Source organism: Polypterus senegalus, chromosome 4 (assembly GCF_016835505.1).
Source record: "Polypterus senegalus isolate Bchr_013 chromosome 4, ASM1683550v1, whole genome shotgun sequence".
Lineage (NCBI taxonomy): Eukaryota > Metazoa > Chordata > Cladistia > Polypteriformes > Polypteridae > Polypterus > Polypterus senegalus.
Window position 1 is genome coordinate 78,330,491 of NC_053157.1, and position 72,089 is coordinate 78,402,579.

Genomic DNA, 72,089 nt, shown 5'->3' on the forward strand with positions numbered 1-72,089 from the left:
TGTCTTTCTCCACTTTAAGCCCTCTGGAAGAACCCCAAACACAGCTGTTAATGGGTTAGGAGGGATTGTGAGTCCAAGGCTGTCTGAGAGGTAATTAAAAATTTTTGTCCAGAATAATGTTAATTTGGTGCAGGCCCAGAACATGTGACCCAGTGAGGCTGGGACTTGGTTGCAACGTTCGCAGGTTGGATCATGCCCTGGAAACATTTTGAGAGTTTTAGTCGAGACAGATGTGCTCGATATATAATTTTGAGTTGTAGAATTATATGCTTTGTGCATATGGAGCTCGAGTGAATTCTCTGCATTGCTACTTTCCACTCCTTTTCTGATATATTAATTGAGAGATCTTTTTCCCAGTGTCCTCTTGGATCTTTGAAAGGAAGGGATTGTAAAATGATTTTATATATTGTAGAGATGGAGTCTAATCCTTGAAATTGAGCAATATTTTTCCAGTGTGGATGAGGGTGCAAGATGAGGAAAATCTGGAAGGTTCTGTTTAACAAAGTTCCTGATTTGAAGATAGTGAAAGAAATGTGTAGCTGGAATGTTAAATTTGGAATGTAATTGTTCATAGGATGCAAAGACGTTGTCTATATAAAGATCTCTTAGCAAGTTAATTCCAAATTTTTCCAGATATTAAAACTGCATATGTTTGTGAAGGTTGAAAGAGGTGGTTCTCTTGCAGGGTGCCACAGATAGAAGCTTCTCCGTCTTAAAATGCTTTCTACATTGGTTCCAGATTCTAAGTGAGTGGAGCACAATTGGGTTATTAGTGTATTGCCGATAACGTGTGTTTATTGGAGCAGAGCAAGGAATACAAAGAAGTACTGCAGGATTTTACTTCTATTGCGGTCCAAGCCTGTGTATGTTCTTCTATTTGTGTCCAGGTTCTTATCGCCTGTATATTTGCCCCCCAGTAATAAAACTGGAAGTTAGGTAGAGCCATGCCGCCTTCTGCCTTTTGTCTTTGTAGGGTCGCTCTTTTGATGCGTGGATGTTTTGAATTCCAAATAAATGAGGTTATTGTTGAATCTAATTGCTTAAAGAATGATTTATTAATGTATATTGGTATGTTTTGAAATAAAAAGGAGCTTAGGAAGAATATTCATCTTAACAGTGTTAATTCTTCCAGCTAGTGTGAGATGAAGGGTTGACCATCTATGCAAGTCTTGTTTAATTTTTTCCATGCAGACACGAAATTTTGTTGATAAAGAGCTTTATGTTTACTTGTGATGTTTACCCCTAGGTATTTAAACTGTTCTGCAATGATAAAAGGTAGGGTGTCTAATCTAATATTATATGCTTGAGAATTCACTGGAAAGAGTACACTTTTATTCAGATTAATTCTGAGACCAGAGATCTTTTGAAATTCTGTGAGTGCTGCTAAGACTGCAGGCACAGAATTTTCTGGGTCCGATATATACAGTACCATGTCATCTGCATATAATGAGATTTTCTGTTCCAGTCCTTCTCTGCTAATCCCCTTTATCTGATCAGTATTTCGACAATGTATTGCCAGTGGTTCAATGGCAATTGCAAACAGCAGCGGTGACAAGGGCATCCTTGTCTAGTGCCACGCTCTAGTTTAAAGTAGTCTGAGCAAATGTTATTGATGCAAACTGAAGCTTCTGGGTTAGTATACAGTAATTTAATCCATGCACAAATGTTGGGCCAAACCCAAACTTCTCCAAATAGTAAAAGGTATTTCCATTCAATCATGTCGAATGCTTTTTCTGCATCCAATGATAATAATATTTCTGGGGTGTTTGATTTAGTTGGTGAGTATATTACATTAAACAGGCGTGAAGATTTGAAGATAAGTGTCGGCCCCTAATAAATCCAGTTTGGTCTTGTGATATTACGAGGGAGCACTTTCTCCATCCTTCTAGCTATGATTTTAGAGAGTATTTTAACGTCGTTATTCAGAAGTGAAATTGGTCTGTATGATGCACATTGTAATAAGTCCTTATTTTGTTTTGGAAAGACAGTGATTAGTGCTTGGCGAAAGGTTTGTGTAAGAGATTGGTTATCTCTGGCTTCTGTAAATGTTGCTAATAGGAGGGAGCTAGCTGAGCGGAGAATTTCTTGTAAAACTCTGCAGGGTAGCCATCAGGGCCTGCTGCTTTTCCACCTTGGAGTGACTTTATAGCATCTAGTAATTCTGATAATGCCAGAGGTTTATCAAGTTCCTCCACACTAAAAGCGTCTATTTGTGGTATCTGTAATGTATCCAGAAATGCATTAGATTGTATATTGTCTTCTTTAAACTCAGTAGTATATAGGGATTTATAGTAGTCTCTGAAAGTGTGCATTATATTTTTGTGTTCGATGATTTTATCTCCGTTCGTGTTAGTAATTACCGAGATTGCGTTGCGCACTTCTTGCTTGTGAATTTGTTGAGCTAAAAGCTTATTAGCTTTCTCTCCATGTTCATAATAATGATGTCTGGATTTGTAAATTAGTTGTTCAGTTTCTTTAGTTGTCAAGAGGTTTAATTCTGAATGTAGAGCCTGCCTCCTCTATGTAGAGTCTCGCTTGGTAGTCTGGCATGTTCTTCATCTATTTTAGTAATTTCGCTTTTATCTCTGCTACTTTCTTCGCTTCGGATTTATTTCTGTGGGAAAGATATGAGATAATCTGTCCTCTTAAGAAGGCCTTAAGAGTTTCCCAGAGTATTCCTGCAGAGATCTGGGGATGTATTTGTCTCTAGAAAGAATTTGATTTGTTTGGATATAAATTCAGTACAATTCTCGTCAGCTAATAGAAGCGGTTGAGGCCATCTGCGGGTGAGTGTATGGGGCTTAGTAATTTCAGCTCCAAGATCATAGGTGCATGGTCTGAAATAACGATAGCATCGTATTTACAAGATTTAATCTTGGGCAAGAAGTTATTATCTATAAAGAAGTAATCAATCCTTGAGTAGCAATGATGTACTGGTGAGTAGAAAGAATATGTTCTTGAATTTGGGTTTAAAAACCTCCAGGGATCTGATAAGTTGTGATCAGTTATAAACTTTGTAATTATCTTTGCGGTGTTAGTTGCCGTTCCCCCTGTGGAGGAAGTCCTATCTAAAAGTGGATTTAAAACACAATTAAAGTCCCCAGCCATTATAACTTTATGAGTGTTCAGATTGGGAATGGATGCAAATAAATTTTGTATAAATTCCTTATCATCAACATTAGGTGCATAAACATTTATCAAAATCATTTTACAGTTAGATAAGTCTCCCATGACCATTACATATCTCCCTTCAGGATCCAATACTACATCTGATGCTACAAATGGTACTGTTCTATGTATGAGAATTCCCACCCTCTAGTTTTCTTTGTAAAACTAGTATGTAACATTTGGCCAGTCCAGTCTTTTGCAGCCGGAACTGATCCTTGCTTAGTAAGTGGGTTTCCTGTAAAAATACTATTTTAGCATTTAGACCTGTTAGGTGAGAAAGTACTTTCTTTCTCTTTAATTCGTGATTCAGGCCTTTAACATTCCAGCTTACGAAGTTAACTGTCCCATCATGGAGACACTGATTCTGAGTTTTTGATGTCATTTTATAGTCTTAACTGGAAGTGAGATAGTTTAGGTCTTAATTTCCTATTTCCCAAAGTTGTTGCCATGCAGCTTATTATTACGTTGATAGTTATAATTATAAAGATTGAGATGATAGATTAGGTATAGATCAAGCCTGCTCTCTTTCTCCCCCCCTTAACCCCCACCCTCCCTTTTTGCCTCCCCAAGTGAGGCTAAAACCCACTTCACGCAGTCCCAGTCCTCTGACATACCCAGAGACAGAGCACGTCCAAAGCACATCAAGCCCCATGCAGTGGCGCTTTAAGGTTAAAAGATAGAGATATCTGTTACCAATATAGTCTTTAAAAGAGAAAAAAAAAAAAAAAGAATTTTGCACTTAAAATATATATATATAGTCAATTTTAGTGCATTAAGATGATACACCCAGATAATAAACCCGGGTGATGGTGTTAAAGATGTGTCCAAAATAAGCATAACAAGTCTTAATGCAGTAATAGCAATAACAGTAAACCAAGGGTATGATATTGAACAGTCTCGTTTAGGGTACACATGAAATAATTAGAAAAGAAAAAGAGAAAAAAAAAAGGAGGAAAAGTAATTAAGCACAATAAAACAAACAGATAGTGCCCTATAAATACTAAGTAATAATAAGAATATATGAGAATATATGCTGATAAACAACCCGTATTTTAAAATGAATAGATCAGACAGTAGATTATTAATCCTAGCTTTATCATTTATCATTTACTACCATGACTCACTATTATGTATCAGAATAGCGATGACATAGAAATGACCTTGCCGCTCCACTTTCAGTTTTGCCGGATACAGGAGGCTGTATTTGACACTGGCTTGCCATAGCCACTGTTTAATATTATAGAAGGCTGCGTGTTTAATAGCTGTTGCTGGAGAGAAGTAAGGGAAGATACGAATGTGGTTATTTTCATATATAATATCTTCCTTGTTTCTGAGGAGTGCCATCACCTCTAGCTTAAATGATAATCGTTCAAAACGAACTATAAAAGATCTTGGTCGGGGTCTGACGGTGTTTGATCCGCGTACGTGGTAAGCCGCTGCTATCTCAGATTCTGCTTTAAAGTCACCCCCGATTATTTTAGAAAAAAGTTCAGCTGCGAATTTCACAGGGTTTGAACTTTCTCGATTCTCCAGCAGACCTTCAATTCTGACATTATACCTTCTACTCCCATCTTCTAAAGCAGCCAGTCTGTCTCCAAGTTTTTCTCCGAGTTTTTTGCATTCGGAACTGACATTTACTGCTCTTTCCTCGGCACTGGCAGCTAAATGTTCGGCCATTTCAATCCGATTCGTGAATGTCTCCTTAAGATGCTCCAATTGATCAGCAAGCGTGCTCAGTTTAACCGAGTTTTCCTGAATGCGCTCTTCAATTTTACCCAGCACCTGTCGAAGCTCAAGTTGCACCTCTTGACGCAGCCTTTCATTTGCCTGTTGGAATTCCTGTTGGAATTCCTATCACAGCCATTCATTGGCCTGTTTCATCTCCTGTTTCAATTCCTGTTTCAGTCTCTCAAGTGCCTTTGCCGTTGCTTTCTCATTAGCCTTCTCGCTTTTCTTTATATTTTGCGTGAGCTAAGCGAGCAACACCTTCAGTTCAGATAGTTCAATTGTGCCTTCTTGTACCGTAGATGAAGCAGCAGATTTTGCTGAAGCCAGTGTCCCCGCTCCTCCAGGCTCACGTAATTGCATAATTGAAGCTGCGGACTTCCCGGCCCTTTCCAGTTTCAGGTAATTTTCTCCAATCGGCGAGCTATCCACATCTGCACTCACGATCGCACCTTCGCTCCCCTTTTCGCTCTCAGCCGGCGACGATGTAGTGGACCGTGGTCCCGAGGAGTCTGTGTTTCGCCCATCTGATCCAGGTCTGTCTCTGATAGGCCGTATCTTGAACTGGGGCTTGCTGATCGCAGCTTGGATGTAGCTTTAGTTTTCGATTCTTTCGAACACCCCTTCTTGTTGGCCATGTTTATATGTGCTTACATATACTGTAGCAGTCCCTCTCGGGTTGAATAAATACAGGATATCTCAGAATAATAAGCAAATAATATGAAAAATAACACCACTGCTAGCGGAGCTCCACTTCAGACGTCCATCTCTCACATCGCACGAGACCAAGAAATTCATCTCCAAAATTCTTGAAAAAATAATAGCTATCCAACTTTTACTCGCAGTTATCTCATAATAATCTATATGAAAAGTTCCAGTCTGGTTTTCGCCCCTTCCATAGTACAGAAACAGCACAAAATTACTAACGACCTTCTTTTGGTTGCTGACTCTAGTTTAAGTACTATTCCTATCCTCCTTGATCTGAATGCGGCATTTGATACTATTTGTCATACCATTCTCCTTAATAGATTATCTTTGATTGGAATTACCCACACTCCACTTGATTGGTTCAGATTCTACCTCTCAGGCCGCACTCAGTTCATTCAGCTAAAAACTTTCACATCCACAAATTACTCCTGACACTCTTCTCAACCCATCCCACCCCTGCTTGCACTTTTTTTTTTTCAACTCTCTTTCACAATCCCCATTACTCTGTACTGTTGATCCCGAGTATTTAAACTCATCCACCTTAACCAACTCTACTCCCTGCACCCTCACCGTTCCACTGACCTTGCTTTCATTCACACACATGTATACAGTCTTGTTTCTACTGACCTGCATTCCTCTCCTCAGTAGAGCATATCTCCACCACTCCAGGGTGTTTTCAACCTGCTTCCTACTCTTGCTACAGATCACAATATCATTAGCAAACATCATAGTCCAAGGGGACTCCTGTCTAATTTCATCTGTCAACCTGTCCATCACCATTGCAAATAAGATAGGACTCAGAATCTATCCCTGATGTAATCCCACCTCCGCTTTGAATGCATCTGTCACGCCTACCGCAGATCTCACCACTGTCACACTTCCGTCATACATATCCTGTACAACTCTTACATACTTCTCTGCCACTCCCAACTTTCTCATACAATGCCACAACTCTTCTCCATGTCCACAAAGACGCAATGAAACTCCTTCTGGCCTTCTCTATACTTCTCCATCAACATCCTAAGAGCAAACACAGCATCTGCGGTGCTTTTTCTTGGCATTAAACCATACTGCTGCTCACTAATCATCACCTCACTTCTGACCTAGCTTCCACTACTCTTTCCATAACTTCAAGCTGTGGCTCATCAATTTTATCCCTCTGTAGTTACTACAGATCTGCACATACCCTTATTCTTAAACAATAGTACCAGTGCATTTTTTTTCTCCACCCCTCAGGCATCCTCTCACTTTCCAAGATTGCATTAAACAATCTGGCTAAAAACTCCACTGCCATCTCTCCTAAACACCTCCGTGATTCCACATGTATGTCATCTGGACCAACAGCTTTTAAATTCTTCATCCTCTATATAGCTGTCCTTACTTCCTCCTTGCTAATCTGTTGAACTTCCTGATTCACTATCTCCACATCATCTAACCTTCTCTCTCTCTTATTCTTTTTACTTATCAACTTCTCTAAGTACTCTTTCCATCTTCTCAACACACCCTTCTCGCTTGTGAGTATGTTTCCATCTTTATCCTTTATGACCCTAACCTGCTGCACATCTTTCACAGCTCAGTCCCTCTGTCTAGCCAATCGGTACAGGTCCTTTTCTACCTCCTTAGAGTCCAACCTCTCATACAACTCATCATACGCCTTTTCTTTAGCCTTCGCTACTTATCTGTTCACCTTGTGCCTTATCTCCTTGTACTCTTGTCTACTTTCTGCATGTCTCTGACTATCCCCCTTCTTCTTTGCCATCCTCTTCCTCTGTATACTCTCCTGTACTTTCCCTTTCCACCACCAGTTTCCTTTTCCTCCTTCCTCAGTCCAGATGTCACGCCAAGCACCCTTCTTGCTGTCACTCTTACTACTTTTGCTGTAGTTGCCCAGCTGTCTGATAACTCTTCATTGCCACAAGTGCCACTTACCTCCTCCGTAAACTCAACCTTGCAGTCTTCCTTTTTGAACTACCACCATTTGATCCTTGGGTCTGCTCTCACTCTCCTCTTCTTGATCTCCGTCATCCTACAGACCACCATCCTATGCTAACTACACTTTCCTGTCTTTAATCTCCTTCAGATAGACTCTTCTGCATAGGATATAATTTACCTGTGTGCATCTTCCTCCATTCTTGTATGTCACCCTATGTTCTTCCCTCTTCTTAAAATATGTATTCACCACAGCCACGTCCATCTTTTTTGCAAAATCCACTATCATCTGACCTTCTTTATTCCTCTCCTTGACATCATACCTACCCATCATCTCCTTATCTCCTCTGTTCTCTTCGCCAACATGTCCATTGAAATCCGCTCCCGTCACCACTTTCTGTCCCTTTGGTACACTATTCGTCACTTCATCCAACTCACTCCAGAAATCTTATTTCTCATCCATCACACACCCAACTTGCGGGGCATATGCACTAACAACATTCCTCCTAACATCTCCAATTTCCAACATCACATTCATTACTCTATCTGACACTCTTTTCACTTCCAAAACACTCTTGACATACTGTTCCTTCAGAATAACCCCTACCTCATTTCTCCTCCCATCCACACCATGATAGAACAATTTGAATTAACCTCTGATCCACCTAGCGTAACTCCTCTTCATTTTAGTCTCTTGCCCACAGAATATATATAAACCTTCCTCCTCTCCTCTTTCCTCCGGACAAGTCTCCTTCCTCTTCTCTTTCTTTGGCCAACAGTAGTCCAGTTTTCGTCAGCACCCTGTTAACCGTGGACTTGACCAATCTGGTATGAAAATTTTTATTGTTGTCCACGTTAATCTGGCAAAATTTTTCACCAGATGCCCTTCCTGACTTAACCCTCCCTATTTAACTGGGCTTGGGACCAGCACAAAGAAACACACTGGTTTGTGCATCCCCTGTGGCTGGGTTCACAAATTTCATTCGTACAGGTGACTAAATAAAATTGTGGGGTGCACATAAATTAATTAATTCATTCAATTAATAGAGTAGCTACTTTCATTATAAAATATAAAAAAACAACAATATTGTAATTCCCCACCATGCTAAACAAGTTTTAAAAAATGTTTGAATCAATTAATTTATGTGTTCCCCACAATTTTATTTAGTTATATATAACCACCTGTGGCACCCTGTCCAGGATTGGTTCCTGCCTTGTGCCCTGTGTTGGATGGGATTTGCTTCAGCAGACCCCCGTGACCCTGTATTCAGATTCAGCGGGTTAGACAATGGATGGATGGATATAACCACAAAAATTGTAGTTAAAGAAAAATATATTTTTTACTTTTTAATTCATTTATAAGTAAAGTAAATACGATTTTTTATTGAAACATTTTTTGTATTTTTATTTCTTTTTTTATTTTAATTTTATCAATTTTATTGAAATCACACAACATTCCATACAAATAGATCAATTTTACAAGAATAGGATTGAAAACAAATCATCCCCCACCCCTGAGAAAAAGAGCATGGACAGCAGAATAAAACTTAAACTTATTAAAAATAAGTAAATAGATAAATTAATAGGTGAATATAGATGTATGGTTAAGAAAAAGAAAAAAAAGAATAGAGAGAGAATCTACTTCCTCTGTGCTTTAAAAGCATATTCTAAAATGTTATTGATTAGATCCTGCCAGGTTTTGAAAAATATCTCCACAGATCTTCTGAGAATTTTATTTTTTCCAATTTCAAATAATATATAACATCAGTTACCCATGGACTGAAAAGGGGAGAGTAAAGATTCTTCCATTTCAGCAAAATAAGTCTGCATGCCAGTTGTGTAGTAAAGACAATTACAGTTTGTCCTTCTCCACTTTAAGCCCATCTGGAAGTACACCAAACACAGCTGTTAATGGGTTAGGAGGGATTGTGACACCAAGGCTGTCTGAAAGACATTTAAAAATTTTGGTCCAGAATGATGTTAATTTGGTGTAGGCCCAAAACATGTGACCCAGTGAGGCTGGAACTTGATTGCAGCGTTCGCAAGTTGGATCTTGCCCTGGAAACATTTTGGACAATTTTAAGCGAGACAGATGTGCTTGATATATAATTTTGAGTTGAATAAATGTATGCTTTGTACATATGGAGCTCGAGTGAATTCTCTGCATTGCTACCTTTCACTCCTTTTCTGATATGTTGAGTGAGAGATCCTTTTCCCATTGTCCTCTTGGATCTTTGAAAGGGAGGGAATGTAAAATGGTTTTATATATTGCAGAGATGCTGTCTAAGTCCTTGAAACTGATCAATATATTTTCCAGCATAGAGGAAGGTGGGAGGTGAGGAAAATCGGGCAGGTTCTGCTTAACAAAGTTTCTAATTTGAAAATAGTGAAAGAATTGTGTTGCTGGAAAGTAAAATTTAGAATTTAATTGTTCGTAGGATGCAAAGATATTGTCTATGTACAGATCTCTAAGTGATTTAATCCCAAATGTCTTCCAGACATTAAAAACTGCATATGTTTGCAAGGGTTGAAAAAGTTGGTTCTCATGCAGAGGTGTCACCAATAAAAGATTCTCCATCTTAAAATGCTTCCTACATTAGTTCCATAATCTGAGTGAGTGAAGCACTATTGGATCATTGGTATATTGGCTAAATTTGCATTTATTGGAGCGTAAATATAAAAAATATAAAGAGGAACTGTAGGATTTTATTTCTATTGCAGACCAAGCCTGTATATGTTCATCTATTTGTGTCAGTGTCCAGGTTTTTATATGTTGTATGTTTGCTGCCCAGTAGTAAAATTGAAAGTTAGGTAGAACCATGCCACCTTCTGCCTTTGGCCTTTGTAGAGTCGCTCTTTTGATACGTGGATGTTTTGAATTCCAAATAAATGTGGTTATGGTTGAATCTAGTTTCTTAAAGAACAATTTATTGATGTATATTGGAATATTGTGAAATAAAAAAAGCTTAGGCTGGATATTCATCTTAACAATGTTAATTCTTCCAGCTAAAGTGAGATGAAGGGTTGACCGTCTATGCAAGTCTTGTTTGATTTTTTCCATACAGACAGCAAAATTTTGTTGATAAAGAGCTTTATGTTTACCCCTAGATATTTAAACTGATCTGCGATGATAAAAGGGAAGGTGTCCAATCTAATATTGTATGCTTGAGAATTCACTGGAAAGAGCACACTTTTAGTCAAATTAATTCTGAGACCAGAAATCTTTTGAAATTCTGTTAGTGCTGTTAGGACTGCAGGCACAGTATTTTGTGGTTCTGATATATACAGTACCATATCATCTGCATATAGAGAAATTTTCTGTTCAAGTCCTTCTCTGATAATCCCCTTTATCTCATAAGCATTTCGACAGTGAACTGCCAGTGACTCAATGGCGATTGCAAAAAGTAGTGGTGACAAGGGGCATCCTTGTCTGGTACCACGTTCTAGTTTAAAGTAGTCTGAATTAATGTTGTTTATACAAACTGAAGCTTCTGGATTGGTATACAGTAGTTTGATCCATGCACAAATGTTCGGGCCAAACCCAAATTTCTCCAATGTACTGAAAAGGTAGTTCCATTCAATCATATCAAAAGCTTTTTCTGCATCCAAAGATAATAAAATCTCTGGGATGTTTGACTTTGCAGGTGAGTATATTACATTAAACAGGCGTCGAAGATTGGACGCTAAATGTCGGCCTTTAATAAATCCAGTTTGATCTTGTGATATTACTGAAGGCAGTACTTTCTCTATCCTTCTAGCTAGGACTTTGGAGAGTATCTTAACATCATTATTCAGAAGTGACATTGGTATGTACGATGCACATTGTAATATGTCCTTATTTTGTTTAGGAAAGACGGTGATTAATGCTTGACGAAAAATTTGAGGTACAGTTTTATTGTCTCTAGCTTCTGTGAATGTTGCTAATAGGAGGGGAGTTAGCTGAGTGGAGAACTTCTTATAAAATTTGGCAGGGTAGCCATTGGCGCCTGCTGCTTTCCCACGCTGAAGTGACTTTATAGCATCTAATAATTCTGATAGTGCCAACAGTTTATTCAATTCCTCTGCACTAAGAGTATCAATTTGAGGTATCTCTAATGCATCTAGAAATGCATTAGATTGTGTCTTGTCTTCGTTAAACTCAGTAGAATATAAGGATTTATAGTAGCGTCTAAATGTGTTCATTATATTTTTATGGTCAATGATTATGTCTTCGTTTGTGTTCGTAATTGCTGGGATTGCATTGCAAACTTCTTGCTTGTGGATTTCTTGAGCTAAAAGCTTATTAGCTTTCTCTCCATGTTCATAGTAATTTCATTGGTTAGCTTTGATACCTGCTTGGTTTCCAATTCATTCCTGTGGGAAAGATATGAGATAATCTGTCCTCTTAAGAAGGCCTTCAGGGTTTCACAGAGTATTCCTGCAGAGACCTCTGAGGATATATTTGTCTCTAGAAAAAAAACTGATTTGTTTTGATATAAATTCTGTAAACTTCTCATCTGCAAATAAAAGTGGGTTAAGATGCCATCTGCGAGATGTGTTTTTGGGGCATAATGATTTTATCTCTAAGATATGTTTAACAGTCTCCTTCAGAATAGTAAAAAAAAAAGAAAAGGGTTACTAATTTAATTTCTTCCACATATACATACATAAAGGTGTATAATTGTAATTAAAACAAAAACAGATAGTGACCGAGAAGGGAAAAGGATGTATAATTGCGATACCAGTGTCATTGCAAGTAGATCAGACAGCCGGTGATATCTTCTTTACGATGACATGACAAGGTGCGACTCACAGTCATATTTCAGGAAAGTGTTGGGATCAGCTTTCTTAACTCTTTATCTGCTTCCTCCCTACTGGTAAATATGTAATGTTTGCCTTGAATATACACTTTCAGTTTGACAGGATACAAGAGGCTGTATCTGATATCGGCTTTTTGTAAGCTCTGTTTAATATTATAAAAAGAGGCATCTTAGCAGCTGTTGAGGGTGAGAAATCAGGGAAGATATGAACGAGGTTATTATCAAATATAATCTCTTGTTTCTGTCTGAGAAGTGACATTACATTTAATTTAAATTGTAACTTCTCAAAGTGCACAATAAAAGTCCTAGGTTTCGAGTTGTTAGATCCCTGTATGTGGTAAGCTGTGGCTATTTCAGTGTCTGATTTAAAGTTCTCTTCAATTATTTTGGAAAATGGTTCAGCTACAAATTTCACTGGGGTTGGACTTTCGGAATTGTCAGGTAGACCAATTCTAATATTATTCCTTCTGCATCCATCTTCAAGAGCAGCAAGTCTGTCTCCGAGTATTTTAAATACAGAACACGCAGCTGTTGCTTTTCCATCAGTAGTGGATGGAAGATTTTCAGCTGTTTCAATTCGAGTCGTGAATGTTTGCTTAACATCCTCCAGCTGATCGGCAAGTCTGCTCAGTTTAGACACATTTTCCTGAATGTGCTCATTTTTTTCCAGCATACATTTAAAAGGCCACCTCAAAGCGATCATATACACGTTTCTCAGAGTCTTTATTATCCTCTTGCAGCTTCCGCCGCAGCTTTGGTCACTTGTCTTCTCACTTATCCTCTCGCTTGTCTTGAGCATACTATTTATTTTTTTCTTTATATCATTCTTTATCTCTTGCTTGAGCTCAGCGATCATCACCTTCAGTTGGGACACATCATTTCTGCTTTTGTGCACCATAGGTGAAGTGGCGTGCTCTATCACAGTCGATGTTCCAGGCTCACGAGGACTAGGTGAAAGCGTGGGCTTTAAGGCATTTTCCAGTTTCAAGTAATGTTCTCCAATCAGCGAGCTATCGTGACCTGCATCACTTGCACATTCGCTCCTATTTTCACTTTCAACTGGAGACGATGCAGCAGACTGTGGTCCCGAGGATTCTGGGCTTTCGCCCCTCTGTTCCAGATCAGTCTCTGACAGGCTGTACCTTGAACTTGAACATGCCTGTCTAGGCTTGGATGTAGCTTTTAGTTTCTTTTCCGTTTCTTTCTGAGCCCCTTTCTTGCCAACCATGTTTATATATGCTTGCATATAATGTAATAGAACCCTCGGGTTGGATTAATGCAGGATACCTCGGAATAATAAGAAATAACAGAAAAAATAACCAGGTGAAGTGTGTAAATAAGCAAAAACAGTCAAGTGCTCAAAAATAAAAAGTGAAGACAAAACATGAAACAAAAGTCAAGGTTGAAAGGAAAAAGCAAGTGGTCAAAATGAAAAGAAACATGTGAGAAGACTTTGAAGAAATGCGTTTTGATAAGAGTTTTAGCATCTGCAGATCGGATAAGAAAAAAAGCCCATAGCCATTCTTTAATCATATCGAGTTGATTACAACAGTTAATGACCTCTAAGGCCACACCGCTGGAAACTTGGGGAAGTGGACCTAATGAAAGGCACTCAAAATGGCAGAGATTAAGGATTTAAAATGCCATCCAAGACAAAAAAAAACACAGCACCTACACCATTAAAAATTTTGAGCATTTAATTACAGAAACAGAATCCTTGTCCTCAAAATCCCACAACTCAAGTGCAAGATAATACCACATATTCAAATGAACCAGCAGCAAGACTAAATCATATTCCCAAACTATTTTTTTTCTTAATTGTAATGTCAATAAATCAGTTATAACACCAATAAATCAGTTGGTATAAAAAGGCAAGCCCCAAAGGCAGAATTAAAAAACAAGAGACAAAACATTTTTTTTTAAAAACACTAGCATGGTGAAAGTAAAAGAAAAACTAAATTAAACACAATGTTAGCATGATGATATGTCATGAAACTCAAAAAATACAAACCTAGATATCAAATTGACTTTCATGTATGCTTTCGGTTGTTGTCATGCTGAAAGGTGAGGTTCCTGTTCATATTCAGCTTCCTAACAGATGCTTGAATGTTTTGTGCCAAAATAGACTGATGCTTGGAGCTACTCATAATTCCATCCACCTTGACTAAACCCCAAGTTCCAGCTAAAGAAAAACAGCCCCAAAGCATGATGCGGCCTCCACCATGCTTTTCTGTGTATATGGTGTTCTTTTGATGATGGGCTGTGTTATTTTTGCTCCAAGCATACCTTTTGAAATTATGTCAAAAAGATCAACCTTGGTCTCATCAGACCACACTAAATTTTTCCACATGGTTGTGGGAGACTGGGCAAACCTTTTTGCCAAGTTTAGCCAGGCTTGGATGTTTTCTTTGTTAGAAAAGGTTTTCGTCTTGCTACCCTACCCACCAACTCAGACATATGAAGAATATAACTGGTTTTTTTTATCACAGGCAGGGAACAACCAGTACTTTCCAGGAAATTCTGCAGCTCCTTTAATGTTGCTGCAGGCCTCTTGGTGGCCACCCTGCCCAGTTTCTCCTTTTCTTCTCCTAAATCTTAGTGGGACATAATGATCTTGGTACAGTCACTCTTGAGCCAAATTTTCTCCACTTGTTCATGACTGTCTTCACCATGCTCCATGGGATGTTTAATACTTTGGATACTTTGTTGCACCCCTGTCCTGACTGATACCTTTCAATGATAAGATTCCATTAATGGTTTAAAAGCTCTTTGCAGACCATAGCTTTTGAAGTATGTTACAACCAATAGCAGATCTGAATAATTCTACCGAAATAACCAAACTTTGTCTGAGCTTAATCAGAGCTACTTTAATTGATGTCAGGTATATACTAACTACTGTTTGAGATAAGATTTATTGTACTTGGTTAATTCTGCACACAGCCACATTCTTGATTATTAAAAGGTGTCCTCACTAATGAAACCAGATTTTTGTGTGATTTTTTTTTTCTCTATAAATAGTTTCTGATTTGCTTTCACCTTCTTAGTATAGATTGTAATTTTGCAATAAAGGTGGATTAAGTTCTGAAAGGAATTATCTTGCTTTCATTTTTTATCACACAAAATCTGTAATTTTGTCATGGGTATGTATACTTATTCCAGTAAATACCAGTAAATATTATAACACATTAAAAACCAGCAGAGGGGGTCCTCTCTAACATTTCAAGTCTAATTTCAAGTGTTTCTAACGTGGTTGGAGTGGAGTTAGCGTGCTGTTTAAAAATAGCCAGCCAGTTCAGATGCAACATTAGGCGGCCCTGTCCATGTAGGTTTCTCACATAGGTAACATGGAAAATAACCAAAAGAATAAACTTCTTGCAGAACTTAATGCATTAACTAAATACTCAAAATACTCACTAAAAGACAATAAAATATAGAAAGGGTAATGACAAAATGTTTTTGAAACACAGATAACAACGATAATAAATAATCATTATTAAATCAATAAAAGGAAAAGACACTAGATCCCGGTGTGATGGATGGCCGGCTGTTTATCCCGGCCAATACCCCCAAGCCGCCAGGTGGAGCCCTCCTTGCAGTATGGAGGTCCCCAGAAGACCAGCAGGGCATCATGGACATTGTAGTTGTTATACGCAGCCCTGCTGGATGCCATGGGGGCCACTAGGGGATGCTGCAGGGAGGAATAACAAAATTTTCCCTACGCCCCGGAAGCACACATGGACAAGAGGAATGACGTGTTTCTGGGGATTGGGAACACTTCCGGGTCAGGATATATAAAAGGACTACAGGAGCTCCCAAATGGCGAGCTGAACTGGGTGGAAGGGTGGCAACGCATCTGGGAGTGGAGGATTGTATTATTGTGATTAGTGTATTGGTTTATGAGTGTTGTGGAGGAGAGGGCGCTTTGTGCACTGTGGCGATTAAATAAAGTCATATTTTGGACTTTTACCTGGTGTCTGGAGTCGTGGACAGGGGTTCAAGGGAGCGAGAGCGCCCCCTATCTGTCACAGTGGCGTAGTCGGCAGGATACTCTAGCGTCATTTGCAGAGGACCTGTATACAAATTTTCTGTGGACAGAGAACCCAGAAAAGACAACAGCATCAGGACTCACCACAACATCGCAAAATCCAAGTCCAAAATAGGGAAGAGGAAGGGCAAGCAGAGCGACAATGCCAGTGGGAGAGCCTTAGGTGCAATGGCCGACGCTCGGGAGGAGTCAGGGAGAGGCCCTACAAGTCCGGAGAAACCTCCAGGAACCAAGGATCGCTCTGAGGTACGTGCCGGGAACGTTACTGAAAACCCGTTTATTATAACTCACTTTGTTCCATGCATGTACCACGGAGATGATCACATGGAGGCTCCGAGTGAAAAAGGAAACTGCCCCGAAGACGACGGCCCGATCTTGTCGAAGCCAGAGCACCTTGGAGACGACTTCCACATGACGGTAGCCGCCGAGGGACACGGCAACAAACCCGCTGCTTGCTGGGAAGGAGGAGGTCCGCGTCCCACTGTTTGCGCCTTCGAACCCGAAGTAAGGGACTTGGACATTCCGAAGGGGAAGTGGGAGGCGAAGCGAGGCACCGCCACCCACAAAAAGGTAAGGAGGGTTGGGAAATGGCTAGTCGGGATGTTACAAAATTAAATAAAACAGACTACAGCCTGCCGAAAGAGGCAACCTGACTCTCTAAGATATTCAAATACCAGAAGCCTCCGCGAGACACTCCAGAGCACATGCCAGAAGCAGACGTGCTCATTGGCTCCCGGTCGGCAGGTAAGATGAACAGGGAAGTGAGTCTCCTGCCGGCCGAAGTAAACAATAATATTGACTTGCGGGAACTCGAACGTTTAGTCGAGCCCGTAAATAGTTTCTTAAAGGTCCTGAAGACTATTGAAAAGATCATCGAGGAGTTGGGAGCAGCACCCAAAAAGTCATTAGAGAAGGTAAGGGCCTACGTGCGGCGATTTGGTGGGGAGCCTCCCGAGATGACGAATGCAGCGGTACAGTTGAGCCAAGCCGGTACCGTAAAACAAGTAATAGGGATGCAGTGTAATCTGGGCCCGCTTTTAATGAGTAGCGGGTGCCAATACACGGCGTACCCTACAACTGAGAGTGCTACGATGACTGACCGGTCGGAGGACGGATCGATCGAGCCGGGGCAACTGGATAGTGCTGGCTCCCGGAGTGAGGCAGTCCTAAAGACGCCGCCACTGGTCATTTGTAAATCTAAAGGGGTGCAGACAGTAAAGGGTCTCTTTTAATTAAATAAAGAGGCTCAGACTGTGGAAAATCCCCAAAGCAATCAGGAGATCCCAAAAATAAAATGGGGGTCTCCTGACAAGGAAGGAAAAAAGGAAAAAGCACTGTTAAAAGTGGCAGGGGTTTCTTTCTTAGCAAGAAAAAGGGGTGGACCTAACATTTACAAATTGTTTTCAGTCCCGCAGGGGGAGAATACCAGGAGGACAGAGGCAGTGTTACGGGTGCCGAAGGTTGGGCCATATTTGCTGTCAATGTGGACTAATATTCCCCCTAGATTCTCCAGGGAACAAGAGATACAAATCAGTCAAGGCTCGACCAGAACGTCCTTGAAGACTTCCCTCTCGGGGCAGGCCGCTCCGAATTATAATTCGTCACTGGGAGGAGAATACTGTGATAGATGGCTGGTCGTTTATCCCAGCCAATACCCCCAAGCCACCAGGTGGAGCCCTCCTTGCAGTATGGAGGTTCCCAGAAGACCAGCAGGGCATCATGGACATTGTAGTTGTTATACGCAGCCCTGCTGGATGCCATGGGGGCCACTAGGGGATTCTGCAGGGAGGAATAACGGATATTTTCCTACGCCCCGGAAGCACAAGTGGACAAGAGGAATGACCTGCTTCCGGGGTGAAGAAAAGAAATTTTACCTGACCCGGAAGTGATACAGGATCATATGGACTGGGGATTGGGAACACTTCCGGGTCAGGATATATAAAAGGACTGCAGGAGCTCCCAGACGGCGAGCTGAGCTGGGTGGAAGGGTGGCAACGTGTCTGTGAGTGGAGGATTGTATTATTGTGATTAGTGTATTGGTTTATGAGTATTGTGGAGGAGAGGGTGCTTTGTGCACTGTGGCGATTAAATAAAGTCGTATTTTGGACTTTTACCTGGTGTCTGGAGTCGTGGACAAGGGTTCAAGGGAGCGAGAGCGCCCCCTATCTGTCACACCGGGAAAAACTCTGGAAAACTCCAAAACACACAAAGTCCTGATTCACTTTATTGAATTAATTATTGGCTAATGCCCTGGAAGGATTTCTTACTGAATCCACCACCATTTTATTAGCTTCCTGGTGAGTACACCATATGATGCAACATCCTGCCATCATGTGATAACAAAGGAGCACCAACGCCATCAACATAAGGCTACAATCAGGAATACATGTCAAAATGTTGGTGTCCACAATAAACCAAAAGGGTGCATGAAAATAAACAAAAGTTTAAAAAATAGTGAATGTTCAAAATGAACAGATATAAAATGATAATAATAATAAATTCTAAACGTTTAAAATCCAAATAATAATAGATATAATAGGGAGGTACAAACTACTTGAGAGAAGGTTATGGTCTTCAAAGCCTAACTTTAATGATAAGATACACACAGAGTATTTTCTTTTTTTAAACACATATGTGATTGTTATGTTGTATGTCACGTTGATGAAGTGGATGCTGATATTAAAAAAAAAGAATTTTTCCTTAGGATAATTACATTGCCTTTTCTTAACAGTGGAGGAGGTGGAGGAGAAAATCGTTTTCAGTATAATGACTAGTGTGCATGGGTTTTGGTTTATGGTGTTTTTTTTAAAAAATGGAAGGGGATGCCAACTTGTAGGAAACGGGACCAATGTGTTTATGACTCATATAGAGTTCAATAAACTTTGGAGTCAGTTTACAGGATGCAACCCTTAGGGATTTGTCTAACATAGCGTACCACATCTTTTGTCTGACTTTGAACTCTGCAACCACAGCCTTGCAATATTTGAAGTCTGTTAATTTCTTAACCAATTTCTCACTGCTGGGGAATCCATTCCCAGATGGGTTTATCCATTCCCGGGAAATCGGGAACCCCGCATTTCATTCCCGGGAAACCCGGGCGCCTAGGATGACACAGTGCACGGGCATCTCACATGTGAACAGTTTTAGAACGACACTTATTTTTAACTAGCAGACCTCGTGCACTTCGCTGCAGTCGCTGTATTTGGAATAATTATATATCTACATGCGACTTATAGAGCTTCTTTATATACAACATTTTTGGTTTGTCCTCCTGGAGCCAAAATATATACATTTTCTCTGTGACTAATTCGTGAACATGCTACATAAAAAACAGAAACGGGAAAAACGGCAACACCGCCGGGAACAACAGTAAAAAACAACAGTAAATGAGATAAAGTAAAAGTCTACTAAACACTAAAGTACAAAAACGAAGTAGAAAGTAACAGTAAACCGCAACACCGCCGGGAACACCGGCACACCGTGAGTACTAAACACAAAGAAACAGTAAGTAGAAACACTAAAGGAAAAAATATTATTCAGTAAGTACTGCGTCTAGTAAACAGTACATCAGTAAAGGAGAGAAGACTAAACACTAAGGAGAAAGAACGGCAAGACCGCGTCAGCTGCAGAGCTCAGCTCGGAGCGAAATGAAGTGAATGAAATGACGTAAATGGGAGGGGAGATGATCACGTGACTCCCTCCCTCCACAAACACACAAACACAGTCTCTTGGATCCCAACTCTCCTTTATATGTATAGATAAAACTACTGCAATATGTTGACACAAATAACAGACTAACCTTAAAAGCAGTTCATGCTGTCATACAAGTATATGTATCTTTAGTTGCGGTAATAACTGTGTAGAAAGCACAACGTGTCCATCGTGTGGTCGTCCAAGCAAGAGCGAAACTTCGTGCAGAGTATGCCAGCTGCTGAGAAAGCACACTGTGCCTCCACTGAAGTAGGCGGCACAGTCATCAGATACTGGTAGACTTGTTCTAAACAACAGCCACGCTTGCCGTTGCATTGAAACACCGCCATTTCAGCTTTTACTGAGGCACAGATAATGCGGATGCAACAGACTGACGCATTGCAAATTCAAGTTGCTGTTCAAAGCTGTTGTCTGATGAAGTGCAAGCTGCAGCAATGGTGCCACCTTCTTCCAGTTTTATGGATATTGCAGCCGAACTACTGCTGTCGGTTTGTTCAAGTTGTGTTACCAGACGACAAACGAATTTTCGGATGACATCATTAGATGGTACCGAGAACATGTCTGTAGTAGCCATCTTTCGTGCAGAAGCTGTATGCAGATACTGGAGAACAGCTGCATGTAATCCTCGTCTGTTGTTTATTCTAGACTCAAAAACATCTGCCAGAGTCTTTGCAAGTTCTAAGCTCTGCTTCTGTAGCTGGACAATGCAGAACTTCAGAGCTGCTTTTGCACTGATCAGATTTGTTTCACGCCTGCACAGTGCATTAACTACAAGCTTCAACGGTTCCAAACAGAACACCATTTCACTGATAACTGTGAAGTCTGCATCAGTTAAGTGTAAGTGTTGCCCCAGATCAATCAGTGCCTTCTGTATTGGACCCCGTAATTGCAGAAATCTGCTCAACATATCAACCAGACTGTTCCACCTTGTCCTGCAGTCTAGCAGGAGACCGATTTTTTTGCCGAATTCACTCTTCACATACAGCTGAAGTATGCTGTCATACTTCGTTGGTGATCGTCTAAAAATCTTGACGATTTTACGAACCTTGTTAACAACATTGTCATATAATTCATCTGACAATTCCACAAGAACATTGTTCAACATCATGAATCTCAAGTATATCATCCTCATCGTCATCGCTGTTGTCAGTGTTGCAATGAGACGGCTCGGGCTCAGCTGTAGCAGTAGTAGCAGGCGCAGCACGACCTCTGTGGCGATACAGCACACCTAGCACTGCCAGCTGGATACAGTGCGCATAACATAATTGATCTCAATTTCCAGTAGTCTTCTGACCTTTGTCATGACACTGGCACCGTCTGTACAGATGCCTACTACGTCACTGGTAAGACTGAGCTCAAATTCTGCCAGTTTACTCTACAGTAAGTCAATGCACTTCTCTGCCGGCATCGAGCCATGGACTCTGATTAATCCAAGGTTCCAATACTTCAGACCTTGTTCATGGACATTTACATTCATATATCGTATATATATATAGTGGAAGTCCATTCATCAAACATTATACAGGGTTTTCAAAATAGTTTTACACAGTTTACACTCATCCGACTGGCCTAGCTTTTCGCGCAAAAAATGCTGCCAAACTCCGTTGTTTTTAACACTAGAATTACCAGAGCCTACGAAAAAACTTGTAATTCCGTCCCACCTTAAACTGCTTCTTAAATCCCTTCACACCTCTCCGCCAGCGCCCTTTGTCTTCTAAATGTGCTGATAAAGAGAAGCTTGGAGCAGCCGGCTATTCCATCCCCCACCAATTTAGAACGTGCACGAACTTCTCTCAGCTCATGCCTTGATTGAGTATCTGGGAGTGAAGTGGAGTTTTAGAGTGAAATAATAGATCGTTGTTTGGAACACACGCATTTCATGTCTGTTCCGTTTCTACAGTAATCTGTGTCAACACATTGTTAAAACAGAAACTTTTTTATATTCTAGTAGTAGATGACAAAATGTAGGCATAAACTATATAATGTATGAAGCCTGAAGTCCAAATAGCAAAGAAACATTTTCACAAGAATAACACAATTGCACTTTTATTCAAACATATAACTGCAGAAACAAAAAGCCGCCTTAACATGCGACATTGACAACAGTTTATCGTAACTGACTCCGTGGTTCAATAGATTCATCCCCGCTTGGGAATCAAGGGGTCACGGGTTCGATCCTGCGCCCCTCCGTTTTGAGAAGTAAACTGCTCTTAGTCTTACTGTTTTAGAATAAAAACATACATTTGATTTCAGTCTGTAACAGCCGGTGCAATTTATGATCTTTGTAAAGGTTAGCTTTTTTTTTTTTTATTCACTTTTCACTCTCTCAGTCGCGTTCAGAATCAATCCATACAACCCCATCTGACACGGCTGTTTTCACTAAAGACGCTATAGCTCTGCAGTGTACCACGATGCATACTAACGCCCCGGGTTCTGACACACAAACGCTGGCGAAGCTGCCTTCTTCGTATCTCACCGTCACTTGCTTTTCTTTTATTCAGTTTTATTGAGTGTTCCTGCCAGTCCCCGCATGTTGCTGTATGCTTTTTCTTTGCACCCCAGACATGCAGAAGAAAGAATGGTAAAGACCAGTAACTTCGGCGCTATATGCAATCATCAGACACTCCCCATCTGCCCGTGTCGTTCAAACACAGGAACATATATTGGTGTAAAAGTATAACAAAAGTGCACTTTTATTCAAGTGCACTTTTTCCATCGCCTTTTCCTGTAAGAAGCAATGTACACACTTCTCTCTATGCTGTGGTTTCTATTACACACCTGAAAGAAAGAGACAATACATATGAACATATCCAGCATACAGCAACATGCGGGACTGGCAGGAACACTCAATAAAACTGAATAAAAAGAAAATCAAGTGACGGTGAGATACGAAGAAGACAGCTTCGCCAGCGTCTGTGTGTCAGAACCGGATGGGGGGCGTTAGTATGCATCGTGGTACAATGCAGAGCTATAGCGCGTCTGTATTCTGTTTCTTTTGTACTCCAGGGCACGCAGAGGAGAGAATGGTAAAGAGCAGTAAGTTCGGCGCTATATGCAATCATCAGACACTCCCATCTGCCCGTTGTTTTGTTATACTTTTCAATACTTTTTATACTGCTCAAACGGGCATGCTCAAAAAATACACGTGTAATGCCACGAAAAGTGCACGCAGACACTTCATTTCGCAAACAAAACAAGTGCACTTTTATTCAAAACTACCTGTATAACCGAAGAAAAAGAAAGCAAGTTACAGTAGGCGATTGATACGACATCTTGCATGGTGCAATGCTAAGAAGTGCAGATTTTCATTCCGTGCTATATAAAATCATCACATTCAAATATTAACAGTTCCCACACACCCAAGGACCGTCCTTCCTACATTTACAACACGTGTACTTGTTGCCGTGTACACACCTCTCTGTGCTATGGTTTCTATTACACTGAATGAGCACCTGACACTGTACTTTCTTCCCTGGGGGAAGGTCCCGCATCAGTGAATTTCTAGTTCCTGCATAAATTCACACCGATCTGACGCTGTTCATTTTCAAATAATATTGCATTAGTGCGATTATATTTTCATATGTATTGTCTCTTTCTTTCAGGTGTGTAATAGAAACCACAGCATAGAGAGAAGTGTGTACACTGCTTCTTACAGGAAAAGGCGATGGAAAAAGTGCACTTGAATAAAAGTGCACTTTTGTTATACTTTTACACCAATATATGTTCCTGTGTTTGAACGACACGGGCAGATGGGGAGTGTCTGATGATTGCATATAGCGCGAAGTTACTGGTCTTTACCATTCTTTCCTCTGCATGTCCTGGAGTACAAAAGAAAAAGCATACAGCAACATGCGGGGACTGGCAGGGAACACTCAATAAAACTGAATAAAAAGAAAAGCAAGTGACGGTGAGATACGAAGAAGGCAGCTTCGCCAGCGTTTGTGTGTCAGAACCGGGGGCGTTAGTATGCATCGTGGTACACTGCAGAGCTATAGCGCGTCTTTAGTGAAAACAGCCGTGTCAGATGGGGTTGTATGGATTGATTCTGAACGCGACTGAGAGAGTGAAAAGTGAATAAAAAAAAAAAAAAGCTAACCTTTACAAAGATCATAAATTGCACCGGCTGTTACAGACTGAAATCAAATGTATGTTTTTATTCTAAAACAGTAAGACTAAGAGCAGTTTACTTCTCAAAACGGAGGGGCGCAGGATCGAACCCAAGACCCCTTGATTCCCAAGCGGGGGATAAATCTATTGAACCACGGAGTCAGTTATAGTAAACTGGTGTCAATGTCGCATGTTAAGGCGGCTTTTTGTTTCTGCAGTTATATGATTGAATAAAAGTGCAATTGTGTTATTCTTGTGAAAATGTTTCTTTGCTATTTGGACTTCAGGCTTCATACATTATATAGTTTATGCCTACATTTTGTCATCTACTACTAGAATATAAAAAGTTTCTGTTTTAACAATGTGTTGACACAGATTACTGTAGAAACGGAACAGACATGAAATGCGTGTGTTCCAAACAACGATCTATTATTTCCACTCTAAAACTCCACTTCACTCCCAGATACTCAATCAAGGCATGAGCTGAGAGAAGTTTGTGCACGTTCTAAATTGGTGGGGGGATGGAATAGCCGGCTGCTCCTAGCTTTTCTTTATCAGCACATTTAGAGAACGAAGGACGCTGGCGGAGAGGTGTGAAGGGATTTAAGAAGCAGTTTAAGGTGGGACGGAATTACGAGTTTTTTCGTAGGCTCTGGTAATTCTAGTGTTAAACTCGACAAACTTGGCCATTTCTATGAGGCTTTCAACACAAACAACTGATGTTCCGACTGCCGACTGGACCCGAGATCAAGCTCCAGTTGGAAAGTTGACTCCAGCCTGTACAGTCAACAGCACGTGCCACAGACGTCGATGAAGTCTGCCCCGTAACGGCATTCGTGAGCTGCAGAGTGCGGAGCGGACTCCTCCCAGTCCACCATGCTCAGTCAGCCAGGAGACTGCCTGCTGCTGGTCTGTTGTTGAATGAATTAATGAGCAATACAGTACACCGTGGGCCAAAAAAACGTGCAACTTAATTATTTTCAACTATAACTCTGTTATTTCTTGATTGATTTTTACACTTTTACACGCTATATATGCGAGCTTGGCCGTTCCCGTTTTCCCGGGAATCACAGCAGTTTCATTCCCGGGAACGCGGTAATGAAAAATGTCCGGGAATTGGATTCCCTACTCACTGCTAACATGTTCTCGTATTCTAGCGTCTAGTTTTCCTTTAACATCTTAAAATAATCCAAAACAGATGAATTCACAGACTTCAGATCTTCCAATAAGGTTTACAATCATACAAACATCCAAATGGTGACATTCTAATTGTGATATTGTATAAAACATTCCTTATAAATTATGTTTAGGGCAGAATGATTTTTTTTAATAAAGTGTGAGCTCTTAAAAAACCTGTCCACCACAACTAGGACTGTGATGTGAATGATGCAAACCGATGGCAAAGTCTGTAATGAAATGTAGCTCTTCCCTTGAGTGACAAGGTACTAGTAATAAATCCAATCAGAAACTAGTTTTAGATCTGTTATATACCTTAAAAAGGTATGCAACACCAATCTTGTTTCCTTTATCATATCTTTCCCAGAAAAACAACTTTCTGAAAGGTCAGTAATTTGTACAGGTCAAGTCCAAATGAAATGGAGACATTAAGTAAGGAGACCAAGTAAGGACATCTCCAAGAACTGGATGGGGAATTTATAATTTATCTCAGAATATGTTCACAGTAATATTCTGATACAAATTAGTCAAACGGGACATTTCCATTGAAAATAAAATTCGGTCTGAATCCTTAATTACCTTGGAAGCTAAAAGTATTTTTGTTAGCAGAATACATTCTAGTTTACTGAAATTTTCATTGAAGGCAACTTCCCTAGAAAGAGCATCAGTTTCCAGCACAGCAGAAAGTAACAGCTGAACTATAATGAAAAATAATGCACCTCTGGCCAATTTGGAAGCATCTACAAGTGTTAATGGGGCGCTCAGTTACCTCCAGTCAATGATGCCATTCTTTCAGTGCCTGCTTGATAGCCAGATGTTCTTGATTTTTCACATCATAATTTTGTATAGTTGTTAATTTAAAAAAAAAAAACATGCACGGATCAAGCTTTGCTAATGTCAGAAAAATGCTGCCACACAATTGCACCTAATCCAATATGGAATATGTCTGCAATGAAACAACAGGTTCATACAAAATGGGGCAGTAATGAATAATTTAAGATATTTTTGGGATATTTTGTTTCTTGAGAATATTAAAATTAATGTGAATTATTAAGACTCCTTGGAACTTTTTAAAAATATAGATCATGGCAATCTTAAATGAAACCATCTTTAATTTGGATTGAGTAATCTCATATTTAAAAAAGATTACTAAGGATTTTTGAAATTTACATTACTCTGATGTAATAAAATAATTTTCTGTAACCATTTTAAAACTTACCAGACTTGTACACTATGTAGCTCTACTTTTGCTAAAAATTTAGTATGTTATTGATATACAGGTAAAATTCTATTACAATGAATAGCTTTACAACAAAATTTTCATTACAACGAAGTATTTTTATGGTCCCAACAGTTTCCCCATATGACACGAGTCTATAGATATCTTGTTACTATGAAGTACATTCATTACAACAAAGTGACCTTGAAATGCTTGAATGAATCATCCACAGAGCAGTTAGTTCTGTGATCGCAACTCAGTTGTGCACAACAATCCCCAAACAGAAACATTGTTAGAAAATTTTTTTTCGAACTTTCCTCGTATGTTTTTTTTTTTTTTTGCTGTTTTTGTTTTCGGTGGTTTTCAGTGATACCTTCTGCTTATTGCTTATCAACATTTGAAAAACATCCATTGGAATTTAACTTATTGTCACCCTCCTAGCAGACACGAAAAAAGAATAACAGTTCATATTAGAAAAAAAAATTACATTTTTGCAACTCTCAATTGTGGCAAAAAGAAAAAAAACATTGCCAGTGAATTCAGAATTTTGCCATCGATACTGTCAACTTTCTTGTAAGACCGAGCAAAAAAAGAAGAAAAATCTCAGGTTGCAAATGTATGAGAACTGCTACATTTGAAGATGCAGAAAAAGCCGTTTTTATGCCGTTCAGTGATGCTTTTTCAAGAAACATTCCTATTCATGCGGCACTCATTCAAGAAAATGTGAGGTTTCTAAACTCTCTTAGGACCTCCCCCAAGTGGACAACATGCTGAAGAGTGCCCCAAAGTGTGATCACCTTGTCTGTAGAAGACTGTTTATCTGTTGTCGGGGCAACAACAGGCTCACAGCTCTGCTGCGGCTCGGCACTGAAGTAAACAGAAAAGAAGAAAAGGATGATTCGGCTTCTTATTGATAACTGTGCTGCCCACAACATGCTTCCACATTTAGATAATGTTCGCGTTGAATTCCTCCCACCCAATTGCACAGCAGTACTTCAGCCATTGGGTTTGGACATCAGTCGCACCCTGAAAGTGTATTATAGCAAGGAAATGCTTAGAAAAATTCTCATCAGCATAACTTGTAGACAGAAGATTAAAATTAATGTGAAAGAAGCTATTGAAATGATTGCAAACGCCTGGAGGCAAGTTAAAGAAAACACTATAGTGACAAATATAGAATCTCATTTTAGGTCCCTGGCAGTTCACTGTAAAAGAATTTTACCTGTAATAAAATAATAATGATAATAATGATGGTATTAAGAGATAGATTAATTCAAGTAGGACACCACTGAAAGCCTAGGTGTGAAATGCACATCCTGCAACTGCTTATTGTCTTTTTAGGTAGGGTTGTAATCAGAGTTATTATGTTCTAAGCTTTTAATCAAATGTATGCAAGTATGTCTAACTGCATACTGGGCATAAAAATCTAAATAAAACTTAGATTGGCTGTGCAGACACATATTAACATTAACACAGTATATAGTGAGATTTGTGGAGATGCTATATATTGTTGGAAACTTACACATATAGTGCATTACAATTGGGTATTTTTTCTCCAAGAAGATCAGTAAAACTTCCTTTTGACTTAAAAATCAGTGCTTCAGTTTTGTTCAAGTGCATACTCTATTTCATCTGAAACAACAACTGATAAATTTTAAATTTCACCTGGGACCTTTAGTGAGGTGAAAATTTTCTTAGCATGCCTATAACAATCTGAGCAAAACTGGACTTTTCACCTGCCTTCTGTCATTGCTCCCAAAGTCTCTCAAGCCTATTCTGAATAGTATCCTCAAATGAATTTGTCCTTTTCTTCTTTTTAATTTCCACTGGTAGGCATGAGAAAGAACACAAAATTAAACTCTCAGTTGGGGAAAGGTGAAAAGTTTGATTGTTACTGAAAGACCCAATGAGAGAGACATGTGCAGTTAATAACATCTATGGGGAGTTATCACAAACCGATAAAGTGCTCAGATGAAGTGGAGTCTGGAGAATCATTTGCAATGCTTTCTCCCCTGTAGCCTTCTTGTTTCTATATAGATGGACTCCAAAATACAGTTAAAAAATTTAAATTCTAAAATGAATTTAAAAATATTAATAAAAAGGTACCTCTTCACTCTGTAAATGGGTACAGGTAATAAAATAGCTTTAATGTCTCTGGTCCAGACTCTGAACAGTTTAATAGTGTTTACATATCAATACTTACACTATGTGCTTGTTTAGCTTGGGTTAGATGTAAGGTATATGTATGTATATTTATGTTCAACACAATTTGAAAATCACCAGAGATCAATAAAAATTTGTGGAACTGTGAACCCATTATTTGCATCCCTACTTCACTCTTTTATATTGTTGATTGTCAAAATTTGCCAAATATTTTTTTTGCATCAGTTATGCTGTGTTTCCTGGTTGCACTGTTCACCAGATATTTTCCTGGAAATTTTCCAGTGCTGCAGACATAGACAAACATTTTTTCCCCCAATGCCCCAAACTTTCATCACTACTCCTACCTCCGCAATTCTCCTGTCACTCTCCTTCCTCCTCCCACCACCATCTGCTCTCACTCCTCTGCTATCCATTTTCCATTGCTTGCTCTCAGCTGTCCATCATCAGGCGAAACTCCTTCTCCCCCTACAACAACCCCCACCCCACCCCTGAAACCACAGCAGTTTTGCTAAGGAAGTGACGACTCCAGTTTCACCTTCGTTACAAGTCATTTGTCAAATTATTTTTTTCTCAGTAAAAATTTACAGCACAACTGAAAAGCGGGAAAGAAGGTAAAGGGGTGAATGTTGAATGTCTTTTATTATTTTGTAAGTACACATATTAAAATGTCTACATATGTGCATTTACAGGGCAATTTCTCAGGCTTAAAAGCTCACTGTTTATGAAAAAATATCAACTTTTTTTTCATTCTGAAGGGCACAAACCACTTCGAATTTCAGCCGTTGAACACACAAAAATTTCAGCAGACCAAGTAAATAAGCACAAAAATACTATCAGTTGCTTTTTATACTTACCATACATATAAAAATGTGTTTACCATAGCCCATATTATGGGATGGTGTTTTTCATTTCAGATCCAAATGCAGATGGAGACAAGAACTACCGTGGAAAAATATGAATGCCTTAGGAGTGATCAGGAAGAAGGTATGGCAGCGCCACGATTTAAACTTATGTGTCTTTGTGGGCTTGCGTAGCTTTTTTGTCAATATCTTTACACCTACTTTTAAGGCTTATTGACTGAAAAGAAATTTGATGAAAAAGTAAAAGCTTTGATATAGGACATGCCTTCTACAAGATAATGAAATAAATATAGAGTTATATATTACTCTTTTATTTAAACCTTTTAAGTTCTTATACATAACCCCATTTGGCAGTTTTAGTTTTTTTGTCTTTCTTCAGTAATATTTTGGTATATCTGTTCCCTAACATTTCAGTGCAAAAGGATAAACAGTATTTAAAGTTTTCTGTAATTTTATGAAATTACACACAATATTGAAAGATTAACATGAAAGCTACATGTTTTGGTAGCTGCTGTTTTAATTTTCAATGAAAAGAAAAGTCCACCAAGAGAAATCATCAGTGAAGAAGTCTCAATGCATGCTCAATAATCCAGTTAAGGAAATTCTAGAAAGTTGATTCTGTTCATCTGGGGAATGGCTGTAATCCCCGCATTGTAAGATGGTGAAAGATGTACCCAGTTCTCTGTGAATGGTACTGATGGCGATTGATCAATGGACAATTTGCATATCATTGATCACACGGCCCATTGTTAGTCAATGGTGCTAGTTCGGTCATTAGGCCAAGGTACTTTTTATAAGGTTGGAGAAACCTGCAGTCAGCTGAAACTGAGGAAGTCAATTTGATAAATGAAAAAACATAAAAGAAAAAAAGCTATGTCCAGATGTACAGAATCAACTTTCTAGAATTTCCTTACTTGGATTATTGAGACATAAATGTCTATGCATCGAGACATTTTGACTCACTTTGGCAAGAACTGCCTAAAGCTAGTACGTATGAGCAAACAGCACGTAAGATGGCAGATTACAGGAACCACTTGAGATTCAGCATCAGATGTAGACAGGGCAGAATTACAGCTAAAAGTCTACAAATGAAATCATCAGTGAAGGGTCTCCGAGCTAAAAAAATCCTACAGAAAGCACAGATTCAGCTGCTAAATGAACGGGTGAGACAAACTAACTTTACAATTGATTTTTTGAAATCTAAAGAGGAGCCAATCCGACAAAGGCTTTCATTGCTTTTAGATGAGAAAACGCTTCAACAGGTGATTGAATTCACTGAGAAGGCTTGTCTAGGACAGCACGAAAAGTCTAAGACCAGGCAGCAGAGTTTGATCTACTTGTGGTGTGCCAGAAACATCAGCATATGATAGGGAGTATCCTCTACAGCCAACAGAGAGAAGGATGCTAGACACAAACCGAGGATTTGGACAAGTGGGTGAAGAATCTGTCTGACAGACAACTCACCCAAGCAGAAAAAAAAACGCCCTTAGCTAAAGGGTTAAACTTTGCTGTCACACCAAAACAAATTCCGCTAGTGGAACTGATCACAGCCACAGAATCAGCAATCAGAAATAACAACATTGCAGAGATGGAAGCGGAGCAACTGCGGATAAAAGTTTCGGCTTGTCTCAGCAATGCTAAGCCCCCTGCACCCAATATCAGTATTGAGGAGAGGAAGGCTCTCATGGCACTCACTAAGGATGACAACATCATCATCCTTCCAGCAGACAAGGGGAGGTGCACAGTGGTGCTAAACCAGACACACTATCATGAGAAAATTTTGTCTCTGCTTAGTGACAATAACACTTATGAACTCCTAAAACGAGATCCAGGTAGTGATTAAAGGAAAAAGGTGATAGATTGTCTCAAGCAGTTAGTGCATGACAACGCTATAGACTGGACCTCATACCACAGATTATACCCGGGGAAACTACATCACGTCTTTATGGTTTACCGAAGATACATGAACAGGATACACCGTTAAAGACCCATTGTCTGCATGATCAATTTGGTTACATATAACATCTCAAAGTTCCTGGCTGCTGTCCTCAACCCATTGGTAGGCAGCTCAAAACAACACTTTGGATTTTATGGAGAAGGTGAGAGATGTCATTATGGAGGCAGATGACACTATGGTCTCGTATGATGTTACATCTCTATTCACTTGCGTTCCAGTTACGGAAGCAGTGGAGGTGGTCCGTAAGAAATTACAGGATGACCCCACACTCAGAAAAAGGAACACTCTGTGCACCGACCAAGTGTGTCTGCTCTTGGAACTGTGTCTTCAATCCACATATTTCATATACAAAGACCAGTACTACAGGCAGAAACATGGGTGTGCCATGGGTTCCTCAGTTTCACCTATTGTGGCCAATCTGTATATGGAAGAAGTGGAAAAGAGGGCGCTATTATCTTATCCTGGAACACCACCGAGCCATTGGTTCATATGTGGACGAAAATCAAATCTCAGGAGGTACCACAATTCACTGACCACATCAACTCAGTGGACAAACACATCCAGTTCACCAGGGATGGCATGAAATGGGACAGGCTAGCTTTCTTAGATTGTGAAATTTCCATCAGTAATGGGGGACATTTGAAAGTTGATGTGTACCATAAACCAACGCATACAGATTAATATTTAAGGTTTGACTGTCACCATCTGCTAGAGCACAAAATAGGTTTCATCAGGAATCTACAACACAAAGCAAACACCACACCCACAGACACAGCAGCCAGGGAAGCAGAAGAACATCATATCAAAAAGGCCCTTATTAAATATGGTTATCCCAGCTGGACTTTTGTCAAAGCAGGAAAGACACCTAAATGCTCTAAGCCAGCGGTTGTCAAACTTCTTTAGAATTTCTTGCGTGGCGGTCCCATTGTTCGATGGCTCGCGGACCCTTTTATTAAAAATTTAAAAATCTATATTTCAAGAAAATTGGGGGAGCCAAATACTTTGCACAAGGGTGCCACATACCCATAGTGTGGCACTGCATAGGTACAGGCTGCTGTGAATAAAATATTTTTTGACAAACATTTATTTATTCAAAAAAATATTATGTACACCTTAGTTATTAAATTTAAGTTAAAATTTTAATGGGATGGATGCATCTGTTTTGCCTTAACCAGTTATTCTATGCCAGTGCAACTCTGATATCATTTGTTGCATCTAATCTGTTTCGAGATTTTGTTTTGATAGTAAGTAGTGTGGAAAAAGCAGCCTCACACTCATAGGTGGTTGCGAATGGAATCAGCACTCTTAGAGCCATCTTTGCAACATCGGGATAGGACTGTGCCATTTCAATCCAAAAATCACTACAACACATTTAACAGAAAACATGTTTTGCACCCCCATCATTTATCAAATCAAGAAACTGTTCTTGAATTAAATTGTCCTCCGAAGGCAGGTAACTAATGGAGAGTACAAACGGGTTATTTATAAATCGTTGGTATTTTTCAAATTTTTGTTGGTCAGGAAAATAGTGAGAAATTTCTTCGCTAAGAATTGATACATGCTGTTTCATCACCTCAAGGATATCGTCATCGATGTTATCTCATTTTCATCAATATATGTGTTCAGCTAGGGAAATGGAGCAAAGTCAGCGAAATAAGGGTGAGGTAGGAACTCCGTCAAGTCTTTAATTTTTTTGGATTGTGCTGTGCTATCTAGCATTATCGTGATGGAGGAGGACATAATTTAACATTCAACATTCTTTATTCGTCATCATTTTTTAATTAATGATAAAATATTTCAAATATGTAACACCATATTTATCCATTGAGAGGGTATCTCATAGAGTAACTTCTTTGGAAAAAAAGACTGCTTGTACAAGCATTTTAACCTTGTCTATCTTTCTCTTCTTATATTGTGGTACAGTATTCATTTTTTGTTCCGTATCACGATAAAATTCAGAAATGTCGCGTTCAAGTCATGTCAATAAATAAGTATGGGTGTTTACTCTCAGCAGGCGATTGTTTTCCTAGAGTTCGGGTAGTATAAAGTTCCTAAGCTTATGTATTTTTCCTATTTCTTTTTAGGAACAAAACACTATTTCACAAGAAGAATTTGGATCTTATCTAATTCTATGCACTGTTAGATGTCGTTCTGCTTCAATGAGACCTTAAAATTATATTCAAATCAAAATCAATGAAACGACCAGATCATCAAGACTCTTTTCTTCATTTTTGATTTTTTTAAACTGCCTCTTAGCAATCGCTTTATTTTGAATTGTCTCATTATGAACACTTTTACTTCATTTGCGTTGAGCGGACAATTTCACCACTTAAAAATACAAAAAATGTAAAATATGTTGTTTGTTGATTATCTGTATCCAACTTTAGCGCTCTCATTTGCTCATAAAATATGCAAAAACTGTTCGCGAGTGTTTTGATTCTATGAAAGAATCGATAATTTTTGATTATGATAAAAATAATAAGGGCTGGTTTGTGCCAAGCAATAACGGTGGGAAAACAATGCGGTGGCAGCGAATAACGGAACAGCGGATTAGTGGTCGGGTCTAAGTGGTGGGGGTAATGACAGAGCTCAGTCAGTTACTTCCCCTCGGATGGTAAAGGTTAGTAATTTTAAAAATATAAACAGTATAAATATGCAATCATTTCTCACGATCCCACTGAAAATACTTCGCAGTCCCCTAGGGGAACGCGGACACCAGTTTGAGAACCGCTGCTCTAAGCAATCCAGGAGAGAGAAAGGACAACCGCTGCCTAAGCAAAAACCTTTGGCTATCGCTTATGTGTCAGGAGTATCGGAACAGCTGAGACGCATTTTTTCAAAACACCAGGGACCTCATGCATAACGCTGAGCGTGGAATTCGCTCTATAACATGACACAAGCACAAAAGCTTATGCACAGAAAAATCCAGATGCAGGAATCTGTACGTATTCCAACTTCTACGTTCTTCTGCTACATAAATCCAGGTTTGCTTGAAAAGTAACGCACGTGCACGCGCCTGCTGTCCTGCTCCAATTCCTCCCAGAATTATGCCTCTTTGAATATGCAAGTTAATATCAATAGCCCTTAAGCTCAGCGTTCTGTGAAAAGAGAATGGGAAAAGCACGGGGGAAATATAAGAATTTCAGCGAATACCAAGTGGAGGCAAAGGAAAAATATACTAATTTTTGATTTAAACAGTGGTATAATCAATAAAAGGAAGTCGATCAAGTGACATAGCGTGTTGGAGAAACCTGAAAGCTCAATTTCACAAAGTCGCACAGTGCCTGAAATAAAAAAGAAGTCATGTATCAAAGTCGTCGTGAAAAGGCGAGTTGTAGCCCACCGTCTGAGTGTCATATGAAAGTTTATTAGGGTACAGAGAAAAAAAAAATAGGCACACAGTGGGAAAAAAGCACGAAATGTCAACTTTAATCTCGAAATTTCCACTTTAATCACGTGGTTTATTTTGTCATTAAAGTACAGTAGAACTTCATAAACTTCATCTTAAAATCGTTTAATTTACTAGTTTCTCAAATCGTATTGTAACTAAAGTAGCATGTTAAATGCTTTGTTTTGTATTTGATCTTCTATGTGCTCTATGTGTGTGAATCACTACGTGCTTCTGTTCTTTCTCTTTCTCCGACAGGACACAGAATCCATTACATTCGTGATATTACAACACTCTGAATAAATAAAATACTGAGATGTATACGTGATTTTATTTTCATGATGATTGGAATGAAAGCATGTTATTAAACATGGGAACATGGTGACGCAGTGATTGTTTATGTCTCACACAAGATGCTGCTGTGCCATGTGCGACCTTCGATGAAAGAATTTATTGAAGCAGTACTGTCTCAAACGTACTAACCTCCAATTCTTGTCCTTACTTTTCTTTCTCCAAATACCCAATCGCCACACAATGAGCTCTGTAACAGACGTTAAGCCATCTGTAAGCTTAGAGTGACGATTCTTCAAAACTTTTAAGGAACATTGAAATATCTTCATAGTATGTGTTTAATTATTCTATCCGTCTATTCTTCCAGTGTCGCGCCAGCCTCAGCAAATATACAGCGCGAGGCAGGAACAATACGTGAACTTGCTAGCGCTGCGGCACCGTGTCCTCACATGTTTAATTATTAACAACACAGATTATTTAAACAAAGTTAAAGTTGTATCTGTATAATATAATCAACATATTTTGCTGCATTTCATCTTAAAAATGATGTTGTCATCATATGTAAATATGCGCTTTATAAAGTGGCACAGGTTGTGTAATATTATAACTCTAGTGCAAGTTTACAGTGGGGTAATTGTACTTATAACTACAAACAGTTCTACAAGGAGCAATTGATTGAGTGTGTTTATAGTTCTTGGGATGAAACTGTTTCTGAACCGCAAGGTCCGTACAGGAAAGGCTTTAAAAAGTTTTGCCTTGGCTGAGGCAGCATATGCTTGATGCTGTATACCGATAATTCTCTTTCCGATCAGCTGCCGCTGTGATTCCCCACTCAGATACAGTGATAAAAATACTGCGAGTGGTGCAGTGAGAGTAATATGGAAAAAGATGGCCCACTGTGGCAACCCTTAACGGGAGCAACTGAAAGAAGAAGAAGAAGGTGCAGTGAGAGTAACAACGCTAAAGCAGTTATGGTATTTGGAATACTATGACTATTCCCTGGACCATTATATTGTTACAGGTTAATTAAAATCAGATGCATTACACTTATATGCAGTTAGTTTCAGTGTATTTATAAAGCCATGTCAGGAATGTGGATCTAAGAAAGAAAGGGTAACCAAACAAGAACAATAGCACTGCTTTGATGCTGGGTGCCACCAGTCTGTAAAACTGAGCGGAGAGCTTGCATACGACAGGGTATGAGGTACCGTGGAAATGTGCGTGGCTTTACGCAGTTTAGGTTTTATACATCGCGATTTGAACGTGGAAACGTTCTTATGCAACATTTCTGTACATACGCACTGTTTATACATGAGGCCCCTGGTCTTGGTGGCTTTCAAACCCCAAAACACGATATGGCAAAAATTGGTTCACCCCAAGGATCGGGGGCCCCAGCACAAAGTAATATAGTTTACACAGTTAAGTGCCAAGAGGATTGCCGTGAATCATACATCAGGGAAACCAAACAACCATTGGCAAAGCGGATGACACAACACAGAAGAGTTACCTCATCAAGCCAGGACTCCACAGTCTATTTACATCTACAGGACAGTGGTCATTCTTTCAGTGATTAAGATGTGCACATCCTGGACAGGGAGGAACACTGGTTTGAGCGAGGAGTCAAAGAGGCCGTTTATGTGAAAAAGGAACGACCATCTCTGAACAGAGGAGGGGGCCTAAGGGTACATCTTTCACCATCTTACAATACGGCAATTGCAGCCATTCCCCAACTCTCTGTGAATGGTACTCATGGCCATTGATCAATGGACAATTTGCATATCATTGATCACTCTGCCCATTGTTAGTCAATGGTCATTAGGCCAAGGTACTGTTTATAAGGCTGGAGAAACCTGCAGTCAACTGAGACTGAGAAAGTCACTTGGGTAAGTGATGAAACGTATCAGAAAAAAAACTATGTCCAGATGAACAGAATCAACTTTCTAGAACATCAGTGAAGAAGAAACAGTTTGCGCTGTATTTTTCTTCTTTTGGCTGGTTATAAAGGTTTGCTATAAATTACTTTAAGAACTGAAAAGAAATTAATAGTTCCCATATGTATAATACATGTTTACCAATCTGGCTTACTTGCAATATTTGAAGTACAATTAGTTACATTTCTTTTGTTTTATTCCAATTGGAGCACAGGCAGGTGAAGTCACTTGCTTGTGGTCACACAGTATCAAAACCAGGATTTAAACCCAAAACCTCTGGGTTTGAAGTCTAAAGCCTTAACTACTATGCCACACTACCTGTCTTAATCATGCATTTTCTGTTTTATGCAAATTAATTCACAGTTAGTACCTTTTCGTAAATTCAATGTTAGATGCAAAAACACAATTTTTGTTTAAGGTGAAGGTGATGGCAGTAGAGTGGAGACCTAGAACGAAGATAAAATAGGAAAATACTATAGATAATACTGGAATATTTTTTAATGAAACCATCGATTGGTTATGGTGACACAATAGAGAAAGACAAAGAAATGCTGTGGAAATGATGACAAAAGAAATGAAGCCCACTAAACACTGTGTAATGTGAATGGACCAAGATGGCCCAAATCAGATTTTGAGAAGGAGCATTTATCAATAAATTAAATTCCAGATATATATGTTGGTCATAGAGATTTAGGTATGTGTTTTAATAGTCTGAACTGTATTATGTACTGAACTTATTGCCATATACTTGAAAAAGTAATATAAACATGAGCACAGTTAGTGTTACCTAAACACCAAAATTGACAGAAGTAAATTAACACTTTAAGCATCTATTTTTGGTCCATGGTTTCTAAATATACATTTTAAGTGCAGCTTTGACATTATAAGTTATATATAACACTAGTAATTTTGCTGTGCAAATAAATATTGCTTGATGATGAGTGGTGTATGTTGCTGTGAATTAAATAACCAGACTTATTTTGCAAAAATCAAGTGGTTTTTTATTTTTTATGATCAAGATCTTGACAAGTGAAACATACCATGAAATAGCAACATTCAGATGGAAGTTGAATATGGCATTTTTAATCATTTTTGTTTTCTCCTTAGATGATGTGATATGTGTTGGACGGCTTTCTTTGGCATCTAAGAGGTAAAAAGAACACATCCAAACTCATGTTGGTAGATAATGCAGCAATGGTACAGACATACATTTACAGAAGTATTATAGTAAAACATTTGTAGAATTTGATTTTAAATAGAGAAGTATGAAATTATCATATTAATAAAAAATTAAAACAATTTTAACAGAATAGTCCAATTTTGCTGGAAACGTCAGGTTTGTTAAATGTAAAATTGTATACGTGTATTTTCTTAGACTTATTTGTCACTGTGACATATCCTTAATACTGTACAGGCTGTTTGACGAAAATTCCCCACAGTTCTAAGGTTAGTATTTAAAAAAAGGTATAGAATATTTTTAAGAAAATAAAAAATTTGCAAACAAGAAGAGACCTCTCAGTCCATCATGCTTGTTTGTTTAGTGAGTATTTCTAAATACTTTAACTATCGATTTCTGCTTCTACCAAATGAGTTGGTTTATTCCAGTTTACCAAGAATCCTTTAAATTTTTATCTTATTATAGGGAAGAACAGTGTTTGATTTTAAAATTTACTATAGTTATTTTGCTGCTGAAATATATATATATATATATATATATATATATATATATATATATATATATATATATATATATATATATATATATATATATATATATACTGTTTTGGACTTCTTTAAAGTTTAATTATAACAGAGCAGCACCTGAACCTCATCTAAGCCGAGAAATCAGAGAACATCATGCACATTTTAAGTGATGATTGCGTTTTGCTTTCCTTTAGAGAAAACCCATGATAGATAACTTAAAATAATTTAACATTTTTACATTTAATTTCATATAAACCTATATTATTTATTAATTTGTTTCTTTTTTGAAGTTTTATTTGATATTTTTGAATTTTGCTTTATAGCACAACTTTCAGGAAGCTTTTCCTTAAATGTAAGATTGAAATATATTGTTTTTTTATGCCCTTGTTTTACTGCATTAGAAAAAACATTGTTAAATGAAAGTACTGTACATTGTTGTTGTTTGTAACTTTTTGTCAGCTGATGGTGTCATCCAGTGTTGTGGAAAAGTAGTCATTCATGGAGACCACATAAGAATGCAGAAAAATTCTTTATTTGCACATAGATATGCACAAATGTCTCAGTCCATTGAGTGAGCACTTAATTAAACAATTCATTCTCTTTTATACTTTACTTATACTTAACATAACCTTATCTAATACATCACGTCATCTGACTCATAATATGCAGAATTCTGTCATCTTAACCAAACAACTACAGCCACCAGTAACTTCGTATACATGTAGATCCTTCTATTATTTTAGACATTGCTTCGTTAATAGTGATGTCTTATGGATTTTTAAATGATGCTATTACTGCCTCATAATAGGGATGTTTAGGCTTTCTCATTAGTTTTTTCTTACTTTTTTAGGGGGTGTTCAATACTCATTTGCTTCATTTTTACTTTAGTAATTACATTGGTGGCTAATCTCTAAGATGAGGCAGACCTAACGTGCTGAAGCATTAAGCCATGTTTAATTAACCCTTTAGTTTAGTTCCATTCAGTCCTTTTTTCTTATGTTTTAATTATTCATTGTTACGACTTCATTTAAGTATATACTGAATAATTTGTAAAGATTATACACTAACTAAAAATTCCATACTAGTAAAAAATGTTTACTATCGATTTTTGAAAATGTAGAAAATGGTTCATTAAATTCTGATGTTCACAGACCTCTTCATCATGCAGTTCTTCCAGGTATATTGTAACACAGGCGTAGTAAAAAAGCAATACTTTTGTATCTTGCAAAAAACGATGATTGTTTTGTAAGATTTTTGCTGCATCATTTAATTTTATTAACTTATTCTTTTAGTTGTTTGTATATTAATTATTTTTTACCTCAACTGTATTATTTTTGTTTTATTTCATTTCCCTCACAAGTGTACATGCCACAAGTTCCATCTGTTGATGACGGACAAATCAAATTCAATGCTGATTTGACTATGGGTTTATGGTCATTTGGAACTCTGTGTAACGCTATAGCCTCACCTGGAAGCCAGTGCAGCGCAGTGCAACCAGACAGACAGCAGCCAGACACTCATTAAGCATTAAAGCAAGCAGCAATAAATAACTAACCAGATTTTTAAATATATATATATATTGTAATAATCTCAAGAGGAGACAGCACAAAGGTTTGGGGTTTTCCGGCCCCGTATATTGTAGACGATCCACAATAAATCAAAAAGAAAAATCAGGTCAAAATATAAACTAAACAGTTCATATGCGCGACGGCGAAACATGGCGTCGGCGGCCATTTTATGAGGGAGGAGCTGGAAGTGGAGGAATGCTGGGAAGGAACCGTGAGGGATGCTGGGATCGATGACGCCAGGACAAGATAGGGGAGGAAGGGCGGAAGTAACGTACTGCGGGCAAAGCCGGCTTATGGCGGCGGAGCGTCTTTTTTTCTGCAAGAAAGCACAGGGAGAAAGTTAGTACCCCACCATTCCCTGCCAGCGAATGTCTTCCCAGGTGTGTTAAAATCCGTCCACGTTCTCCTACTCGTGCGTGCGTGACATGATCCCCCCCTTAGCCTAAGACCGTCAGGTCGGGCGGACCTAACCGAGAGGTCATGGATACGAGAGAGGGCATCAGCATTGGCCTGAAGGGTGCCCCGACGATAAGTGACGGTGAACTTATACGGCTGTAAATCCAGAAACCACCTGGTGACCCGCGGATTCGACTCTTTATGTAGGGACATCCACTGAAGTGCAGCGTGATCAGTCATCAGAGTGAATTCACGACCCAGCAAGTAATAACGGAGATGGGTCACCGCCCACTTTATGGCCAAGGCCTCCCTCTCCACTGCCGCGTACCGGGTCTCCCGGTCCATCAGTTTCCGGCTGAGGTACATCACGGGGTGTTCGACACCGTCGACGCTTTGGCTCAACACGGCACCTAGGCCTGTGTCCGAAGTGTCGGTCTGGAGAATAAAAGGGAGCCCAAAATCGGGCGTCCTTAATACAGGTGTTGATGTAAGGGCCTTCTTTAGGTCACTGAATGCGTGTTCCGCCTTGTCATTCCACACCACGTATAAGGCTATTCTTTGTTAAATTGGTCAAGGGTGCGGCCCTTTCGGAGCAACGGGGCACGAACCGGCGGTAGTACCCCGCTAACCCCAAGAAAGCTTGCACCTGCCTCTTGGTATTCGGATGGGGCCATTCCAAGATGTCTTTAATTTTTGAACACTGGGGTCTCACCTGTCCTCGTCCCACAAGGTTGCCTAAATACTTGGCCTCCTTCAAGCCAAAAAAACACTTTCGAGGATTTATGTGGAGGCCGGCTTTAGCTAGTGTCGTGAGGACAGTAGAGACCTGCAATAGATGTTCTTCCCAGGTGCCGGAATAGATGACGACGTCATCCAGGTAGGCGGCACTATAGGACTGGTGGGGTTTCAGTACTCTATCCACCAGACGTTGAAAGGTTGCAGGGGCCCCGTGCAGCCCAAATGGGAGGACCTTGTATTGCCAGTTTCCACTAGGGGTGCTAAAGGCCGTTTTTTCTTTTGTGGATGCCATTAAGGGAATTTGCCAATACCCCTTCGTCATATCAAGCGTAGTCAAGTATCGAGCCGTACCCAGCCGCTCAAGGAGGTCATCAATGCGGGGCATCGGGTAGGCATCGAATTTGGAGACCTGGTTCAGACGTGTAAAGTCGTTACAAAATCTCCAGGAGCCGTCTGGCTTGGACACAAGGACGATAGGGCTGGACCAAGGGCTATGGCTCTCCTCAATAATGCCCATATCTAACATTCGTTGCACCTCTAATTCCACTTCAGCACGTTTTGCCTCCGGGAGTCTATAGGGCCTCTCCTGGACGATTACGCCGGGGTCTGTGACTATGTCGTGAGCAATCAGCGAGGTCCAGCCAGGCGACTCGCTCACTACTTCGGGGATGGCTCAGAACACATACATTAACTCCTGTCGTTGTTTGGGGTTTAGCTCATCACCGAGGTTAAGGGCAGTCGTGCATGAGAAAAGGGAGAGAGACCTAGGGGCGTCGGGAAGCTCCTCCCGATCTTTCCAGGGTTTCAACAGGTTTACATGATAGATCCTCTCAGTTGGTCGATGATTGGGTTGTTTCACCAAATAGTCGACCAGTCCTTTTCGCTCCTTAACCTCGTATGGCCCTTGCCAGTGAGCGAGTGGGAGTGGAGTGGGAGGTAGGATAGAGAACCATAACTCGGTCCCCCGGGCGGAACTCCCGAAGGACGGAGTTGCGGTTGTAACACCGGGCCTGCGCTGCCTGCGCACGAGTCACGTGGTCCTTTAGGAGGGGTCTGATTTTGGTGAGCCTGTCACGCAGTTGCGCCACATACTCCAATATGTTAGAGGAGGGTAGGGCCTCGGCTTCCCAGCCCTCTTTTAGTATATCCAAAATGCCTCGGGGTTGTCGCCCATACAACAACTCAAAGGGGAGAAGCCCGTAGAGGCCTGAGGTATCTCCCGGTAGGCAAAAAGCTGATCCCAGTTCCTACCGTCCGTGCTGACTACTTTGCGGAGCATCTGCTTAAGCGTCTGGTTAAACCTCTCTACCAAACCGTCTGTCTGAGGTTGATAGACAGACGCTTTCAGGTGCTTTATTCTGAGTAATCTGGCCACTTCCCTGAACGTATCCGTGGTAAAAGGTGTACCCTGGGGCCTCATGTATAATGCCGTGCGTAGAACTCGCACTATAACATGGCGTAAGCACAAAAGCCGAAATGTGCTTACGCACAGAAAAATCCAGATGCAGGAATCTGTGCGTACTCCAACTTCCACGTTCTTCCGCTACATAAATCCCGATCAGCGTGAAAACTAACGCTCGTGCATGCGCATTTTGTAACGCCCCAAATCCTCCCAGAATTACGCCTATTTGAATATGCAAATCAATATAAATCGCCCTTAAGCGCAGCCTTCTGTGAAAAGACAATGGGAAAAGCACGGGGAAAATATAAGAATTTCAGCGAATACCAAGTGGAGGCAAAGGAAAAACATACTATTTGTTCAAATAAACCGTGGTATAATCAACAAAATGAAGTTGATCGAGTGACATAGCGTGTTGGAGAAACTTGAAAGCTCACATTCACAAAATCGCACAGTGCCGGAAATAAAAAAGAAGTCACATATCAAAGTTGCCGTGAAAAGAAGAGTTGTAAGCCCACTGTCTGAGTGTCATATGAAAGCTTATTAGAGTACAGAGAAAAAAGGCACACGGTGGGGAAAAAGCACGAAATGTCAACTTTATTCTCGAATTTTCCACTTTAATTACGTAGTATATTTTGTCATTTAGTAGAACATCATAAACTTCATCTTAAAATCGTTTAATTAACCAGTTTCTCAAAATTACATCGTAATTAAAGTAGCACGTTAAATGCTTTGTTTTGTATTTGATCTTCTACTGTATGTGATCTATGTGTGTGAATCACTACTTGCTTCTTAAACTGGCTCTCTTCCTCCAACTGGACACAGAGTCCATTACATTTGTGATATTACAGCTCTCTGAATAACTAAAATACTGAGATGTATACGTGATGTCATTTTCATGATGATAGGAGCTAAAGCACATTATTAAACATGTGTTTCATGAGCCTCATGCTCATGACAAGCATTTATCTTTTGTCGAAATTTGTCGCTGCGTTTTTAGCTGTGTTGTTATTTTCTCTTTCTGTTTTATATTCAATATATATTGGCGTGGCGCCCCAAGAGTCCTTGCTTTTCTTTCCCCAAGTAACCGATCGCCACACAATCAGCTCTGTAATAGAAGTTAAGCCATCTGTAAGCTTAGCGCCGATTCTTCAAAACGTTTAAAGAACATTGAAATATCTTCGTAGTACATGTTTAATTATTCTATCCTTCACGACACTCCCAGTGAAGAATATAGATTATTTAAATGAAGTTAAAGTTTTATGTGTATAATTTAACAAACATATTTTGCTGCATTTCACCTTAAAAATGATATCGTCATCATATGTAAATACGCTTTATAAAGTGGCCCAGGTTGTGAGATATTATAACTGTAGTGCAAGTTTACAGTGGGGTGATTGTACTTATAAGTACAAACCGTTCTACAAGGAGCAATTGATTGAGTGCATTTAAAGTTCTTGGGATTAAACTGTTTCTGAACCGCGAGGTCTGTACAGGAAAGGCTTTAAAACATTTTGCAGTGGCTGAGACAGTGTGTCCTTAAAGCTGTATACCGATAATTCTCTTTCCGATCAGCTGCTGCTGTGATTCACACTCAGATACAGTGATATAAATACTCCGAGTCGTGCAGTGTGAGTAATATTGAAAAAGATGATCCGCTGTGGCAACTCCTAACGGGAGGAGCTGAAAGAAGAAGAAGAAGAAGAAGAAGAAGAAGTGAGAGTTACAACGCTAAAGCAGTTATGGTATTTGGAATACTATGGCTGTTCCCTGGACCATTATATTGTTACGAGTTAATTACAATCAGATGCATTACACTAATAAACAATATGCGGTTAGTTTCTGTGTATTTATAAAGCCGCGTCATGAAAATAATGAGTAATCACACAAGAACAGTACCATTGCTTTGACGCTGGGTGCCGCCAGTTTGCAAAACCGAGCGGAGAACTTGTGTACGACAAGGCATGAGGTACCGTGGAAAAGTGCGTGGCTTTACGCCAAGTGTAGGTTTTATACATCGCGATTTGAACGTGGAAAAGTTCTTACGCAACATTTCTGTGTGTACGCACCGTTTATACATGAGGCCCCTGGTACGTGAGGACTTCTTTGGGTATACCCACTCTGGAGAACAAATTAACTAATTCCCGTGTGATGCTTTTTGTGTTAGCGGAGCGCAGGGGAACCGCCTCTGGGTATCGGGTGGCGTAATCCACCATAACCAATATATATATTTATAGCCACGGCTTGGGGGCTCCAAGGGTCCTACTAAGTCGACCCCTATTCTGTCGAAGGGGATGTCGATCAGGGGTATAGGGACGAGAGGAGCACGGTCCCTCCTGGGAATCTGGCGGGTGTGACACTCCGGACAGGATTGACAGAAGCGCCGGACCTCCTCGTTAATCCCAGGCCAGTAAAAACGGAGCTTGATCCTCTCCAAGGTCTTTTCGGCCCTGAGATGGGCGCCAAGGAGGTGAGCATGAGCTAATTCGCATACCTCCCGCTGGAAGCAGATCATTTTCCAGCACAAAGAAGGGTTTGCGTGGTGTGGAATCGTCGGCTTGTGAGCTATTAGGCAGAACTACCGCATTCCGGGCAAACCACAGGGAATCATCATTCCCTCTTAAATGAGGCCGGCATGGACCGAAATTGGTGATCCAAGCTACCCAGAGGGTCCTGTGGCCTGAACCCCGGAAGAGTTCCCTGGCTAGTCCCTTCCCCGGCGGAATCTTCCGGGTCAGAGTCCGTCATTGTGGAAACGTCCCCCGAGGCACCAGCGCCACGAGGGCCTGTCCCAGAGCCCGGCGTGGAGACTGCGGGAGGGGCGCCTTGCCCCCTCATGACCAGATCCAACAAGGCCCCGGGAGCAGTGTGTGTCTTACCGCAATTTTTCTCTGACCAGTCATGTTCTAAAATCACCGGATGGGGGGTTCGGGCAACACAGCGACCAACAATTTAGTTAACTCCCCCTTCCAGGTGATATAACATTGTGCAGAACGATATGACTTGGTCCCTCCATGCACACAAGTGTCTTGTAGGTGTTGTTTCAGCCACTGTCGCAGTAACACATAATGGCGAGCCACAATGGTAATTTTGCTGCCGGAATTAAACAAAGCCACCACCGCGTGCCCATTCAATAACACCACTCCCGTGTTCGGACTCGCCAAGGGATGCGACGGGGTACAGTACCTCTCCGTAGATGCCCAAGTGCAGTCCATCGGCTCGGTCGCGGTGTTCAGGGGACAGGCTGGCAGCAGATGGCCGGTCTCGCCGCACTTGTAACAGCGCGGAGAGGCCGGCTTTTCTCTAGGCCTAGGCGGCGCTTCCACAGCGCGTCGAGGGGGCTCGGGGTTGGCCGCCCGTCCCTGTCGGTTCCCACGAGCAGACTTTTCTGCCTCCCCGACTTGGAGAACCGCAAGCTGACGCACCAGGACTTCCAGGAGACCCGGCATATCCTTATAAGGATGTCGCCGGACCTGCTGGGCGAGGGAACTGGGCATGGCGTTCACCAGGCCCTCACAGGCCACCTGCTCCACGACTCTCCGGGCCTGGGGCCCCTCTGGCCGTAGCCAGCGCCCCATCTTGCCTCAGAACTCGAAAGCCTGGGCACAGGCAGTTGTTCGGGGTTGAACTGCCAGTTCCGCCATTCTGCCGCCTGCTGGCCCGGCGTAATGCCGTAGCGGGCCAGGATCTCCGGTTTGAGGAGGTCGTAGTTTGCGGCCTCCTCCTCGGGAAGGTCATAATAGGCCGCTGGCGGGCCCCTTCAGGTAAGGCGCCAGAATGGGCGCCCACTCGGACCGCTGCCACTCGTTCCGGGTGGCCGTCCGTTCAAAAATGCCCAAATACGACTCAACGTCGTCTGCATCGGTCATAGGTACCAAAGGGGGAGGCGTTGGTCTGGGCGGGTCTGGCCTTACTTGTTGGGCCTCTGCCAGCCTGGCCTTCGTAGCCTCCAACTTCTGGGTGGTAGCGGCTTGCGCTTGCTGCAGGGCTTGGAGTTGGGCATTCATCCCCTGCAGCACGGTATTCAGGTCCTGTCCCTCTGTCATCTCTGGGGATCTTCTTCTATCCTGCCGGCTACGCCAATGTAATAATCTCAAGAGGAGACAGCACAAAGGTTAGGGGTTTTCCGGCCCCGTATATTGTAGACGATCCACAATAAATCAAAAGAAAAAGCAGGTCAAAATATAAACTAAACAGTTCATATGCGCGATGCCGAAACATGGCGTCGGCGGCCATTTTATGAGGGAGGAGCGGAAGTGGAGGAATGTTGGGAAGGAACCGTGAGGGATGCTGGGATCGATGACGTCAGGACAAGATGGTGGAGGAAGGGCGGAAGTAACATTACTGCGGGCAAAGCCGGCTTATGGCGGCGGAGCGTCTTTTTTTCTGCAAGAAAGCACAGGGAGAAAGTTAGTACCCGCCATTCCCTGCCGGCGAATGTCTTCCCAGGTGTGTTAAAATCCGTCCGTGGTCTCCTACTCGCGCGTGCGTGACTATATATATATATATATATATATATATGTATATATATATATTTAACAAAGTTTTGGACTTAATGGTAGGTTGTTTCTGTATTTATCAGATGTTCTGCCGTTAGTTTCGGCTATGGGCCTCGTGTATACTATTCAGTGTTTACCGGCTGGTGTTTTAAAGTTGGAGGCGAGGCTAAGTACAGTCTGGATGTCTGAGAATCGAGAAAGACAGCCTCAGGGGGAGTACATTTTGTTTAGCAGTGGATGTACACTGTAGCATTTTTCTTTTTTGTTTTCTTAGTAACCTTGAGGTTAGGTGAAATTATGTTTTGTTATGTTAGTTAGTGATCAATTATGTTTATTTTGTTTGTTGACAATTTGATTTCTGTTTGAGGTGTGCAATTCTCCCTACAGGACCGAAATGGTGTCTCCCTGTGTGTATGCATTCTGTATGGGAGTTGTCTTTATAAGTACAGTTGTGGCTACAGGAGGTGAAGTTTTTTTTCTTATCGATCATGGAGATTCAGGTGACAGGGTTAGCATGTGCGAGATGCAACAGACATTGAGGGGTCTTGTGGCCGAGCAGTTGGTTGCTGTTAAGGAGCAGCTTGAGGCTCGTGTGAACCGATTTTTTTTTGAGGAGTTGCATTTATGGAATAGACTGAAGCATTGTCAGGTTTTTGTTGTTTTTGTTTTCTTTAAGGCTGCTAATACCCTTTTAGGGAACTGAATAAATATCAAGGTAAGAGCCTTTGTTTCATTTTGTTTTTCTTACTATATCTTTATTTCTCTTTTTTTCATTTTCTCAGTAAGAATTGTTTTAACTCTAGACTGTATTTTTTGTCATTTAGTGTATCATACACTTTTCCCCTGTAAATATTTACACCAAGAACTTAAATATTTTTTAAGCTCTTCTGGAATAAAAATCTACCTTTTTTGTACATCTGCCTCTCTTGTGCCTCTTTTATTATACCCTCTGTCCAGGCCAGTCCCAAACTACTAGTAGGCCGTCTGTTTTAGTAGATGTCTGTGGACTTTGGTAGACACTGTGCACTTTGGTTCATACCAGGGAACATCAGCACCAGTAAAAAAGATTTCCTGTTGGTGACAGTAATGACTTTTTGCATTGGATTCCTTTATATTTGTAAGTTCAGTTTCCCTTTTAAGCTTTTTGTACTGAAACTTGATAGTTTTAATATGTTCAGTTTATTGTTGACTTATGAAAACTCTGAACATTAAACTACTGAATGAAAAATAAAACTTTTTCTGAAGGCTTATTTTAAAGACAAAGAAACATGATTGGCTTTTATAAGGATATTTACATTACAATGTGTTGTAAATGATTTATTCTGAATGAGAACTGTGGATGAACATTTTATATATAGGTATGTTTAATGTTAGTATGCTGTAACAAACATTTAATTTGAATATCTGTAGAAGTCTTTATCCAAATATTGTCAGATTTGTGGGTGCTACCAAAAAATATCAATGTATTTTCATAGCAAACAAGTATATTCGTGGAGCAAGTTCTCACATTGTACTTCACAGTTTTACCTTTTAAATTCAGTTTTCAAAAATTAGCAAAGTTTCTATTTGAAAATGTGAGTAAAAAAGATAGTGTTAGTAATTTTTTTTTTTCTGGACCATTCTAAAGTTTTTATGTTACCACTATGCATCGTTTGAAAAAAAATCCTTTTTACTGTTCATACAAGTTAATATTAATGTACTAGTACTCAATTAAAAAGAAAAATAAAACATTGATTCTTAAAGAATAATTATGTTTATTATTTCTGTCAAATTCTTCCTTGAGACCATTCAAGATATCTTTGTAAACAGTTACATTTTGCATCCGCAATAAAAATCTTGGCATTTAATATTCAAGAAACATTCTACTTTCTCAGACAATTTAAATTGTTTTATTGTCTTGTTCGTGTAGTTATCACTTTATGTGCTTTTAAAGTAGCTCCATGAGAACCTCAAATTTAAAGAACTGTTGTTTAATGCTTAAGCTGGAAAGTTTTACTTGCAGTTTTTGTGAAACACTAACAGTGTTAAATGAATTCTAATAGTGTTAAGACAACCTTTTAAATTGCATATATGGAAAGTATGCACCCTGTAACAAAGGCGCTATATAGGCGCCTGACCCGACACAGAAAGACACGGAGGCACGTATAAAAACACAAAGACATTTATTTTTCTTCAGCTGTGGGACACGTCTTCCCTGTGCCACACAGCCCAAACACAGTCTCAAAGCACAATAAACACAACCAACAATCCTTCTTCTCTTCTTCCAGCACTCCTCCTCAAGCTTAGTCCTCCTCCTCCTCCCGACCCTGGCTCCTCGAGTGGTGGTGGCTGGCCCTTTTTATAACCCACCCGGAAGTGTTCCAGGTGCTTGACCACCTGGTCCTAATTGCACTTCCGGGTGGTGCTGAAGATTTATCCAGCCAGGCTGCCAAGTCAATGCAGCTCCCCCTAGCGTCCATCCGAGCCCCCAACCAGGCTGTGGAGGACTCCATCTTCCATGGAGCCCTGCGGGTGGTTGGGGAATCACCGTCAGCCATGGAGGCTGCCACCAAGCGTCCCGGGGGAGGTACTGGACTGCCCATGGTGGCTCCCCTGGAACATAAGCAGCAGGGGCGACCCGGCTGTCCTTCACAACCCTTATATGCAGTTACTAGCAAAATACCCACACTTTGCAGCGGAGAAGTAATGTGTTAAAGAAGTCATTAAAAAAGAAAAGGAAACATTTTAAAAATAACATAACATGATTGTCAATGTAATTGTTTTGTGACTGTTATATGTGTTGCTGTCAAGGATTTGATTATCATTATTTTGTTCAATCAGGTTCGTATTTGGAGGATGTGTTGTGTTGAAGTTACATTCCGTGTTTGTCAACCATTGTAAAGAAAACAGGTTTCATTCATCGAAGTGTTCACTACCCAAATCGCTACTTGTGAATCTAAGATGTTTAACAGGCATTCCCGGTATTAAGTTGTGGATTTGCCTGCGAATATTTGGCGGCAGCATGTCTATGAACTTAATTTAAACTTAAGCTTTACACCTTGCTTTCCTATTGATATGTCTACAAAGGCTTGTTCAGCTTCAGAGGGTTGTTCCTTTCTTACTGCATCAATAAACAGCTTATCTTCCTCTTTATCTGAAACATCACACACTGCATGCATGGGTTTACCTTTCCCAGTCCTGCAAACTTTAGCGAAGTGGTTCAATTTACCACATTTTTTACACTGTCTTCCTTTAGCTGGACATTGACTTTTTCCACTGTGTGCTTTGTTTCCGCAGTAGCTGCACTTATGAATATGCTTGTATGCATCACTCGCTTCATATTCTTTTGCTGCCTTCTCAATTGTGCAATACGTTTTTTGTTCAGCGCTCTTTGGAGCTCTTGCTTGTTGTCTGCGTACTGTGTTCACAGTCAGTTCACGTGAGGTGCTCGGAGTTCATGCATCAAAGGTTCTCAGCTGTGCTTGTGCTATCTCGTGCAATCTTGCGATGTCCACAGCTTTATTTAATGTTAGCTCAGACCTGGCACTTAAGTTTCTCTCGCACTTTCGCTGAGTTTGTAACAAACACTATTCTATCCCTGACCATCTCATCTTTATTTGCATAAGCACAGTCCTTCACCAGTAATCTTAACTCTGTTACAAAGTGATCAAAAGTCTTGTTTATACCCTGCGTCTTCTCATTAAGCTTGTATCTCGCGAATATCGTTTTCGTCTTAGGCATGACAAGTGCCTCAAAACAGTCATAATAAGTTTTCAGTACCTTGGCTTCCTCCTGGGTGAGAGTCCATGTGTTAAAAATGTCTCTTCCTTTTTCCCCAGTCCACAGGAGCAGGTAGCTGCATTTCTCACTCTCATCTTTGCCTTTTAGCGGGCCAGAAAACATCAGCTCCATGTGCTGTCGAAACTTTTTCCATTCTCCCGGCAGGTTAAGAGAATCTCAGTCAATTTGTGGCGAGGGAACTCCAACAAAATCCATGACTGTCCTCTATTCTTACACCTGTCTTGTTTTCACAAATTGTGAAAAATGAAATGATGGCGAGACTTTCTTTTAAAGTATGCAGGGGAACTTTATTTATTACAGCTCTTACAAGCACAGCATCCATGCTCTAAATTAACTTCCATAATAGTAACCTTGAGGTCCTCTTTTCTGGTGCCTTCCTGATGACATAGGTGCCTAAACCATGCCTGATAATAATACATTTCAATATTACACATATAAATATTACAGTGATCACCTCGATGGACATCTCATCACCCAAATCACTACTTGTGAATCTAAGATGTTTAACAGGCATTTCCAGTATTAACTTTTTGATTTGCCTGTGAATATTTAGCGGCAGCGTCTCTATTGGATTGCTGTTCATGGACGGCCTTATATGGACAGGCACTCAATTACGTGGGAGGCGTGAGTATGGGGGACGCAATATAGGCAGGCAGCCAACTTCGTGGGAGGTATGGTGATGGGGGACGCAACTCTGCCTACCACGGCGACCGAGCTGCAGGCTGTGGCTGTATATATGTATGTAATTTGGATTCAGTTATGACCGTTGCGCATAGAATTTCTAAATAAAACCTGCTCAACTTTTGTAAGTAAGTTGTAAGGAATGAGCCTGCCAAATTTCAGCCTTCTACCTACACGGGAAGTTGGAGAATTAGTGATGAGTGAGTCAGTCAGGGCTTTGCCTTTTATTAGTGTTAATTTAACAGTGGTGATTTTATTGTGTATAATAATATAGATTTCAGAGAAATTAATATAAATATACCTGGAAATTAGAAGTTTCAACTTTTTAGGATAATTTTTCGACTTTGATGCATTGAATAATACTTGGATATTTCAGGTTGATTTTACAAATTATTTCTCATGTTGTAGCTAGAAGCTGAAGAAAAACTTGATGTGGCAATGGCTATGGAATACATCCATTTCAAGAATGTAATACACCAGAGCCTGAAGCCTGCAAACAACCTTGTATGTTTATAGTTTTTAAATTTGAAAATCCCGCCCCCCAAAAAGAGTTACAGGGTTAGTATGGTTTCAGTATGATACCTCTTTTGTCAAATAAATGGGGCCCATTTATGTCACATTTAGACATTCTTTATGTGATTTTGGGCCATTCTTCTACATCAGTTAGTAATTTTAACATTTTGAAGACTAAGCCTATATTTACTTTGTGCAAAAAACATTGTAAACTTTTATTCTGTTTAGGTAAAAAACATCCCTGGCTGATCATTTCTTTTTCATTAAGTAAACTCATTTTTATTTGTGTATTTTTGTCTTCTAGATTGACGGGAGCAGCCAAAAGGCCTATGTTTAGCCAATGTTTATGACTCAGTTTCGTTAAGGCATCGGAGCCAAACATCTGGCCTTTTAAGTAGAACTCTCGGTAGTACTGCTATTTACACACTCCTGAATGTCTGCTAATTTATCATCTTTGCTCAGTACATTCAGACATATGGTCCATCAGTATGACATTTTTAGAACTGTGCACAAACACTGTACCATGGTCTGTAAAGAGCTGTGCCAGTTAATGTCAAAAGAATCGGCTCTGAATGCTTAGAAAACAACTCAATCCATTATGTACACAAGTAATATGCACATGTTTGAAATATACACCATCTTCAAGAATTTCAGTTCTTCTGTTAAAATAATTAGATACCATTAATTGCAAAAAAACACTGCGGATACCATTAGTAATTACAGTATAATATGAAAGATGCTTTGCTTTATTAGTCCCCAAGATGAATTTAAAATGTTTAGTTTTTTGCTGTCTTTAATGTGTTATGTTAACTTTTATATACAGGAAAAGGAACATAAAATTATTTTGATTATATAATTCAACATTAGCCAAATTGTTTCATTATTGTTGCATAATATTTGATTGTGTTATCACTCATATTTCAACATTTTTGTTAATTTATTTTTGAAGTACTAGAGTAACTAAGTGCAAAAAGAATTGAATTATTTTTCCTAATTAATGAAAGTGATGCTTCTTAAATAAAATATAAAAAAAAAAAACAAACTACAGTATGTCATACCTTCATAATAGTAAACGTGTACACCATTTATAGTTCTATAAGCAGTTACAAGGCTTGAAAACATGCTTGTGCTTGCAGGAAGGCTAAAGTCTGTTACAGTCTTCCAGGAACCAAACTGCTTTCCCAGAGAGTGCAAATATGCAAGCAATAATGTATTTTAAGCTGTGTTACTGGTTGTTCATCTACTAAGGATGTACACATAAAGACTGGAAAAGCAATTGCAATACATTGTTGGATTTAAGTTGCCTTTTTCAAATGGGAAGAACCAATCTCTGTTCGTAATTTGTATCACATTGAAATTATGCCATTTTTAATTACCCTGTGCAGATTAATTGGTCTTTGAGAGAACCACTAGCAGAAATATTATTGTTAAGGAATATGTTTTGTGTAAGGAATAAATATGTGTTGGTGCCATATTGAACAATAGAACGTTTTTAACAATTCTGAGGGGTACTGTGATTTTCTAATGACACAAAACTGCAAGAGTTCCAAGGAGCTGCTTCTTTCAAATATTGTCACATTTTTGTTAAAAAACTAGACAGCCTTTTCATGTACACAGCATAAAACATGTAGTCAAAACTGAAAAACAGATATTTTACATGGAGAAAAAACCAAAGTGAATGTACCTTTGACATTCAGATACATTCTCTAAAGAATTTCACAGGTTTAAAAAGAAATTAAATTTGGAAAAGTTTAAACAGACAGGTATCAACAGCAGAGCAAGGAAAATGTAGATCATTGCTAAATGAAAACTCTTCACAACTTTCTACATTTCCATCTCACTACCACATTTTTAAATACTTTAAATACTTCTAGAAACCTCGGTCGTAACAATGCATTTGCTGTTTATCCTGACTGCCTACTCCAGCTGGCTTCTCATGGCCCTTTCTTGGCCACCAATATTGTTCTCAGCTTATGTCTTACTTTCATTCTTTGCTTCCCTTATTTCCTAACCGGCCTTCAAACAACAGGTGTTCGCCCTTCTCTGACCTCAGGCAGTTTCTGTTCATCATTCTTCCTTTTCTCTGTCTTTCTGAATTACTAAAGGTAATATTACAGATACTAAAGGTTCTATAAACATCCTCTGGGTTGTTTCAAATTGTTATAACACGTCTCTATGTATAAAAACTCTAAAAAAGTATGATTAAACCAATGTATTGCTACAACAATAAAATATATTCAAGTATGAAAATAATTGATTATTTTTTCATATATTTCATATTCTTGTACAACGTTACCTGGCTCAATCAAATTTATTCTGGCTGTAAGGGTTTTTATGTGATTGGTAGTCATTAGAAAGGAAGCCACAGCATCATAACAGAAGAACCATCCACTGATCTGGAAGAGTAAACACAGTGGAGCACAGCTGCCTGAAAGCAGATTTGGCGAAAGTCAGGTGTGCTTCCTTTTTCACAAGCCATAGTTTCTGCATACTGATGAAGATTGTTACCAACTCACAGCATATTTGGAGTTGCTATTAATGACAAAAGAAAAATGAGTGGAATGAGCAAAGAGCACTTTCCATAAGGCCATAGATACAAAAAACAACAGTATACCAACATATAAAAATAATATAATAACTAAAAAACAGAGGAAAAATTTGTTTGCAGCGATAAAGTGCAAAATATAGAATATTGGCAGATATGGGAAAATAAGCCAAGATTCCTAAAAAAAAAAAAATAATTAATTTAAATAGTACCTAATAGTAATTCAGGATTGCTACAATTGCTTGAACTCAGAATGCTTATACAGTACCTCTGGGAATCAAAGAGTTCTTACAACCATTGATGTTAATCATTTAGAACCTTAATTTGCAGCTGTATGGCAACAAGTGAAATGTGGGAAACAGATGATGATGTGTGAAAGAATTAAGCCAACCTTCTAACTCTTTTTGTGGTGCTGCTTCGATTCCCAGATGTGCAAGCTGCCAATTCCATAGGCACTAATGCACCCCCATACCATCAGAGATGCAAGCTTTTGAACTGAGTACTGATAACAAGCTGGGTATTCCCTCTGCTCTTTAGTCTGGAGAAAGCAGACTCCATTTTTTTAAATTTCAATTCATCTGACCACAAAACAGTTTTCCAATTTGCCTCAAACCATTTCAAATGAGCTTTGGCCCAGAGAAGACGGTTGAGTTTCTGGATCATATTCATATATGATGATTTATCCTGCATTTGTGGATGGTGCAATGAGTAATGTTCACAGACAATGATTTATGGAAGTGTTCCTGAGCCCATGCAATGATTTCCATGACAGAATCATGCCAGTTTTTAATGGAGTGCTGCCTGAGGATATGAAGATCACGGGCATTGAATATTGATTTATGGCCTTGTCCCTTGCGCACGGAGATTTCTACAGATTCTCTGAATCTTTTGATGATATTATGTACTGCAGATGATGTGATATTCAAAGTCTTCACAATTTTACATTGAGGAATATTTTCTGAATTTTTTTTTTTACAGATTGGTGAACCTCTGCCTATCTTTAGTTCTGAGAGACTCTGCCTCTCTAAGATGCTCTTTTTATACCCAATCATGTTACTGACCTGTTACCAGTTAGCCTAATTTGTTGTAGAATGTTCCTCCAACTGTTTCTGTATTTCACAGCAAGAGATGGTGCAAATTGCTTTGTGCTTTTTATTTACTATGCAAATAAATCAGAAGTGTAAAGCAGGCTCAATAAATAAATAAATGATCCATGAATAATCCTTAAAATCAGTGTCCTTCAGTGGGAGTAATAGCCATTCATAAATTGTATCCATAAATAGGTTAAAATTGAGAATGAAAACACAGTCAGGATCTGTCCATTAAAACAACTATAAGCCTCAGTACATTCTTCCATGCTCTCATCTGTGCTGCTCACCCACAGGGTCTGCTTGGTTAGTGGAGATGCACTCCAAAAAGCAAAGACAACCCCTTACTGGCTTGTGTTCCCACCACCATCCTCGGGCATCTGTGAGGTCTCTGTGAGCCCTGCTTCCATCTCCCACTACTATCGCTCCGTATCCATGGGACTTCTCGGAGTGGCTGGCTACTCCTGCTGTACTTCGTTGCTCTATGGGAATCACCCTGATTACCTCTCAGCTGCACTGATCCTATCACAATTTAGACTTTCCTCCACACCGATCTTCCTCTACTTGATTTTATCTCCAGGTTATTAATTTCTCAATCTTCTCTCTTTTTATTTTCTGAATCCTCCCATCTATCATTCCTAGGCTCCTCATATACTCTGTGGGTGCAAGTGTGCTATGCCTAATAATCCATTGAACATCAATAAGAAAACAGCCAGGTTGATCATGCCTTCATGTGCAAATATGACCGTCCATTTTCTTATTAACCATTTCAGGGACACACCACTTCACAGTTGCATGATGCTACATGAACAGGACCTGAGCAGAACTTTTTTATTGGCTAAAATCTCCACAGCCATGGAGCCCTAACACTTTTTACCACAAGCTCAGAAAGAATGTGGTTATCTGAATTGACTTCAGAAAGGTGCTATTTTTTGTGCATGAATGCATATCTGTATACCATGAAAATCTGAATTTGCTTTAAAACTACACATATAGTACAGCCCGACAAGTTTATCATATGCCTGAACAATAATAACTCTCTACTCACATGGCATATTGTGCAACTCCCACTTTTTAGTCTTTTCAACTTATTTACACTATCTCCTCGATGATGATAATGACTTTATGGGGAAACTAGAGTTTATTGTAGTACGGTTTTAGCCCCTTTATAATGAATATATTTAATATATTTTAAAACATAACAGTAAACATCTGCCCATGATTCTGCTGACTGTGCTTATTCAAATAATTTTGTGTCACCTGGAAATTTGAATGATTTTTTTGGTTACCTGCTTCTAGCTGAGCGTTTCCCAACCTCTGAGCCTAATTACTCCCCTTTCCGCCCACTACCACTGTGACGATCACATTCGATTCAGCAGTGTCACAGGTGGATCGTGGCTGACCCCTGGACAAATTCCATCCACTAGTCTGATGATCGCACTTGATCGCTGATCCTGGACAACCTCTCCAACCCTCAATCTGCCGATCTTCCTCGATTCACCAAGGACGAAAACCATTGATAATCATGCTTGATTCATAATGCTGTGGTAAACATTGTGCAGGGGAAAGCTTTGAGAGATCTTGCACATGATTCATTGAGAGGAACCACCCCACTCCCCCCTCTCAGATGATAATGCTAAATACACGGATGGGCTCCCAACCATATCACCTCCTCAATTGGCTTTGAACACACTGACATGTCACAAACTAAGTCATGACACTACAAAGATCTGGAAACACTGTTCTAGGATATTTATAAATTACATTTAAAAACTAGTAGTCCTAACATGGATCTTGCTGTGCCCCACTCTTGAACACTGCCTAGTCTGAAAAGATTATCTATATCTTAATACATTGTTGAATTGTTTTGAAAAAGAAAGGTTGTAGTTTGAAAATATTTTTTAGCTTCTACTCTCATGCCAGTGTTAACGCATGATCATTTTTTTCCACTACAGGATATATTCTTTTGTATCTCATAATTGAAAAGACAGTTAAGGTGAAACAGCAGAATATTAGTATTATTTTAACGCTTCTGCTGCGCTAACATGCTAAAAAAAATCACTCCTGAGAAATTTGAAGAATCCTTTTTCATGAATTTTCTTTAGAGAGGCCATGCCCATATCCAAAATGGCAGTCACAACTTCTGCTAACCCATTTTTGTAAATTTAGTTTAGATTAGTATTTTAAAATCAATATTACAATTATATCTGCTGAATCCATCCATCCACCCATTATCCAACCTGCTATATCCTAACTACAGGGTCACGGGGGTCTGCTGCCAATCCCAGCCAACACAGGGCGCAAGGCAGGAAACAAACCCCAGGCAGGGTGCCAGCCCACCGCAGTAGCTGCTGAATCTTTATCATCTATTTTTCCTAAATATCTTAGTAATATCCACTTATACTTTATATGTATAGAAAACAGTGCTCATTATGTACAGTATGTAGGGAGTTCAGGACAGAGCTTTAAATTAGCTGCTCACTAAAAGAATCGCTACAATGAAAATAGATCTTGTACATTGTACATACTTAACATTAACATCAATTAAGTGTAAATATTATTTAAATTGAATATTCAAAACCAAATGACATACATTTTCCCAACTAAACACAGTTTAACATGTCTAAGAATTATGCTGGGTTGATTCTAAATTACTCACACAACCCATAGTACTTTCTTGACTTCCTGTTCTATTCCAGTTTTTCACTCCACTGATATTTTTTATCTTTTCCATCCAACCTCGACTTTCAGTTATTGTTGTGTGTTTGCTTTATTATAATTCCCAGGCACCATGCGTGGAAAACTATATGGTCTGCAGTGCATCCTACTGTGTGTAATGGCAACTTACAAGTAAACCATCTATACAGTCTTTTAAAATGTTATCATAAAAACAGTTAAGACATCCCTACTGCTCACAAGCTCTGAACACTTTTGTTAATTTTTTACAAACATATATTTCTATTAAACTTTCATTTTACTATTTGCTGTAGGATATTAATTATGAAGAAAAATTCAGATATCCTTAACATTCCACAGATATGTCACCAGTCTGGAGGTTCTTATGTGAACAGATGTGATTCAGAGATATAAGTCTTTTCAATTCCCATTGGGATTGGTTTGGCAAAATAGACAAGAAAAGACATTTCTGAAAAGTGCACTTTTTAAAAATAGATTAAAACATTGCAGTATTTGAGGCATGCTCTTAATGAATTTGACAGGTGTTGGGATTATTATGGAAATTGTACTAATTACTTAATTATTAATAGTGGCAGTTGGTTGAACCACAAATTGTACAGTCATAAGTGCTTTAGAAATAATTAATTATATTTAGTATTATTTTATTTCATTTTTATTCTCCAACGTCAAACTTATTATACTGAAATTAATCATTTTATATTTGGTACAGAGTACTGTAAATATGCAGATGTCATTTTATATATATATATATATATATATATATATATATAGAGAGATAGATAGATAGATAGATAGATACTGTATATATATAGTATGTGAATGCTGCTTGCTTTACTGCTTAAGTAGTACAAATAATGGCAGTTCTTTATCATTTTATTGCTAAAAGTTTCTTTTAACTTTGCTATTTTTTTACGTTTTCAAATATAATATATTTACAGATGGCTCATAGGTTTGATCCCAGTATTTGATTTTCTAGCTTTGAAGCATTTACAATCAAATTTGTTAACCCCCACTGAAACTGGCGCAAACCCTTCCAGAAAAAAACAGTCACTTCTTTTATCTTTTACTACCTCAAAAGCTCACCCACACATCTCATAATAGGCAGTGTAGGACTAAATACTAAAACAGCAGAGAAAAACTGCACATAGGCTGACTAAGACAATGCATGTAGCACATCAATATCATGAAACAACAGCCTCTGGTACAACAGTAAGATTAATTTATTCTCTGAAGTTCATGACTTGTGTGGAAGAAATCAACACATTATTTAAAGAAAAAACTTGTCCTCTTCTAGGACAAGTTTGAAAAAACCTCTTTTAATCAGTTTAGTTTACTTATACATCACAGCAGTCTGGTCAAAAAAGGAAGATCAGAATTCTATTTTATAAGCAACTTAATTTACACAACAGTGCTGATTAATGCATACATACCCCACGAGATTTACTCGGATTGGTTTATTGGCTTACACACCCAGTTAACTAAGTACATAAAAGTCTGTTTTAGTACATTCATGTTTTTCTCATATCTCTTAGATTCAGCCATCACCCTTGAAATTTGTCTTTATGTGACAATTGTCCAGCCTTGTTGTTTACAGGACATATGAAGGTAACCTAATCATCCCCTGGTACTACCTTCTTCTGACACATCCTTGTCTTTCTTGTTCACTTGGCCCTTACTTGATTTCCTGACTTGCTTGAAGATGTTTCTAACATTTATTAACGCATCATGCCATGGCTTAAGATGAATGATATGTTACCTTAAAATTATTCTTTCACCAACTGTACATAGGTGGACTAGTTTGGGGAAAAGGTCTAAATGCTGAATAAGTCAATAGCTTCCAACAAAACAGCACTCACATGTTAACCATGTACACATACACTAGGAGGTATTCAAAGGGCTTGTGTTTTTCTGGTAATTCCACCCTGAATTGAGAGAGGGCACTGTTATTGACATGCACAGACCAGAAGACCCAAATCTCGAGGATCCAAGATGTCACTGACACTGTCTTTTAATCATGCTTTATAAGGTTAAAGAAGCTATGTAAACTTCTACTCTTCCAGCAAGGAGCTAGTCATTGCATGGACTTCCGCCTAAGAAAAAAAAAAAAAAAATTTATTTTGATTAACCAATTATTTGTTTCTACAATATATGGGAATCACTGGCTGGTACCCCAAATCTGTCTCTGACTTTTTGTTTATTACTTTACAGCATTTTTGACAGACAGTTCAGGAACAAATGTGGAGTAAGCTCACCTTTTATTAATCAAGTGTTACATTACATTTTCATACAAACAATGTAGCTCAAAGTGCTTTACATGATGAAGAAAGAGAAAAAAGACAAAAGAAATAATTAAAATTAAGGAACACTAATTAACATAGAATAAAAGTAAGGTCCAATGGCCAGGGAGGACAGAAAAAAAAAAAAACCCTCCAGACGACTGGAGAAAAAAAATAAAATCTGCAGGGGTTTCAAGGCCACGAGACCACCCAGCCCACTCTAGGCATTCTACCTAACATAAATGACATCAATCAGTCCTCATGGTATTCAAGGTTCTCATAGAAGAATTTGATGATGACGGTCATGTGGACTCCTGGCCTTTAATCCATCAATGTAAGGACATCACGGTACTTTGATTAGATGGTGGTAGTCCAATAAACAATTCAATAATTCAATTTATATATCCTTTCTCTTTGTTTCTCCCTGGAAACAAAATATTTAGAGAGATTCAGCTGTAATCTTGTTTTCTAGTTTGTCACTGGATGTTTACATTTCATTATGGCCTAGTTCACAGCTTATATAGTGTCTCATAGTCTAAAGACAAGTTAAAATGCTTTTATTTGTGTGGATATTTCCAAGCTAGCTCTACAGTATGTGTAATTAAACAAATATACCAATAAAACACATACAAAAGGGAATCATTATTTGATCCCCTGCTGAATTTAAAGGTTTGCAAAGAAATGAACAGTCTCTTATTTTTATGGTAGTTTCATTTTAACGGAGAGAGACAGAATATCAAACAAAAATCCAGGAAAACCACATTACATACAGTAAAATTCTAAATTGATTTGCATGTCATTGAGAGAAATATTTATTCGATACCCAAGCAAAATATGACTTAGTACTTGATGGAGAAACCCTTGTTGGTTACCAGGTTTTCACACATCTCAAGAGGGATTTTGCCCCACTCCACTGTATGCCTGTGTAACCAATTAAAGCATAAATCACATGTATGTACTAATTATTATGTATAGTCACTGCACATAACAGAAGATTTTTCAACTCCTTCCAGAATTGCTAAGATTTATTTTGTAATTTACTTCTTTAATTGATGCAGATTTAATTTTTGAAATGGACTATTTTTTTATTTTATATCAAAATGTTTTGTACACATTGATACGAAAAAGTGGTGCAAAGCGTAAAGCATTTTAGTTATTTACTTTCATTGTTAAGAACATATTGATGAGAGGGTTAGAGAGTGCTTCAGGCAAATATACCTTTCTCTTAATTAAAGTTGAAAGTTTTCAAGTTTTCAGTTGAGGTTTTCAAGTCTTCCATAAAAAAGGTATTATTACTCAGCATCCACCAGCAAGCAAGTCTTTTTCTTTTTTCGGCTGCTCCCATTTGGAAGTCGACACAGCGGATCATCTGTCTCCACCTAACCCTGTGTTTAACAACGTTTTCTGCCATACTGACTGTATTTGTTTTTCTTTACCAGCAAAGCAAGTAACAGTGCAGGTACGAACCCCCCACTCGGAAACCCGGTACTGTCCCAGCTTCTCAGAATTCAGGTCCTGTCTCCATTTCTTCTGGGCTTCCATAATCCTGCCGACTACGCCACTGTCACAAAAGCAGACCACAGACATCAAAAAAGGTTTGGGGCAGCCACCCATATATTGTGTCTTGGCTGCAAATAGGTTGAATTGGTTGTGATGTTCACAAAACAGAACTGATTGTAAAATGAAAAGGTGGCAGCTTTAAAGCCTGAGACAGAAAGTGATGTCATCAGGGCCAGAAGTGACGTCATCACTGGTGCCGGAACCGGAAGTGACATCTATGAGACTGGAAGTGACATCATTGCGGTGGCCTGGCGCCCCGCCCGGGGTTTATTTCCTGCCTTGCACCCTGTGTTGGCTGGGATTGGCTCCAGCAGACCCCCGTGACCCTGTAGTTAGGATATAGCGGGTATGATAATGGATGGATGGATGGATGAAAGTGACATCATCCATGGTGCCAGCACCAGAAAGTGGCATCATACATGGCACCCTGGTACCGGAAGTGACATCACTGCCGCCAGGACCTAACAAGATTTCCCATGGATGGTCTGCAGAAGATTGAGAAAGAGAGTTAGCGCAGCTCTCGACTCCCTGGTCTGGTGTGGTAGTACTATTCTTAAGGCCTTTCAGCTGTCTCCCAATCACACGTGTGTAACACTATGTATTAACCATTCTTCTTCTCGATATATGCTGGCATTCCACATAAGGAGTTTACAACTACAAAGATCTAGAGTAAGATTTCACTGCTTAGCCAACATTGGAAAACCTCCTGATTAACACAGGATTTTTTACACATTGATTAATTCTTACATTAAGTAATCAGAAATAACTATATGTAGTGTTACAAACTCCACACAGAGCCATAGCTAGGTTTGGGGCAGCCACCCATATAATTGGTATTCTGGTTGCAATGTCATAAAAATGAATACAGTACTGATGTGCACAAAACTGAGTCCAAGACAGAACTGAGGGAATAGGGAAAAGGTGGAGGCTTTTAAAGGGGAAGACAGGAAGTGAGGTCAAAGGAGTCGAGCTCGTGAGGGTCTTCAACCATGGGCTCGAGCCCTGACGTGACATCACAGGGGCCGGAACCAGTAAGGTCTTCTTCCATTGGCTCGGTCCCGGAAGTGACGTCAAGAGGACCAGGTGGAATCTCCCGTGACTGGTCTGCAGGAAAGGGAGAAAAAGTGTCAGTGCACTCTGTCACATCCTGGTCTGAATCGGAATTGCCCTTACTCAAGCCCTTTAGCTGCCGCACGTGTGTGACAAGGCCCCCCTCAGCCCAGACCCGTCAGGTCGGGCGACCCTAACCAAGAGGTTGTGAACCCGAGAAAGAGCATCGGTGTTGGCGTAAAGAGAGCCTCGACGATGAATGAGTAAAGACTTGTATGGCTGGAGGTCAAGAAACCACTGGGTGACCCACGAATTTGACTCCTTGTGCAGGGCCATCCACTGTAAAGGTGCATGGTCCGTGACAAGGATGAATTCCCGGCCCAACAGGTAGTACCTCAGCTGAGTAATAGCCCATTTAATCACCAAAGCCTCCCTCTCCACTGCCACATACCTGGTCTCCTGGTCCAACAGTTTCTGGCTCAGGAACATGATGGGGTGTTCCACACCATTGACACTTTGGCTCAGCATGGCTCCCAGGCCATTGTCTGAAGCATCCGTCTTGAGGATAAAAGGTAAAGAAAAGTTAGGTGCTTTCAAAATAGGTGGTGTAAGGGCCTGCTTCAAGTCACTAAATGCAGCGCCTGTCTTTTCAGTCCATAGCACAATGTTTGGGGCCCTCTTCTTTGTCAAATCAGTCAAGGGCGCCGCTCTCTCCGAGAGCAGGGGCACAAACTGGCGGTAGTACCCCGCTAACCCGAGAAAGGCCTGGACCTGCTGCTTGGTTCGCGGACGGGGCCATTTCAAAATGGCATCTACTTTGGAGCACTGTGGCTTCCCTGTACCCTGACTCACCAAGTAGCCTAAATACTTGGGCTTTACTCAGCCCAAAGAAACATTTCTTGGGATTAATCCGAAGCCCGGCCTCACCAAGTGTCCTCAATACCGCTTTTACCTGCTGTAGGTGTTCCATCCATGTGCTGGAATAGATGACTACGTCATCCAGGTAGGCAGCACTGTACTGTATGAGTTATGGGGCCTGAGCACTTTGTCCACCAGACGCTGAAAGGTTGCTAGAGCCCCATGTAACCCAAATGGAAGGACACGATACTGCCAGTGTCTACTAGGGGTGCTAAACATGATCTTAACCTTCACGGAATCCGTTAAAGGAACCTGCCAGTACCCCTTTGTCATGTCCAGCGTGGTCAAATATTGAGCTTGTTCAAGCCTCTGGAGGAGGTCATCCACTCGTGGCATTGGATAAGCATCAAATTGGGAGACTTGATTAAGTTGACGGAAGTCGTTGCAAAACCTCCAACTCCCGTCAGGCTTAACGACCAATACAATGGGACTGGTCCAGGGACTATGACTTTCCTCGATTACTCCTAGTTCTAGCATGTGCTTGATCTCAAACTCCACTTCAGGTCATATTGCCTCTGGAAGTCGATACAGACGTTCTCGGACTATAACCTTGGGCTGTGTCACAATGTCGTGCTCAATCAGAGAGGTTCTTCTGGGGTTTTCACTCACTATCTCAGGGACGGACAGGATAACTGTTTCCAGCTCCCGTCGCTGTCTGGGACTTAAATCCGCACCGAAGTTAGGGCTAGCCGTGTCAGCAAAGAGGAAGGACCGGAGGAGGAATCAGGATCCCTGTACTTCCATGGTTTCAGCAGATTTACATGATAAACCTGCTCCCTCAGCCAACAATTGGGTTGACTCACCAAATAGTCAATGAGTCCTTTCCTCTCCTTAACTTCATAGGGGCCTTGCAAATGGGCAAGTAACTTAGAGTGGGAGGTAGGTACTAGGACCAGGACGCGATCTCCCGGGCGGAACTCCCGGAGAGACATGCCACAGTCGAAATATCGGACCTGTGCTGCTTGTGCCTCTTCCATGTGACTTTTAAGGAGGGGCAGAATTTTACCAAATCTATCACGTAATTGCGCAATATACTCCAATATATTTGTGGAGGGAAGAGCCTCTTCTTCCCATCCTTCTTTTAAGTTATCTAATAGGCCCTGGGATAGTTGCCCATACAATAATTCAAAAGGGGAGAACCCCTTGGAGGCTTGAGAGGCTTCCCGATAAGACGAGGGGGAGGTGCTGATCCCATGTTCCTTCCGTCCTCCTTGACCACCTTACGAAGCATTTGTTTGAGAGTCTGATTGAATCTCTCTACCAAACCGTCGGTTTGAGGATGATATACCGCGGTCTTTAGATGCTTTATTTTAAGTAAATTGGGAGTTTCTTGAATATTGCCGAGGTAAAGGGTGTCCCTTGGTCCGTCAGAACTTCCTTAGGAATGCTGACACGAGCAAAGACCCCCAGTAATTCCCATGCGATGACTTTAGAAGTAGCTGAACTCAACAGAATGGCTTTGGGGAATTTGGTAGCATAATCCACGAGGACTAAAATGTACTTGTGTCCTTGGGTGGAGGGCTCTAGGGGTTCAACTAAATTGACCCCAATTCTGTGAAAGGAAACATCAATTAGGGGAATAGGAACGAGAGGAGCATGGTCCTTCCTAGGAATTTGTCTCAATTGACACTCCGCACAGGAAGTGCAAAAGCGATGAACCTTCTTATTGATTTCCGGCCAATAAAAGTGGAGCTTGATCTGCTCCAGGGTTTTCTCAGTGCCCAAATGGCCACCTAGAAGGTGAGCGTGTGCTTACTCGTGGACCTGCCGCCGGAAGGTCCACGGGATTAGCAGTAGCTGTCTCTCCTGTCCCTCATGCTCAGCTACACGATACAGAAGGTCATTCTCTAAGACAAAGTGAGGACCCTGTGGCATGGACTGGTGAGTGTGCTGACCATTAACAAGGACTACTGCATTTTTAGCAAATTTAAGGGAATCATCATTCCACTGTTCCCTTCTAAACAAAGCCGGTGTTTCTCTAAATTGAAACTGTAAGAGGGAGAGAGGGTCCTGGCCGATCTCAAGGGGCGTGGTTTCCTCCTGTTCCTTCTCGGCGCTGGAGGATGACGTATCAGCTCGCGACAGTCTGAGAGTTGCCACGTCACTCAGGGAGGCTGCTTCGTCTCTCTCTGCTGGCTGGTTACATGGCGTGGAGGCCGCTTGAGACGGCTCATCTGAATCGGAATTACCCTTACTCAAGCCCTTTATGTGCCTCCCATGTGCAAGTGTGTGACAATACTTACAGGAAATGAATGAATAACAAATGCATGTGAGAAAAACGATGAAATGCATAAATCAAAAAAAGCAATGAAAATGGGACAAAAGATTTTTTTTTTTTGTAAATGAGGCCATTGAAACTTGCTCAATGCTTTGCGGAAAATGTCCTATGTGCTCCTTTTGTGAAGGGATTGGTAAGGAAATACAGAATTACACTTTTAAAAGTACAAATGGGAAAACCCTTAAAGTTTAAGTATATTTTGAATACCTTCATGAATTATTAAACATTTAGTGCAAGTTATGTTAGAGGACTCTGCATTCATCTTTGTAGAAATATGTCTTTTTAAAAGTTATTGTAACTGCATGCATGTTCAACAATAAAACTAAACACTGATATATAAATAAATCCATTGCATTATTGGGAATATTAAAGATGAGAATAATCTTTGAAACCAGTAAAAATGATGTGCTTCCTAGAGAAATCGTAACATATTTAATTTCTTGCAAGACAACCATTAATGTGACACTGAAGTATAGACCATGAGTAGGTAAGAATTATATGATGGTTCTTGTTGGAACTCTTTACCAAGCTAACTATACTTATTGAATAGCAGGAAGATTATATATTTTTTTTAAATAATCATGAAAAGATGTTACTAATAGTACTGCTAAAGCTGCAGTTGTAGATAATGTAAAGGAAAAAAAATTTGCATTTTTGACGCACTATTGATGTTAAATCTGAAGCTAAAAGTGATTGATCATGCAGGATTTTTTCTTTATCAAGCTGTAGTACTGTGCTGGTTTTAGAATAATTATGGTGGTGGAAATGATAATCCCAAAGACAAATTCTGTAATTCAGGACTAAGTTCAATTTCTTGCTTGATAATAATGCATTCAGTCACATCCATCTTCTTGTAAAGTGGAAAGATTGCTATTTTATTGAAGACAATTCCCTAATAAGACTAAGTTATAAATAAAATGCACATTTATTGACCTAGAGATGGTAAAATCTTTTGATCAATATGAGCCAAGCTAAAATATCTTGGTAGATTAAACAGAGACACCTACTAAAATCAGGCAATCAAAATATACATTGTGGTGTATGGCCAGCCGTTTATCCCGGACAATACCCCCAAGCCGCCAGGTGGAGCCCTCCTTGCAGTATAGAGGTCCCCAGAAGACCAGCAGGGCATCATGGACATTGTAGCTTTTATACACAGCCCTGCTGGATGCCATGGTGGCCACTAGGAGACACTGCAGGGGGGAACAACAGTTATTTTCCCTACGCCCCGGAAGCACACATGGACAAGGGGAATGACATGCTTCCGGGGTGAAGAAAAGGACTTTTTACCTGACCTGGAAGTGATACAAGATCACATGGACTGGGGATTGGGAACACTTCCAGGTCAGGGAATATAAAAGGATTGTGGCAGCTCCCAGACGGCGAGCTGAGCTCGGTGGAAGGGTGGCAACGCGTCTGGGAGTGGAGGATTATTGTATTGTGATTGGTTATTGTTATTTAATGAGTATAGTGGTGGAGAGTCAACTTGTGGACTTTTACCTGGTGTCTGGAGTCGTGTACAGGGGTCCAAGGGAGCGAGAGCGCCCCCTATCTGTCACAACTTCTATAGTGAATAAAACGTGTATTTCCTGAGCGTTCTGTATAATACAGTATATCAACAAATCTGAGGTTTTCAATGAAAAATCTGATACCATTTATATACAGAAATTTGGAACATTTAAGTGTTATTATTGCAGAGATGTTGTGTCATGCATTAAGATCAAAACTATATTCACTTAGTAGACTATTTCTAGACTTGTGGCTGCTGGACAGCTGATTCAAGCACTCTTTGTATTCTGTCATAAAATAAATGAAGAACCCAGATGGTACACCAGATTTTTTCGGTTGTCCTATAAATATTTTGAAATGTTGCTGGATTATAAGTGATATTTACAAATCTTATTTTAATCCATTTTTATTGCAAACTCACATACTCAAAAAGAAAATATTTGTCAAGAGACATTTCAAACAAAGTCAAAAACTGAAATTTGCTTGTATAGGTATTCAGATCTCACAAATGTATGCCTCTTTTAAAACTTTAAAAAGTTATTTACTGCACTTGGCTGCCAGCTTTACATGCTGGTTAGAACTATTTTGCAGAAATGTATTTAACTAGCCACCACTTTATTTATTTACAGCACAGCCATGAATCATGTCCATAAAATAAAAATAATGTACCAAATTAGAGTTTAACATTTTATATAAAAGTGTTGCAGCATTAATTCCGTAAACATTGCAACTGTACTATAAACTTGTGTACAGGCAAACATTTGAAAAAATCAATGTATGTAATCTTTCATTTATTAGTCTACTATGAGATTTTTCCTTGTTTCTCACCAAACACAAAGTGCTAGTACTCACTGAACTGCATAGTGAATTAAACGTTTAAGTTGCCTTATTTGAGTATTAGTTACATCTTTTAATAATATCACAAAATAAGAGCATTTTTTGTAATATCTGTCTACCCATTTCACTTATAAAAGCAGTGCTCAGTCTCTGTCATTATTATGAAAAACCATTTGCAGCAGAAAAAAAAAATATAATATATAGTTAGTTATATATAATACTTTATTTGAAGTGATTCCTGAAATTTAGAGATGGTTATGTCCTTGTGTCCTGATTTACATGCTCTTCTGCTGTTAGGTCAGTTATTAGCTTCTAGAAATGTGGTTGCTTTTTGGTCATTGGTAGCAAGATCGTAACTACATGTTAGTTTTTGAAATACGGTTAGTCTGACAGTACTGCACACGTGCACATTAGTGTTTAGTATGGCATATTTTTAACTCATCTTTGTCATGTTAGTTCTGTAAACTGGAAAACAGGGAGTAAACAGCCATTATTGATGGTTATTGATTTGATGTGAGGGCATGACTTAAAAAAACACAAATGGAAAAGTTATGTACCACTTGGTGAAATTGTCGATGGCTTTGTTTAGTAGTTAGAAACTGTTTCATGTGTTGTCTGTGTAACTTGAAAAACGTTTGAAGCAGATAATTTATGTTAAGCAGATGTCGTTTGAAAATTTGGATAAGTTTGTTAATGAAGTTAGCTTGTAAATAATAGGAAACGTTTGTTTTGTTTAATGGTGGCAACTAGTTGTGCTACCCTTTTAAGATTAGTTAAAATCTAAGTAATAAAGGTAGATCTAATGTTTTTATTTTGAATCATGAGTTATCCATTTGGTCTTGTATAATAATTTCCTTGGCAGTGGACTTCTCTTTGGATAGAACCGCCTGTATTTGCTGCTTCCTCTCGGCATCACTCATACAACTGTATACTCTTATAGTGGAAGTGTTTTGTTGGGAAAATGTGGCAGTGGTCACTACTGCATTGGCCTAGTTGAGTGACCCTAGTCTAGTCATGTTGGGCTTTGGTTTCCCAATGTGATTGTTTATTTATCATTATTTTCACTCATCTATTGCCCACCACACAAAGATACCAGCCTTTAACATTACAGCTATAAAGCATCTTTGCGTTATCGTAGCGGGTGCAGGAAAGTATAACATTAGACAACAGACTGGGCTTTTTTAGAACTTTATTTGGGATATTTATTATTGTTTTTTGATTTTTTTTAACCTCCTTCTACATGTTTTGCCAAATTAGCAACCAGACAGTCACACACATACACAGACACACTACAGAGAGACTACTTCTTCTATTAAGGTGCATTAATTAGGTGACTTGAGCTCTGCCACTTGGCCTCTTCCTATTCAATGCTAATTGTGGTCCAGCCACTTACCAGGTATGGCACAGCAAACAACAGAGAGAACCTGCCTTAAATATTTCACTCTAGTATTGTACACTGTGCCATTACAAAAAGTTTCCAGTCAAATGATAAAGCAAGTTTAACTGCTCAATAACTGTGGTTTCTAAGAGAAACTTAGACAAACTGGCCAAAGTATTGATGTATTTTGTTATTTCAAATTGAAAGTTACAATACAACAAAGATCAACAAAACGGTAATAGTTTGAGTCAGTAATAGTCACTTCCATAACTTCTGCCTCTAGTCTGATGCTGTATAAGTGAATGGTCAAACTAGCGAGAGACAAAAAGAGGCTGACCTTTAAAGCTTGACTCTTAATATGATTTGTGGAAAACTTTGTAAAATGCATTAAAGGTTAAACCCCTTAGGTAAAATAGCAAAAAAAAAAAATCTGTAACAATATTTAATAGGTGATTCCATGTTTTATACGTTACGTTTGACATATATCAGTGGCTTTGCTGTGTCTCTACGTTTTGAGTGGTTAATAAGTTAAATTTTATTAAAAAATTGGCTGAACTTAAATGGAAATTTCTATGCACAGTGAAAGTTAAAGTGCTGAATGAATGGAAACCTAAAAAATACAGAGTTTTGTTTCCACTCATATTTGTATTCACACATTATAAGTGACATGTGAAGAGGATAATAAAATAAAATTATACGGGTGAAGGAATTAATGGAAGTGTAGTGGTAAACAGACATAGTCCAGCCTTCCCTCTATTTTCTTATTTGTTCTTCACTGACAGTCATGTAGTGTTGCCCTATTAATTTTCAGTAGAATAGGAAACAGAATGGGCTTAACAGAATGTCAAGACTATAAAATAGGTTTGGTGACAGACAGGGAAGCCATAAGACAGCATCAGGTGACAAACTTGTATCTGTTTGAGTAAGTCTTTAACTTGAGTGACACCCATTTAACTTATCATGTGGCCCCTTAAATTTATACTTTAGATTTAAGCATCACACAGGGCATACAGATTTGTTTGATATCACCCTATCAAAAACACAATAAATGTAGAAAAATTTACAAGGTGAGGCATACAGCAGTATACTTTATTTTTCCTATAAATCCTGTTTTATGTTGTTTACTTTTAATATTCTTTTTTGCTGCCAGTTGCAATCTTTTGTCGGGCCCTCCACATTGATATTAAAGTGCTGTTTTTTGTTTATGTTATATTGTAGATTGATCACAGACAAACTTCTGAGATAAACATGGGACACATCTTCTGTTGAACAAACAACTTAAAAATTGTTTTCAGATCTCTACACAAGCCAGTGCTCTACACAGTTCTTTATTAATGTGAAGCAGACACAATGGGATTACAATACAAAAAATGTTTTTTTTCCTCTGAATGTCTAGCTTTTTCCACTGCTTTTACAGTTTATTTGGTCAGACAATCTGCTTTAATAGAAAAGGAGCAGGACTGGAAACTATACTTGCAGGTTCATTCTTTAGTAAGTT

The 72,089-nt window shown here is 39.6% G+C and overlaps 1 pseudogene; it reads left to right on the plus strand.

Moving 5' to 3' along the window:
* The first annotated feature begins 21,386 nt into the window (after positions 1 to 21,386).
* Positions 21,387 to 52,792, plus strand: LOC120528721 (annotated as a pseudogene).
* Positions 52,793 to 72,089: the final 19,297 nt, after the last annotated feature.